This window comes from Impatiens glandulifera, chromosome 8 (genome assembly GCF_907164915.1).
Source record: "Impatiens glandulifera chromosome 8, dImpGla2.1, whole genome shotgun sequence".
In the NCBI taxonomy this organism is placed as follows: Eukaryota; Viridiplantae; Streptophyta; class Magnoliopsida; order Ericales; family Balsaminaceae; genus Impatiens; species Impatiens glandulifera.
Genome location: NC_061869.1, coordinates 15,540,317 through 15,612,405, shown reverse-complemented (window position 1 = coordinate 15,612,405; position 72,089 = coordinate 15,540,317). Strand labels below are relative to the sequence as shown.

The 72,089-nt window shown below is 33.4% G+C and overlaps 3 protein-coding genes and 2 pseudogenes across 3 annotated transcripts; 4 read left to right on the top strand and 1 right to left on the bottom strand.

Moving 5' to 3' along the window:
* Nucleotides 1-12,025: 12,025 nt before the first annotated feature.
* Nucleotides 12,026-13,552, top strand: LOC124913083 (annotated as a pseudogene).
* On the top strand, nt 13,427-15,011 carry LOC124913081 (annotated as a pseudogene).
* Nucleotides 15,012-21,827: 6,816 nt separating this feature from the next.
* Nucleotides 21,828-25,576, top strand: LOC124912014 (uncharacterized protein At1g26090, chloroplastic-like). The gene is made up of 7 exons (XM_047452568.1): nt 21,828-22,114; nt 23,495-23,638; nt 23,724-23,798; nt 23,891-24,084; nt 24,164-24,335; nt 24,704-25,123; nt 25,439-25,576. The coding sequence occupies exons 1-7, from the start codon at nt 21,866-21,868 to the stop codon at nt 25,571-25,573; spliced, it is 1,389 nt and encodes a 462-aa protein (XP_047308524.1). The 5' UTR covers nt 21,828-21,865; the 3' UTR covers nt 25,574-25,576.
* A 33,856-nt stretch (nt 25,577-59,432) lies between these two features.
* LOC124913080 lies at nt 59,433-61,039 on the top strand. The gene is made up of 2 exons (XM_047453703.1): nt 59,433-60,161; nt 60,368-61,039. The coding sequence occupies exons 1-2, from the start codon at nt 59,433-59,435 to the stop codon at nt 61,037-61,039; spliced, it is 1,401 nt and encodes a 466-aa protein (XP_047309659.1).
* Nucleotides 61,040-64,923: 3,884 nt separating this feature from the next.
* LOC124912444 lies at nt 64,924-67,466 on the bottom strand. Its single transcript, XM_047453064.1, has one exon. It carries the CDS (start codon nt 67,366-67,368, stop codon nt 65,089-65,091), a length of 2,280 nt encoding a protein of 759 aa, XP_047309020.1. The 5' UTR covers nt 67,369-67,466; the 3' UTR covers nt 64,924-65,088.
* Nucleotides 67,467-72,089: the final 4,623 nt, after the last annotated feature.

The window sequence follows — 72,089 nt, the reverse complement described above, 5'->3', positions numbered from 1 at the left end:
AATTAAATGTCACAAAATCATTACAATAATTGCTTAATTAGAGCGTGCTTTGCAACAGTTATAAAAGTTGGGGAAATCTTTAGTTTGACTAAGAAAGGGATTTTTGATTCATTGGGATTGCATAATCATTAGTATCAATAAATTAACTTAACTTGCTTTTACTGATTAATGGGGGGCCTGCCACCATTTTGATAGCTATAAAAACTTTAAACCATGATTACTAGATGTATATGTAGCACAAGATTCGGTTGACCACTAATTATTCGTTTGAAATTAGAACGCAAAATTGGTTCAAACGTTATTGAGGAGTAAGGAGAGTAAAAATAAAAAAAAATAAATAAAAAAATTCAAAATCACAAAAGTTAACAGGGTTCTTCTTTTAAAAAAGTTTTATAGCACAACGTTTAATCATAATAATTTACTTTCTAAAAAAAGAAAAGACAAAAATTATAAAATCGTATCTCATTGACGGAGAATTAAAAATCACAAAAGTTTCGACTAACACTAAACCAAAAACAAGATAAAAAGAGTACATGTAATTAACTAATAAAAATCATTTTCAATAAATAGTAATGGGTCATCCAAGGTACCATAATAAATGTCTCCACATCTCATAAAAAAAATTCAATGGCCATATCTAATTAAAAAAATAAATTCAAAAATTCAAAATCACAAAAGTTAACAGAGTTCTTCTTTTAAAAAAGTTTTATAGCACAACGTTAATCATAATAATTTACTTTCTAAAAAAAGAAAAGACAAAAATTATAAAAAATCGTATCTCATTACGGAGAATTAAAAATCATAAAAGTTTCGGCTAACACTAAACCAAAAACAAGATAAAAAGAGTACATGTAATTAACTAATAAAAATTATTTTCAATAAATAGTAATGGGTCATCCAAGGTACCATAATAAATGTCTCCACCTCTCATCAAAAAATAAATAAATTCAATGGCTATATCTAATTGAAAAACTTCTCAATTTTGAAAAATTGCTTAACTCATTCATTCATTTAAGTGTAGGAGCGATCAATCTAAGGTACATATATTATTTGTCGATCGATCTCTATTAAAAACGTGATTTGTGTAGGAGCTTATGGATATGGTTTATTGTGTTGAACTCCTCCAAAGAAAAATTATAATAAAAAGAAAATAAATTATGTTCATTCATTTACAAGAAGTGCCTTGTTTGAGAACCTAAAACTTGCATTTTCAACACCGGATCCATTTGAAAAAGATAAAAATAATACTTAAATTGATTATTATTTTCTATAAAGTCATTATATATAAGGCTTAATAAGTTAATAATTTGCAAGACTTAATAATCAAAAGTAGTAAATTTCATAAAGTTGAATCCAATGTTTAGTTCTCATATGCATCGGTTCTATGGGACAACGTTCTCGTTGAGTGACGTCGATCTATTTGCATTAGCCTACATAGTTCATCGATTTATTTATAGTTAAATATCTATCAAATAATGATGGAAATCGAGAGTTAGTACTTTTAAATAACAATTATCTATTCACTTCGAATCTAAACACTTCCCAAAACCCAACCATGCATGGACATTGACATGGTTAATATCAATAACACCTCCATATATGAGCTTGAATTGTATTCACAATATTAAATCCATTCACTTATACAACTAAGTTTATATATATATATATATATATATATATATATATGGGCAAATTACCTGGACGGCCCTCAAACTATCTCAATCGCTCACTTTTGGCCCTCAAATTAATTTTTTAAACAAATCGCCCCTTCAACTTTTATAAAGGTCACAAGTGGCCCTTCCGTCAACTTTTTGGTTAAACCTAACGGTTTAAGTTTAAAATATTATTTTTTATATATTATCTTTAATCTTATATTTTATATTTATATATATAATTATTAAATCGCTTATATATAATATTATATATATATTATTATTAAATTTTATATAATTATTAAATCTTTTATATAATAAATAAATAATATATATATTATTTATTTTTATCTATATATAATTTATATATATTATCTTTAACTAATTTATATATAATATTTATATAATATATATTTTAAAAAATAATTTAAGTGTTAAAAGTATTTGAGTAGTTAGAAGGTTACAATTACTTTTAATAATTTATTTTTAATATATATAAAATAAAATTTAAAAATAAATTATATGGATTATCCCTAATCATTAATTATATATATATATATATAAATAAATTTATATAATTTATAGAATATATATTTTACAAAATAATTTGAAAGATTAAAAGTAATTATAACCTTCTAACTACTCAAATACTTTTAACACTTAAATTATTTTTTTAAATATATATTATATAAATATTGTATATAAATTAGTTAAGATAATAATATATATAAATTATATATATAGATAAAAATAAATAATATATATATTATTTATTTATTATATAAAAGATTTAATAATTATATAAAATTTAATAATAATATATATATATATATAATATTATATATAAGCGATTTAATAATTATATATATAAATATAAAATATAAGATTAAAGATAATATATAAAAAAATAATATTTTTAACTTAAACCGTTAAGTTTAACTAAAAAGTTGACGGAAGGGCCACTAGTGACCTTTATAAAAGTTGAAGGGGCGATTTGTTTCAAAAATTAATTTGAGGGCCAAAAGTGAGCGATCGAGATAGTTCGAGGGCCGCCCAGGTAATTTGCCATATATATATATATAACTAGGTTAATTTTATTTTTATTTTAATGTTAAAATATTATATATTTTATAATATTGTTTAAAAAAATATTTAAGAGAATAAAAAATAAAATAAAGTTTGAATAAGGTATTCCAACAATACTCATCTCTCATGTTGAACTAGATCGAGGTAATAAAATTCCTCTACCACAAAAAATGGAACACTCACCATTCACAAGCATGAGCATCACATAATAGTGTCCTACATTGAAATGGTCAATGTCCCTCCAACCAAGTCGTTACAAACATGATAATAACAACTCATTGTTCGACATATCAACCAGAAAAAGACTAGTTTAAGACAAATTACGTTGAAATACCTCCATAATACAATTAAACATGGCACTAAGACTTGCATCCTAACAACTCGAGCCATCATAGAATTTTTGACACTAGTACCACTAAATTTGTAGTCGTTTGCCATACCAACCTCACTAAGAAAATATTTTCTTAAATTGATAAATGAAATAATTGATCATGAAGACATAAAAAACATATTTTAACTAAATCTGAGTTGGACCCAATATTTTTTAATCCATACCTTGAATCAAGAGAGCTAGGAAGTAAAAAATGGAAATAAAAACATTTTCACAAATTGAATTTCTTAATATATTGCTTGATATACATTAAAACAAAATATTATAAGATTTATAAAGTCCCATCTCATTCCTAAAATGTTTTCTTTAACAAGGAGGTGACACCAATTTTTGTTTTTTTTATATAAATACATATAAGAAATTCATTAAAAATATCTTCAAAAGAGAGACAAAGAAAATGGTAAATAAAAATATATACATCCATCAAATCATTCAACAAGTGATGATGAGTGAAGTCCTAAAAAAAGGAGATAAAAATACAACATAAAAATGATTAACTAAAGCCATAATTTGATCATCTCATACAATATTTTGGTCCTTTTTTTCCTTCCATAGGTTTGATTGAAGAAGGATATAGATTGATCATGACTGGTAATGAAAATAGAGGCTTAATTAATCTTGCCAGCAAAGTAGAATTATCAAACACCTCCTAATGATATACATTCTTGCCCTTAGCTCCTTTAGGAACCCTACAAATTTGGTCCTTGCTATCCTCATCTTTGATCTCCATATCTTCATTTTCTATCTTTATGAAGAGAAAATTTGTGAGTTGAAATGAAATGAATGTGTAAGACTTAATTAAGCTTTGAGTATGAATGTTAGGACAGCATAAATAGCAGTGTGAGAGAGCTATAGAAAGTTGCCCACTGTCTAGCAATAATTTGATTGTGAAGAAAAAAGTGCAAAAAATGGTGGGGAACACTCATCAACTACTCCCACTTCCAATTTGACATTCGTTAAATTTTTTTTTTGGTCACAATTAGGGTTACACTACAAAAATAAATAGTGTATAATTTTTTTCTTAATCACTCCACTACTCGTAATTAACTCGTAACTAAGATCGCGATTTGTGAGAAATATAACCGAATTTGGAGATATGACAACCTTTGCAATAAAAAAACAACCATAATTAATGACCTAACTTTAAACTATTAATTTATAAATTTTCTTTTTAATTTGGGTTTTTTAATTTGTCATAATTTTTTGAAGAAAATGGATCAATTTAATAATTTTATAAATTTATTGATTATAGAATTATTTGGATCAAGATGGTCAAAATTAAATTTAGATCATAATTTAAATTATAGGGATTTTTTTTATATGTTTGATAGAAGTATTATTTTCTAGATAAAGATTCCTAACTATTATGTGATTTTTTTTCATTTAATAGATAATTTTTCAATCATAAATAATAATTTTCTAAATTATTGTGAATTTACAAATACTTAATATTATTTTTTAATTTAGAATTGAATCATAATAAAATGTAAGAACATATATGCATCCTCACATATGGTCAAGTATATTTTATAAAAGAAAAGTATATAAAATTAGCATTTTTTTAATAAAATAATTAAAATTAAAAAATAAATTATATATATGTTTTTTCAATAAAATTATATTTAATATAAAAGGAATCAATAATTTTCTCATGAAAAAATAATTTTCTACGCCACCTAAATTAAAAAAACGCTTGGACGAGGGTGGGCTCCATCCCCACCTAAATTTAAAAAAAAAATGGGGCAAAATAAGTGAATAAATAGGAAAAATTTTATCAATTGAAAATTGAAAAGGGGGAAAGATCGAAAGCTCACAAAACCTCAATTTGTTGCTTGTGTCGTGCAATTGACGCTTCCATAATCCTCCATCTTGTTGGTTCGATTCCAAATTTTCAGTGGTCTTCTTCGCTCAGACCTTCGGTCATCTTCTTCCATCAGCTTGCTCTCGGTTTGGTTTGTTCTTCACCCCTTTCTTCGCATTTTTTTTATTTAGTTTATCGTATGAATCAAGAACGATTTATATATGATAGTGTGAGTGTGAGTGTGTGACTATGTTCGAATTCCATTAACAGTCCTCAAAGAACAACAAAATAACAATTATATTATGTGTGTTTTATTTAAATTTTGTTAGCGTTATAATAGAACTATCAACTATGGAAGCTCAAGGAAAAACTATTAACTCATTTTTTAAACCAAAAGATCAGTCATGTACAAGTTAAGGGGGTAATCAATTAACTATCGATATCTCAAATGTCCCTGATCAAGAACCTAACAAATCTCATAGAATTGATGTTGATGTAAGTTCTCTTGAACATGATCCAGCATTACGTATTCCGATGTGTAAATATCCTTTTAATCAAATGGATGAAATTAGACGAGTTTATATCAAGATGGGGCCATATCAACCTATTAAGGATGAGTACTCGCCGACCAAATTTGGAAATCAAAATCGACGATTCCAAAGTAATTGGTTTAAGAAATTTACTTGGTTAGAATACTCTCCTTTGAAAGATGTTGCTTTTTGTTTCCCATGTTTTTTGTTTGAACATAAACAACCCCAAAACCTACATTTACAACAGATGGATTCAAATATTGGAAGCGAGTTAATGATGGGGATAGATGCGCTTTTGTTATGCATATAGGATGTAATACTTCACCACATAATAGTGCAGTTGAATATCTTGATAATCTAATGAATATCCCTTGTTATATTGACAAAGTACTGAATGCACCGTAGGCTTACATCAATTATTAAAAGCATTCGGTGGCTCACTTTGTAAGCGTGTGCATTGAGAGGGCATGATGAGTCACTATCTTCTAATAATCATGGAAATTTTATTGAGGTGATAAAATTTATGGGGAAATTGAATGAGAGTATTGGAAACACTATCTTAGAAAAATCCAAAGAATAAAAAGTATACTTCTCCGGATATTCAGAAAGATGTATTGAATGTTATTGTCAACCAAGTGAGAACAAAGATTCTCCAGGAAAATTATGACATTGAGATACTTTAAATGGAAGCTCGTTACAAATCTAGTAGAAGTCATTCTTGTCAACAAAAAGATTCGATTATAGTTAAGAACCACTATCAATTTGATGTATTTGTTGCTGCAATAGATTTTCAAATTGAAGAGCTCAATAGTAGATTCAAGGACGAAGCAGTCGAACTTCTTAAGCTTAATGGTGCTTTGGAACCTAAAGACAACTTTAAACTTCTTAATGTTGATCACATCTATCAACTTGCTAGGATATTCTATCATTTAGACTTTGATGCACAAGATTTGCACCACTTGAGAACACAATTGGATCACTATGAGCTTGACATGCCTGTCAATGAAAGATTTCAGAATTTATTAACTATTTTTGAATTATGTCGAAGATTAGTTGAGACAAATAAGTCAAAAACCTACAATTTGATTGATAGGTAATTTTATCATGTGTTATAATTTATGAAATATAGCTATATTGTTTACCTATACTAATATATTTATTTAATTGACAGGTTGATTCGTCTTGTTTTAACTCTTTCTGTTTCTACAGCAACAACTGAACGAGCATTTTCAGCTATGAAGCTCGTGAAAACAACTCTTCGTAACAAGATGGAAAAAGAATTTTTAACAAATTCTATGATTATCTATATTGAACTAGAGATGTCTGAAAACATTGATAATGATACACTAATTAAGGAATTTTATTCTAAGAATAATAGAATGACACAATTTCAATAATGTGTATGTTAAATGTTTTGAATGTATGTTTTGTTTTAATAATTTCATAAAGTAAATGTTTATGCATCTTTTATTTAATATGTTTGAATTAATTAATTTATTGTATTAATTACAGAAAAAAAATAACGGAGCATTAAAAGTTAAATCTGAGGTGAAGAACAATTGAGTTTATCCATGATCACATATACAATGACAATTAAGACCTAATTTTAACAAAATTTTCATAGACATTAACAAGCACATTGTCATTCGTTTTTGCAAAGTTGAAATTAAAGTGCTGCCTATTATAAATAATAACAAATATCGCCACAGTTTTATGAATAAGCCATGTACATCATTCAGATTTTGAGTTCCAAAGATCAATCAAAGTTTAGAGTATAATTTCAAAGTATAATTGCAACTATTTCAGTTTAATAGCTGCCAAATGAGATAGCTCTCAAAGGAAACCATGGATTTCATCTTGTTTGGGCTTCCTTCCTTCTACAATCTCATATTAGAATTTCTCATTAAAGAGATTGTTTTGTTAAAGGATTGAACAATTTTAGTGTGTGGTTCAAGTCAAAAAGATTATTAATGTCCAAACCAACTCACTTATCTATGCTTGTTTTGGAGTGTCGATATCCTTAAGAATCTCAACCAAGGTCCGAAAGACTACTTCATGCCCTTTATCGATTTATTAGGGCAAGAGTCCTTTATCTTTGTTGTGTCACAGACTCTACACTTGAAACATAAATTGTGGAGTTTTTCGTTTCTGAAATTAATCTATTTGGGTGAGAAGAATTCACCAAGTATTTAACCCACGAATTCATTATTTTGAACTTGACATTTAAAAAAAAAACAAAAAAAAACTCTTTCCCTATCTTTTCCAATTTGAGATAGAAGACATAGAGATTGTCCTCTATCTTACTACTTTTGCATGCTTAAAATGTTTCCACTCCAACAAAGTTTGTAACAATTGAACTGATGATTGCTTTCTCTTTAATGATTGTTTTCTATTGGGCTTAAGCTTTTTAGTATATTTTGCTCAATAAACTCTAAAAAAAACTAGACTCTCTATGTGCTTTTGTGTGTAATACTAATATTTTTCTATTTCATGATCAATTTTAGTATAAATATATGAGTTTGACATTTAGGCCTTATTTAGATTTGGATTATTTTAAAATCTGAATTGAGAAAAATGAGAATGATTGACTATGATTTTGAGGAAGTGAGATTATAATAAAAAGTAGTAGATTTGGAATGAAGTCGGACAGTTTTTAGGCATCGATAATCAAATGTAAGTATGATAATGATTGGTATGGTTGGTTCACCAAAATGTCTAATTATCTAGTGGAGTGTAGTATTTGGAAAGATAATTATTTTATGTGGAAATTTTTTGTGAGAGGTCTAGATTCATTGTGGGGGATGGTTCATCAATTAAATTTTGGGACGACTTTTGGTGTAGTGTCAAAAGTCTAGTTACGGCGTATCATGAACTTGATTCCATTTCTATATATAGAAATGTCATGGTTAAGTACATGTTTGATCCTCGGTCTAATAATTTCACTAGCCGAATTAGATATAGAATGAGATTAAACATTATGAGATTTCGTCCCATAATATAGTTTTATTTTTGGTAGGACGCAAACAAGTGTCACCGTTTGAACAAGACATTATGCATTGACAATATATGGATAGTTTCCATATGGGTCATTGCTACAAGTTGTTCGCTAAAATGATTCCATATAATTTTTTTAGAAAAAAACTTTGGAAGTCAAAGATTCCATCCAAGATCTCATTCTTTGGATGAAGCGTTATTCATAGTGGAATACTAATAGATGATATGTGCATGAAAAAATATTGTATTATGGTTAGTCGTTGTCATATGTGTCAAGAAGAGGTTGAGTCAGCGACTCACTTAATTTTGCATTGTCGAGATGTGACTAATATTTGAAGTCTTTGGTGAAGTGTTATTGGGTCATTGAGTGATGACCGAGTCTTTAAGTAGTTGCTAAGAAGTTTGGATTGATGCGACTGATAAGATAGACCTACATATTTGGGTTACCCTCGCAATTATTTTTTGGTAGACTACCTGGTTGAAGAGAAATCGTCGAACTTTCAATGATCGTAGTCGTCTAATGCGTATCATTCATAATATTATTATGATGTTGTATGAGATTCGTTCAGGAAAGTCAGTAGAGTCTGTCGATGAGTTAATTGTTCTTCTCGAGAATTTACGAGTTCGATAACTTGTTAAGTACTTTTTTTTTTCTTTTTCTTTTTTATTTTCATGTCATTCTTTATTTTTATGTTTAAAATATTTTCATTTTTTTTAACATACAGGTAAATTTTTCAAATAATAATAATAATAATAAAGTAATAAATAATAATTTAAAATTGAATAAATTTTAATATATATTTTTTTTGTTAAAAGAATTGATTTGATGCAATGTATAAAATGGAAGAAAAACGATATTGAATTAGTTTGTTTATTTAAATAATTCAAACTGTTATTTTTTTTTATTTAGTTTTGAATTATTTAAATATTCTAATCTGTCCCTGTTGGATTATGTTTATTATAGGATGAGCCAAAATGTTTCGAAATTGTCCAGAGTTAAGCCCATTACTAACTACATCAATATGTGTTACAAATAGAAAAGGGAAATATTGCAAAAACACATTGTGTGAGAAAAAAAACAAAATCACATTTTGTCCAATTAATTAAATATTTGATCATATGTATTCATATTCAACAGTCTTTTAAATTAATTTTGAAATAACTCATCAAACAAAAATAACAACGTAACAATAATTTCAAACAAATTTTTTTTACTAAAAAAGTCTGTAAAAGTCAAGTTGGTATATATATAAATATTTTTGAGTGGGATCAGTTCAATTATTTAAATATACCATTTATCCGATAAAAATATATCAAATTTTATTTTATCAAAATCCTATATTTTGTCATATATTTGAGGGATCTAATGTTTTTTTTAATTATATCCCTCGTTTATTAGAACATCTAATAAATCGAGTTCATTTCCCTTACAAAAATAATTAAAAAATCTTATAAATCATACATTAGAAGAAGATTCTTGATAAAAAAAAACATTTTGAAAATCCCATAAATCATATACAATAACTAAGATGGTTAATAAATCAAGCCTTATATATTTTTTGAACCTAAATATACACAATAGAGATCACCCATATGAAGTTAACCTATAAATAATCTATAGAGAAGAATATCATTCGAGCAAGGTTGGTGCTAAGATTTGAAATCTATCTAGGCTGAATTTTTTCCCCACAAAATCTACACAGACTACAATGAAAATAATATAAGTAATCACAAAATTTACTTAGGTCACTTAATTATATATATAACATTTTGGGTCAACCGGGCTACAACTCAGATTGTCCATAAAGTAGATTCGCCCTCGCACCCCGAGGCACCTGCACTTCCAGGATTTCCGTCTATAAGCATCCATCAATGACCAAACCAACATATGTACACCCACCTCTAATTCACAAATACACAAATGCAAATAACATTACAATGGGAAAGATCTTAAATAATCCTTTTCTAAATGCATTGTCTAGCCTTTCATGTATCAAGCCAATATCTTACAATCAATAAACAAATCTATTATTAAGACACCTTTAGAAACACATGTGACTCTATATGATCGACCGTTTGTTTTTCCCTCCACCAAACATTCCAAAGGCCATTCTAGAGATTTATGTTCCCTTGTAAAAGACCTCTCACTTACAAGATTAAGCGCATGAAAGTCATCTATCTTTTACCTTCTCTCGATAATAAGCAGTTGGGGGAGATCTGCTCCGTCATTCGCTAGAGCTTGCACCGAAACATTGCAGCCAAAAGACTCCTCATTGAAGGTTAAATGTCTTCACCTAACATTCCAACATCATACCCTTCAACATCAACAAGGGCATCCTAGAAACTCATTACGAATAAACTCCATTTCATTTGAATCTTTTCATTTATGTATAGCTACTCAGCAAACAATACAAAAATAAACTTTACAACTATATCAAATAATAAGAGAAGTGGAGAGAATAGGCTATATAAAGTATAATCGAACTCAAACATAATCATTTAACATTCCATTTGGCTCTAAGGAAATTCCACCTAAAATCATTCACAAATCTTCACCTACAACAATGATTTATACAATAGTTTCTAGTATTTTGGGTATCACCTATGCCTATGGTCCATAATGTAGTTCTATTTAGTTAATTCATTTTGTCAGGAAATAAATTGGTAATTTAATTTTTGCTTAATAATTTTTTCTTCAACTTAAGTTGTTTCTAGTGAGAATAAAATTCGTGATATTTAAACTCTTAGACATAATTCTTTTATCATGTTAGTTACACTAATGAATTTCAATAATGACTTTCTCGGAAAAAAAAAAGGTTAAATTATCTAGATTTATGACTGTTATAGAAAGTATGAACGCAAAGTACTAATAATTACTCAAAATAATGATTATGTAGTCGGTCACATGTATAATATTGACACAATCAACTGCCTTATAATTCAAAGGTTTGACAATCAAATCTATATATATATAATAATGCTTAAGTTTTTTCTTTCAAGGTGAGATACACGCGCTCTCCTTATTGACCGGGTAAAGAAAATAAATATTGCGGGTGTCGGGCATAAGTAAAATCTCGCGGGTCTTTCTTCCAACATACCTCCGGTGCAACATACGCCGGAGTTACCTTAAGATTACCTTCATCATCGAGAGGTATATTTTCAGGTTTTAGGTCACGATGATAAACTCTACGGCTATGGTAGAAATCAACGGCGGATATGAGTTGTTGAAAGTAATGTCCAGTGGATTCTTCACGAAGACGACCTTTTGATATCTTTGAGAAAACTTCACCGCCGCGTATGAGCTTCATCGCGAAATATATATATTCGTTTTGCTCGCCATAACTTCGTGTAATTCGCCTATATTTGGATGTTCAACCATTTTCATAACAGAGATCTCTTTTTAACTTGTGACAATCATAGATTTTCAGGTTTTAGGTCACGATGATAAACGCCACGGCTATGACGCATCCACAAGATTGCTAAGGCTCGACTTAGCAAAAGTGTTATCCAGCGCCGTTCTTGGCCCAAATTTGGAGATGTTATTCATGAAGACGTCGGCGCTCGCCTCACCATGGTCTCAACTGAGGAAATCATCCTCGAGCGTCCCCGAGCTCCTGGTTTGTCTTTCTTTGTTTTTTTCTTCTTAATTTCTTTGTCTATCTATATAAGTTCCTTCAGATCTCCTATTAAAGATCCAATCTTAATTTCTGTACTGTTGTTTGATAATATGATTAACGACTGCAAAAACAATAGGGTATCTCTTTCTTTCTTAAGATATTAGTTTGTGACTTTTTTTCCGCATAAACCCTAAATAATCTAACTGGACCATCTCTTTTCAGGTTCAATTGTAAGGATGACAACGTAAATAAATTTCATTGTTTTAACTAGCTATGTCAATACAATGCAATGTCAGTTATGAGATTTCTTCACAAATTGAATAGATTAAGATTTCTTTGTTGATTTCTATACTGTTCTTTGTTTGATAACCACTGCAAAACCAAAAGGGTATCTCTTTCTTCCAACATAGCTTAAGATATTAGTTTGAGACTTCATTTTCGCATAAACCTAAGTAATCTGACTGGACAATCTCTTTCCAAGTTTATTTGTAAGGATTTCTATATAAACTTATTTCTTTGTTTTAACTGTCTATGTCAATTCAATGCAATGTCAGTCATGAGCTTTGTTCACAAATTGAATCAAACCCTTAATTTGCGATGTTTGATTATGATGTATACACCACTGTTAGATCTGTTTTCTATCCATGACCATATATAATTTTATCATATTTGGGGGCTAAGAATAGGTTCTAAGGAAGAAGAAGGCAAGGGTGGTGATTCCCTAGCTCAACTTGGAAAAGGAGGAGCAGTTCTGTGCAGGACTTGTGGAAAGAAAGGTGATCACTGGACATCAAGATGCCCATACAAGGATTTGGCAATGCCAACTGATGGCTTCGTTGATAAATCAACTGTTGCTGCTGGTCAAGACACAACTACTGCTTCTGGAACTGCCACCAAGGGCAGGTGCTGAAAGGCCTGCAGCCGGATCTGATATGAGGAGAAGGAACGATGAGAACTCTGTCTGTGTGACTAATTTATCAGAAGACACTCACGAGCCTGATCTTCACGAACTCTTCAGGACCTTTGGATCTGTTATCCGTGTCTATGTTGCCATTGATCAAAAGACTGGCATGAGAAGAGGTTTTGGTTTGGTTAATTTTTCCAACAGGGAAGATGGTGAGAGGGCAATAGCTAAGCTCAATGGGTATGGCTATGACAATCTTATAGGTCGAACTTTCATCGAGCATTCTCAAAAGAATTAGAGATTTCGGCGTTAAACTTAAGTTATTCCCGATTAGAACGGTTTTGGAAGGAAAGAGGGTAGTGAACGACTCGATTGTACGCGGAACCACCTCTACAAAGATCGTGAGGATGTTAAACCTTAACCCTAAACCACTATTGGGGTTAAAAGGAAAATGAATGAAGTGAAGGAAAGTCATGGGGTGATTGAGTTGTGGACCGATGACTAGGAGCAGACATTGTAGAGAGCTTATTTTGCCATTAAGCCTACACCACATTTCTGGAAGAAGGTTGCTAAGCTGGTAATTTTCTCTTCAATTTTATCATATTTGGGGGCTAAGAATAGGTTCTAAGGAAGAAGAAGGCAAGGGTGGTGATTCCCTAGCTCAACTTGGAAAAGGAGGAGCAGTTCTGTGCAGGACTTGTGGAAAGAAAGGTGATCACTGGACATCAAGATGCCCATACAAGGATTTGGCAATGCCAACTGATGGCTTCGTTGATAAATCAACTGTTGCTGCTGGTCAAGACACAACTACTGCTTCTGGAACTGCCACCAAGGGCAGGTGCTGAAAGGCCTGCAGCCGGATCTGATATGAGGAGAAGGAACGATGAGAACTCTGTCTGTGTGACTAATTTATCAGAAGACACTCACGAGCCTGATCTTCACGAACTCTTCAGGACCTTTGGATCTGTTATCCGTGTCTATGTTGCCATTGATCAAAAGACTGGCATGAGAAGAGGTTTTGGTTTGGTTAATTTTTCCAACAGGGAAGATGGTGAGAGGGCAATAGCTAAGCTCAATGGGTATGGCTATGACAATCTTATAGGTCGAACTTTCATCGAGCATTCTCAAAAGAATTAGAGATTTCGGCGTTAAACTTAAGTTATTCCCGATTAGAACGGTTTTGGAAGGAAAGAGGGTAGTGAACGACTCGATTGTACGCGGAACCACCTCTACAAAGATCGTGAGGATGTTAAACCTTAACCCTAAACCACTATTGGGGTTAAAAGGAAAATGAATGAAGTGAAGGAAAGTCATGGGGTGATTGAGTTGTGGACCGATGACTAGGAGCAGACATTGTAGAGAGCTTATTTTGCCATTAAGCCTACACCACATTTCTGGAAGAAGGTTGCTAAGCTGGTAATTTTCTCTTCTTTGCACCTTTTTCTTTTGATAAATTGAAATGAAACATTAGATATTGAATTTTAAGGCATTACAGAAAACTTATTTTGCCTTGAAGTCTACACCCCATTTCTGGAAGAAGACTGCTAAGCATGTAATTTTCTCTTCTTTGCACCTTTTTTGTTTGATAAATTGAAATAAAGCATTGAATATGTATTTTGAAAAAGTAAATGATAAATAAATATATATACATTTTAAGTACCGGATGAGTTAAAAAGAAAATGTATTAAGTTAGAACTCAATGGATGTATTATATATATGTTAGAACTACAAGATTTGAAAGAAATAATAAGGTGACAACAAATTTGAAAATAGTCTCCAACCAATTATTGAAAGATGGGTTGATGAGTTTGTGGACTAAGCAAAATCAGAATCTCGCCATCTCTTGAAGTTGGTAAGAACACTTTGTCTTTTGTTTTTGAATATGATGATCAGATTTTGGATAAAACTGCATCTCAGAAAAGGAATGAAGTGAAGGAAAGTCGTGGGGTGATTGAGTTATGGACCGACTAGGAGCAGGCATTGTAGAGAGCTTATTTTGCCATTAAGCCTACACCACATTTCTCGAAGAAGGTTGCTAAGCAGGTAATTTTCTCTTCTTTACACCATTTTTGTTTGATAAATTGAAATGAAACATTGAATACTGAATTTTAAGGCAATACAGAAAACCTATTTTACCATGAAGTCTACACCCTATTTCTAGAAGATGACTCTGCTAAGTTGGTAATTTTCTCTTCTATGCACCTTTTTTATTTCATAAATTGAAATGAAGCATTGAATACTGAATTTTAATTACTGAATGAGTTAAAAGTATTTTGAAAAAGTAAATGATGAATAGTTATATACATTTTAAGTACCGGATGAGATAAAAGGGAAATGTATTTAGTAAGAACTCAATGGATGTATTATATATATATATATATATATATATATATATATATATATATATATATATATGTATGAACTGCAAGATGAAAGAAATAATAGGGTGACAACAAATTTGAAAATCAGTCTCCAACCATTTATTGAAAGACGGGATGATGAGTTTGTGGACTGGTCAAAATCAGAATCTCTCCATCTCTTGAAGTTGGTAAGAACGCATTGTCTTTTTGTTTGTTAATATGATGATCAGATTTTCAATAAAATTGCCTCTCAGACTTTTATTGCTGAATTCAAATTGTACAATACAAAATTACTCATTTAAATTCTTAATTTTTTCCTTATGGACAAAAAGTTATAATGGATTAATAAAAGAATATAAAAGATAGTAAATTACATTATAAAATTTTAATCTTTAAACATCTTTTTCCTATTTATTATGATAAGAATAGGAAAGGTTTATAACTTTCTTTAATAATAAATTTCTATTTTTTACCATTCTCATTTATAACTTTTATATATGTACTCTTTTCTCATATAATCACTTATATTTTACTAATAAAGTTGAGATCAGGTAATTCCATTTCTTCTAATATTTGTACATGTTTCTTTATTATTTATATGACATCTTTGTGTGCTTTGTAGGGACAATTTTCATAAATTTTATATTTTTAACGATTGTATCGGGAACTGAACTAATAAACAACATTCTGAACGAGCTGTCAATGGACACTCTCGGTTAGTATGTTAATATTTTTTTTTTGGTTATTGACATTGTTTTTTTCAGCTTTTTGATGGAATATATATATATATATATTTTAGCTATGGATTATTTTTTCTATGATATTTGTTTGGATATCTTAAATTACACTGTTAAAGTATGAAATTTATTTTTGATTAATAATTGTATAATATTTTTTTTCAATTTTTTTTATGGTATTTTATAATTACAATATAGCTCATGGTGAATAATCTTTTACAACTAATTTTTTTTTTTGTCTTCAATAGTATTGAATTAGACAAATTAGAAATATTAACTTTTATATAGTGTAAGTTCTATGGTATTTCTTCAATTATTATTATATTGAAAATTTTAAGTTACCTTAAAAATTGAAAATGATTAGATGTTAACAAAAAAAAATACATTAAAAATATATGATTATTTGTTAATGAAATTTTAAAACGATTAGATATTAACATATTTTTTAAACATTTAATAACGTTTAAGGTAAGGTTTAACATCAAATAAAACTAAATTACTCGGTTATTATTTTTTTTTATAGAAAATATACCTTACTACGTAACATTTAAAATGTTATTCAAAAAGTTTACATTAAAATTATTTTTATATTTTTACATTTATAATTGATATCTTCAAAAAATAATTACCCTTAGCTCTACATAAATATGAAGTTAAAAAAACAACATTATTCAATATTATAATTATAATCAAGCTTTTGTCAATTCAATTAGTAGGTTGAAGAGGATTAATGTATATGCTTATTTTACTTTTGTACGAAAAAACCTATATAATCGGAGTTTTACAATACCATCTTATTAAATCACAATATATTTTTAATTTTTCACATTATATATTCAATTTAGATTTATAAGTTAATTTGTTTTTTTCTTAAATAATAATTCATTAATAAAAAAACGTAATGTCTTTTATATTCTAATTTGTATGAATATTAAAAATTCATTTAAATTTTCCCGTACAACGTAGGGTATTCTACTAGTTAATTTAAATGACATTTCTTGCCTTCTAAGCAACTTTCAATTGAAAATAAGGTCTCATTCTCCATTGATCAGAAATAGACTAAAGACATGACATTAATCAATAAGTCCTCACATAGAATTAAGCAAACTCAAAGAGTCTAAATTCAACACTGCCAACCCTTCCAAACACACTATATCTCTAGTTAAAGCTCTAACCTTTTTCCCTTAATTTTTATTAATAAGTTGGCCTTCCATGCTCCCTTTTCATTACCATGGCCATCTTCAAGTCCATTCTGATTTGGATTTCTCTCTTCATCATATTCTTTCATCATGAGCTCTCTCATCCCCCTCAGTCTCATAATAAGATTGATTTGGCCAACAATTTAGATTTCACTATGTTTTTGGTCAAGAACCGCGACAACCAAAAGCACAAATGGAGATCATCGCGCAAGTCGGGACATGGCCACAACAAGATCAATCCCTATTTTGCTGAGGAAAAGCGGCGTGTACCCACCGGTCCCAACCCTTTGCACCACTAGAGATAAAAATGTTCATTGTTAATTTGTACTAGTGAATTTTGAGAATGTTATCAGATATAATGATCATTTACTAGTTTGGATAAAACCATTATTGTTTTATTAACCAATTCTTATTCATGTCAATATCTTTTTTATATGGAAAGTCCATTATTGTTAAAAAATTAATCTCCCATATTAATTAATGAGTGACTTCTTCTTTCACCCTACCAATAACAATAGAGTAACTCTTAATATGGGCTCCAAAGTGGGTAAACATGGATGAAAGGGAAACTAGTTCCTGGTCCTCGTCATAGTGACCCGAGGTCCGAATGGAGAATATATAGTTGGAAAGGACATGATTGGTAGAACCTCAAGTGACTTCTCAACCGAATGAGGTTGAGTGTCTTTCAATTTCAATTGAATTTGCCAATCATTAATCACTAACACAAGATCTTGAGACTTTTCTCCACAAAATAGTAGAAGATCTAATGCCTTCCTCAACAGTAATCTAATTAATCATTGGTCTTTGCAACAAGGGGCGTAGCTACACCATTGCCTGGTGGGCTATAGCTCTGGCTGCAATGGCGGAGCTACGTAGTTGGCTTTTGAGTTAAACGATGTTGGGAAGGTCAGGTGATCCTCACTCTTTATTTTAAAACAGTTATATTATTTATTCTATCAAAACGATTTATAGACATTAATTTTTTATAATTGTCTTTTCGTGTATATTCATTTTGCCATGATTTTGTATTTTTGTTATTATTTACATGTTTTGTTTTATTTTTTTTATACTCTCACATAATTAAGCTCCTCTAATTGGACTTTCATATTTTCTTTATTTATATATATGGTTAGTTTATTCTTATTTAAAACTTAATTAATTTAACTTTAAGTTGTTTAATGTTAATGATATTCACAATCTTGTAGAAAAATTATATTCCAATGATTTCAGTGGTCAAAAACTACATTATTTGAGAAGTCAGTTGGAGCATTATAAGCTTGATATAGTTAATCATGAAAGGTTTCAAAATATTTCTACTATTTCGGAATTATGTCGATGATTTGTAGAGACTAAAAAAGCACATCATTATCACTTAATTAACAAATTGATCCGTCTTGTTTTAACACTCCATGTTTCTACTATAACAACGGAACGATCATTCTCAGTTATGAAACTTCTTAAAACATCTCTTCGGAATAAGATGGAAGAAGAATGCTTGACAGATTTTATGATTAACTACATTGAAAGAGAGTTTACTACATATAGATATCGATTTAATAATCGATGAGTTTTATTCAATGAAAAATCGCAGGATACAATTTCAGTAGTTCGATTCAGAATCTACAATTTCCTTTTCTAGGTGATTTTATAATTTTTTTATAATATATATATATATATATATATATATATATATATATATATATATATATTATAGCTACACATATTATTTCCTTTATAACATTTTTTTTGACAGGTATCCCTATATGATTTTATTTTCTGGCTACGCCCCTGTTTGCAACAAAAGTGTATTAGATCTAGATATGTACTATATTTTTCTATTAAAAACATCACAATCTTTCCAAATTAGTCCTGCTACGTTCTCGTGGTATTCTCATTCATAGTCTTGAGTCTTCTCCGTTATGACTTTAGAAATGAGACACGTGACACTTTATTCCTGCTATAGATTCAAGCCCCGTGACTTTACTATGCATCTCATATACAAGTAACCATGCTGCCTTACATAAGCCTAATCCTTGGCCCTTGCTTGAATGTAAGTGCTTGCTCGATCAGTGTCTAAGAATATGATTCACAAGTAACTTACTTAGCACCCTCAAGTTAAAGAATAACTCATTATAGTCACAATGAGAACTATCAAGACTTGGAATAATTAACCACGTGATGTCTTGTGCATGACACTCCAATGACCCTTTAGAAATTTAGAAATCTTTGAACAATTATATGTATAATTAAACAAATAATTTACACATGTATTTGACTTAAATAATTAGGCGCTTAATCGAGATTAAGGAAGAAAATATACACTTGTCTCACAAACAATGTAATATACATGTCTCCTTGATCCTTTGAGTATAGAATATTTTGGTATAAACTTTATAATGTATAGTAAGCTCCTTAATTATATTTGTAATCAAATTTTATACTCGCTTTAATACTAGTTTTTTGTATCATGAATTTATATATATATATATGAAGGAACAACATTGTCACATCAATGTAAGGATTTTTTTTGTATAACATTTGAACACTTTATTAATAGTTTGGTGTGGTGTATTTGTTTCATAAAATAAATATACATTGACTAGAAAAAATTCACAATTACGGATGACAATTATAACATTTCCTGCGATTTTCGATCCAAATTGTCCGGTTAAGGGTATTTTTTCCCGGTTTAACCGGTAGTTGATCATCAGATGGAGCGAGAATGATATTTGTGTTTTTCACTCCGATTTCGTCCCGATTTCACCACAATTATGCTCAAACACTAATAACACAATTAAATATATAAACATTACTAATATATTTATTTATTTTTCATATTTTATAAGAGTTTTAAATTTATTTCATTATAATAATATATTTTTATATATTACAATATTTATAATATTAAAAAATTCTTTTATATAATTTTATCAAAGATATATATATTTTAAAAGAATATAGTATAACGGGGCATCTCCTTCTGATCCTTCTGAACTGGACATGAATGATAGTAAAAAAATATCTGAATTAAATAGGAAAGAGATTTCGATCCACCCCATTATCATCTCTATTCCCAACCAAATTTAATATTCTAACATTGAGCCCAATAACCAAATTTAATATTCTAACATTGAGCCCAATAAGGTATTTTTTTCATTTTTTTTATTTATCATAAAAAAATAAAATATACGTTCTAAAAAAAAGGCAATTCTAACTTATTAATGCATTGCAAAGAAATGGATCAAGATCACAATTATAGTTTTGAGGCCCATTTGATTAGATTATTTCAAGTTGTTAATTCATTGGTTGAGGTTAGTTAGATCAAACTTCTTATTAGACTAGTTATATTTAGAAATTATTCACAATCTTATATAATTGTCTTTTTGCATATAGATAGATCACACTTATGTATTTGGTTGTTTTTATTATTGATCATTTGTTCTGTTTTTTATTTTTTATTTTTTGTGCTATTAGTGTTCAAATGATACTTTTATCCTTTGCACAAAATTAATAAAACAAATTAAATTGTAAGCCAATCACTAGAGTAGGAAATAATAAATCAAATCTTATTAAGAGCAATATATTTTCAACAATGAATTGCTTCCAAAAAGCACACAATTGAATTTATTGAATTTTACTAAACAAACAATTAAATTTACTTTTTTAACCAATTAAAATTCTATTTTCTTTTAGCCTCCAAAACATTTTTACATTATGAGAATTTTATATTATCTTTTCAGAACTTTTATTTATTTATTAAAAATTTATGTTTATTTTCAATAATTTAACAACCTCATTCATTAATTAAAATTTAAAAATATTTATTCAACTAATTAAAATTTTAAATAAAACTTTTACGACAGATTGATTTTTTTATAAGAAATTAATTTTTTTTAGGAGTTATATATAGAAATTTACTGAAGAAATAATAATTCAAAATAACATTTATAAAATCAAAATAAATAATTGATAATCTAGAATATAAGCAATTTATAAAAATAAAATTTACAATAAAAAATATCTAACGATAACGTAGTTTGTCAAACGTCACTCCAAAGAGAAATTAATTTGAGTGTCTGAACGATGAGTACTGAAGTAGAAGAAACCGAACAAACCAATGAAACAATGTCAAAAGAAACTCTACAAAATATTTTAAATGTAAATAAAATTAATTGGTAAACAACGCCGAAAAAGATCAGATCATATGCAAGATGATAATGAATTATCTATATATATTACCGGAATAATGAGAAATTCATAAATAATTGAGAAGATAATTATAAAAGGGTCTTTATACGAAAAACTAATTCTAATAACTTTTTATTGAATAAAAAAAAACTCAGATATTTAATTATGAACTCGAAAAGGAATTATCAACACCTTTTCATAATTACGAACATCAAGATATCGAACCGAACAAAATAGGACCAACACCCACTCCAATTTGAGTGATTAAAAGAAAATAACACTAAAATCATAAAAAAAAAAAAAAACAATTAATTTTGTGTCTCCTTTTATGCATATTATCATCAAAATCACTTTTTCTTGTTATTACAAGAGACAGAGAGAGTCGAAAGCTTGAATCCTAGTAAAAATGGCTTCGTCTCCAGCGTCTCTCCCCTTGTCATTATCTTCTCCCTACTCCTCTTCTTATTCTTTCTTATCAAGCACCAGATACAATCCGTTTCTTCTTATCCATCGCAAAAGGGTTCCAAAGGGAACTGTTCGACCTCTGATTATGGCGTCTGACTCCTCTAATGCTCGTCAGAAATCGACAAAATTGGTTACATTTTTGGGGAAAGGAGGCTCCGGCAAGACTACTTCGTCCATCTTCGCCGCTCAGGTCCCAATCATTTTGAAAGTCTGCTTATTCATGGCATTTGACAATCTGTTTACTCTTTAAAGTGGTTTTAGATTTTAGACAGAAACAATATAATTAGACTTATTTTTTCCTTGCAATTTGATGCCATTGGAAATTGGAATCGCCATTTTCATCAATTGTGAATTCTGTCAAGTCTTAATGTGCTTTTCTGGTTGTTTTTGTTAATCGATCTGTTATAAATTCATTATGATTATTCAATCTACATTCACAACAATGGGTCTTTACTTTTCAGTTCTTCACATTTTATAGAAAAAAGGTATTTCCTTGAAATTAAAAACACACCAGTTGTAGTTTTAGAAGAAGGTAATAGAGAGCAAAACCCTGTTCTAGGGTTTTCAATTTAGTGTATTGTAGTATTAGGTTGTGTATTTAGGTGTTACATTGTTTTGCTTTAATAACCCTTAAAAGAGATAAATTGCAGTGGATAGTCAGGGATCTCCTTCCTTATCTTCATTGCTTGGAATTTCCTTCCTTATCTTCAGGGATAAATCTTGGAGCTTAAGACTTGAAGTGGTTTTTTTTTTTTTTTTTTCTTTCTATCAAACTAATACTGTCAATGTGATCTTCTCACTATCTGACCCCAACTCCTTACAAAATAACCAATTGGGATAAGTTTACTGTTTCACTTGAAGTTTTCTCCAGATGTTGTACACTCAATCCAAGACTTGACATAATGATTATTTGATAAGATTGGTGTTGTAATCATGACTGAGTTTAGATAATGGCTAATGTGAGATTTTTTATTTTTTGAAATGAAGTTTGTATTGATGAAGTTGTCGCGAATTGCTTCATGTATTGCATGTGATGTTGAAAGAAAGGGAAAGATGTGAAGATAGGGGAAAGTTATGTTGAAATACCTATCAAATCCAAAGAACAACTAAAGCACTTCCAGACTCAAAACCAACTTAGCCATTAATCATCATATCTCAATATGATCTACAAAAACTAGGTCTTCTTTCATCACTTCCTATAAATCAACTTCAAAACTCTCGTCACAAAGTTGTTTCTCATTACTCTTCTTCTCCTCCCCGATTTGGACTTCATTTTCATATATCATTTGAATTTTGTACTTTTCACTTTCAATTTTTTATGTTGTCTTTCTTCTATCTTATTAAGGCTTTTTCTCCAATTTATCCAAAGATACACATGCTTCCTTTAAGCCAAGCGAGCTGCCTGTTTCCATTCAATGTGATACACGTTCTTAACCATTCAATCTTTCACATCTTTATACTTTTCTTGTTGATTCTCATTTGTCTTTCTTTTTTTCAGAAAACTTTTTCATGAATGCCTTTAGTATCTTGATGTTGTCAACTAATCTTCTCCAATCGTCAATATTAACAGCATTATGCCAAATGTGGTTACAAAACTTGCCTTGTGATAAATTCTCTAGACCCTACGGCTGAATTTCTCTTGGATCGCAAGATTGGAACTTCTCCAACGACATGTAACAACAATCTCTCAGCTATGAGGCTGGAAACTAGTAAAGTACACAACATTATATTCTTTTTCCCTTCCCATTAGATTTGAATCTTCTCCAGTTGCATAACATGAGAATCTTGAATAATTGCAGATGCTACTTGAACCTTTCAACTACCTCAAGAAAGCTGATGCTCAACTTAATATATTTCAAGGGGCTCTCGATGGGGTGGGTAAGTGATGGTCGGTTGTCTTAAAGATGGATTTATTTATTGTATTCGGAAAAGATTTTAACCTCGAAATTAGTCATACAATATGTAGGTTGTAGGAGAAGAACTTGGGGTGCTTCCGGGAATGGATTCCATTTTTGCAGCTTTAATGCTTGAAAAGCTTATAGGTTTTCTTGGAAATAATATTGGAAAAAAACGTCAACAAGAGAAATTTGATGTTGTTGTTTATGATGGTATAAGTACGGAAGAGACTTTGAGAATGATTGGGTCGGCTAGCAAAGCAAGGTTTACGAACTCTATCTTTGTCATTTGCAAGCATTTTACTATGCATTATCAGATTCTTACATTAAATTAATAATGGTAGGTTGTACTTGAAGCACATGAGGACTTTGGCTCAGAAGACTGAACTTGGGAGGGTGGCTAGTCCCTCTCTGTTAAGACTTGTAGATGAAGCTCTGAATTTGGAAGGAAATAATTCTGCTCTTAATGGAAGAACTAGTTCTGAGATATGGGACAATCTGGAAAAGATACTGGAGGTGGGTTTTTCTTACAAAAACAAGTAAAGGTATTTTAGTATGTTTGAATTATTTGAGTTAAGGTGATTGACGATGGACTTATAGTTATTTTGATTAAATCCAATTAAAACCAAGCCTTAATTAGAGAGACTTATTCAGAAATTTATTGACTGTCATCTCAATCCAAATTTGAAGACAAAAATTATATGTGTTTTCAAATGTGATCATTGCATACTTACCTAATATTAATTTAGTTTTTATGGAGGGGTAAAATGGGAAACAAATTAAATGTGATAGTTACTTCTGTAAAGGAAATTACAATTTACCCATTTCTAAACCATATCAATGCTTACCATATCGGTTTAAAGTGAGAAATATTTGAATTGCAGAAAGTATCTTCTGTCTTTGTTGAACCAAATAGATTTGGTTGCTATCTTGTGATGGACCCGAAAAATCCTATTTCCGTAACTTCCGCAATGCGATATTGGGGTTGTTCCATTCAAGCAGGTGCTCATGTTTCTGGTGCAATCGGTGTCTCATCTCCAAATTCTTCCATGGAATCAATGAAGATTATAATGGAAGACTTCTCACCTCTTCCTTATTCTTTCATTCAATATGTATCAATGAACTCTGCTCCTGATTGGGACAATGTTATATCTAATAAGGGAAGTATCGATACTAGAGAACTCCTTTCTTTCGATCAAAGCCATGAAGGCGTAATTACACCATCTGTTAAATTTGATTTCGCTATGAAATCTGTTACACTCTTTATGCCGGGCTTTGAGAAATCAGATATCAAGCTTTACCAAGTAAGTTTTAATTTTTTGCTGCACCTCGTTAATATCTTACAGAACACGCAAATTATGTTGACTGATCTAACTTGTAAATTCGTGAGAGCTCTAGGAGCTTGTTTGATGTAGGGCCTTCTCTTTTTTGAATAAATCGATTTTTTTGGATAAATGAATCTTCTTTGATGAAAAGTGTATTATTTATGATTAAACGACTAAAATATCCTTTGTGTTTTTTTAAAATGTTACAAAAGAGGTATTTTAGTTGATTTGAATTAAAAAGGATAAGGATCTTCGCAAATAAAGACTACTAAGAGCACATAATATTGATTACAGTATAGAGGAAGATCGGAGTTGCTTGTGGAGGCAGGGGATCAAAGACGCGTTATCTTTCTCCCACCACAGATTCAAGGGAAGGTCGCGGGTGCTAAGTTCTTAGGAAGAAGCCTTGTTATCACCCTAAAGCCTTGAGAGGTACTTATAATCTTAATACTCTTTATTTTTTTATTTAGTATAAAAATCTTTTTTCTATGGGGAGTATTAATTTTGTCTTTTTTTTATAGAGGTTTAAAGATGTACATTCTATAAATCTACTTATATAAAAAGTTGTTTCTAATACAATATCTTACTCCTTGGTTTAAATAAGATCTCTATTAATAATCCTTTGTAGCAAAGAAATTGTAGGAAAGATTAATTAAGCTTTTTTTTGGTGACTTATAACTAACACAAACATTTATGGGTGAAATAAAACTATGTTTAAGTGCATTTAAAAATATATATTGGATTTAAATTGAACTCAACTCATACTAATTATGGATTGAGTACAAATAATATGCATACTATAACAAATTGAGAGTTCATCAAGAGAAGACTTTTATCATATATGACACCCTCATTTCATGATCTTAATTCATTATCTTCGCTTTATCGGTTAAGGAGGCAGGCGTTACCATAAACGCTCATCACCCAATTGAGAAAATGATTTTCGCACATAAAGACAGCCATTTTATAGTGGTATAAATTATGAGTATTTTTGGTTGGCACATACTTGTGGAATTCTCACTAAGAGTGTTGCTTAATGGTTAGATTGTTTCTATTTTTGAACGCAGATTGAAGGTTCGTTCCCTACTTGTTTGCTCGTGTTTTTGTTTTCTTTTTGATTATTTATAACAAAACGAGTAAATAATATGTATTAAACTTCTTTAGATGATATATGTTTTTGAATGATCTAGGTCTAACAAGAAAGGTTATTTACCTTTCAAAAGGAAAGAAAAGACTAATGAACCCTTTTTGTTGTTGTGACTATTGCAGTATAAAGGAAGACCAGAGTTTCTTGTGGAGGCAAGGATCAAAGTTCTGGGGTTGGCCTTTTACCGACATAAATGATATGCTTTAGTGAAAGTAAATCCCATAGTTAAAAGTACAATTTTTTTACTAGTTATTTCTCCCCATGATTCAAGGGGAACTAGTGGATGCTAAGTTAAGTTACTTTGTATAAGAAACATGAATTGTAAATTACATTCTTCGAGGATGTCAATGGCTATCTATGAATTACTCATATTTGAACTTGTTTATTTTACTACTCGACCCGATGGGTATTTATATATTACTATCCCCGTTATCGATTCGTCGAGTACTCAATCTTCGATGGGTACTATTTTTCTCGTTTAAATACCTATAAAATTGTAGAGATTAAAAAAGGTTTAAAGAGAAGAAATATAATTTTGAAGATGATGAAGATAAAATAATATAACATATTTAAAAATAAATTTAGAAAAAATGAAAATTAAAGTGAAAATTTGATTAAATCGCCCTCATAATCATGGTTTTGAAACCGTTTCAGTTATTTTTTTGGCGTACTTTGGTCCAACCGGTTGAAGCGAATTTTATTTTAATTTTAATTTTAAATAAATTTAAATATATTAATACATAAATAGTATATAATAATTATTTAGGTATATGAAAATAATTAAATAAATATTAATTAAATCAATAATTTTTGTAATATATAATTATTAATATATAACAAATATTCATAATTTTCTTAAATCAAAATAACAAATATTTATTATAATTCCTTACCATCATAATAACAATCACACCAATTATTCAACAATTATCTATCACCTATTAACAATTAAACAAACAAATCAATAAATAATTAATAAATATTAAAGATTTAAAAAACAGCCAAATTTTTTTTACTGAATTAAACAAATATTTAATAACTCATATCATTCAATACAATTAGATAACATATATATCAGTTTGTAATTAATAACTCATCTCCTTCTTCATCCTCATTCAGTTATTACTTTCCAAATTTCATCATAACTCTCTCTCTATTTACAGTCAATACAATTTTTTTTTATTGTTTTTTCTTTAAATCATACCCACCAAAGTTCCAGACAACAAAGAAGAGTAGTAGATCTTGAAGAAGAGAACGCCCTTCACACAAAGAGAGAGAAGAGATCGTAGTAGATCTAAAGAGTTAAGAATGATAGACTATAGATATGAGGAAGCGTATATCTAAGTAGTTGCAAAAATGATTTATATCTCTTTATTCTTGCTGATAACTGAACTTGCGGTGTATTTGACATCTATGTTCATCTCTTACTTTCTTCCTTACACCACACAGATATTAGGTTCAAAAGGATATTGGTACAGAGATATTAGGTTCAAAAGGATATTGGTACAGAGGAGTACAAATATCCCACAAACACAGTGGAACCGTATGTCCAAATTTACCAAGATCTGATCAGTTGAGTAACCTTTCGAACCGGGAATATGCGGTTTGATTTTGCGGTTGAATCGCCCAGTTTGACAAGTAACCGTATTGAAGTCAAAATCCGAACCGCTCAATAACCGTTTTGCGGTCTGACCGGTTGGACCGCCGGTCGAACCGCGTATTTTAAAAACTTGCTCATAATAGGCCTAATTCCAAAAAAAATCCACGGTTGATAAACCTTGCAAAAAAGGCCTTTTCGCCCTATGAAATGTCGACCATGCCTCTGATAACACATTTACCGTTGATGTGCAAACATTACAGATGCAAGAATCGTGTAATGCTCGCACATCATCATGCGAACATTAAACGATTCTCGCATCTGTAATGTTCACACATCATCATGCGAGCATTTCACGATTCTCGCACTTCGTGTAATGCTCGCACATCAGAGTATATATATTTTAATTCTAATTTTTACCCTCATTTTAAAACGTTTCAAATTAGATTTCTCCACTCTCCAACGTATCAACCCGCACCACTTCAACTCGGAATCGTTGAACTGTTTATATTGCAGCTCAAGTACTTCTTTACCTTGATGGAGAGTGAAAAATTACGGATTGTAATACTCATTTTGTTCTAAAGTCAACTAGAGGTTTGAATGTTCCCCTAAATTCTACATATGCTGAATTAGTTGATATGATCTATTATGCTACTAATGTTGATAAATCTAGATATGATTTATTGCTTCAAACCAAGTATAATAATCCGAGTATGGATGACAAATTTTCCTACATAACAGATATCAAACAAGATATGGATGTGAAGTTTTTTTACTTGAAACCTCGATATCACTCCACCATCGCACTACACTGTGTGTATCTTTAGTAGAGAATTCACTATATAGAAACCCTACAAACCCAACTCAAGAAAGTGTAGTGGTTCCAGTAATTGATGATCCTGACATATTCTCGAAGTTTCAGCAGGAGAAGGTTGTTTTTGAAATTCAAACTGACATAGAAGAAGACCCATGTTTGCGTCTGAATGAGGGGGTGGGGTGGGGTTGATGATTGGGTTTAGGGTTTAGGGATTGGGTTGCTCGTACCCAACCAAGTTGCAATGATTGGGTTGCTAGTAACATACCAAGTAGTGAAAATTCGATACTTGAGGCATTAACTTGCGAAATCAGATTGAAATTCAGTACATTGTTTGAGAATAAAAAAGAACTTCAACTGAGGTTACATAAATATACGATGACTAATCATTATGAATTCAAAGTTGAGAAGTAAAAAAAAATATTTGGGCGGTTAAATGTTTGGATCAGAACTGCCAATGGAGATTACGTGCTGTGAAGGAAAATCCTTGGAAATATTTGAGATTTGGAAATTTGTAAAAGATCATACATGTTCAATTGTAACGAGGCTAGAGAATAAAAGGTAAGAACCATCATGGGTTTTTAGGGAATGCATGAAGATCAAGTAAATGGACCATCACCATGACCACATGCCCAAGAAAATAATGGAAGACATACATAAAACTTATGGAATAAATATGACTTATAATAAGGCTTGGAGGTCCAAAGAAAAGACCCTAATGGCGGTGCGAGGAACTATAGAGGAATCATATGGTAAATTGCCATCATACCTGTACATGTTGGAGAAGAATAATCCGGGTACCATAACAAACATCCAGATGGATGAGCTTGGCCATTTTAGGTATATGTTCATGTCCCTAGGCCTATCAATTAGGGGTTTCAAATCCTTTTGCCGTCCGGTATTGTGCGTCGATGCCAGTTTTCTTAAGAACAAGGTTGCAGGTCAGCTATTGGTGACGATAGTACGAATGAACAACTATATCCTATTGCATTCGGCATTGTTGATTCAGATAATAACAACTCCTGGACTTATTTCATGCAAAAACTTAGAGATGCAATTGGATTAGTTGATGATCTCATCTTCGTATCCGATAGACACCCAAGCATCGCCAATGCATTGTGCTCAGTTTTTCTAGAAGCATATCACGGTGCATGTACATACCACATCAAGATGAATATTATGGCCAAATTTAAAACTGATCACTGCCACTTAGAGTTTGATTTGGCTTCTCGTGCGCACAATCTTGTAGTTTAATCGGCATTTTGACAAGATCAATGCTAAGGACCCTCGTATTGCCATATATTTGGAAGATATTGAGTTAGAGAGATGGAGTCGTGCTTTTTTCACCAGTAAATGATACAATCAAATGACAAACAATTACACCGAGAGCTTTAATAGTCAAAGCAGAGAGGCTAAAAAGTATCCCATAACAACCTTAGCTGATTATTTAAGATTCACAATACAAGAATTGTTTAATGATAGAAAACATCTAATCACACAGAACGTTTGTCTCATTATTATGAAAAGTTCTTACATTATCAAGATGTGAAGGCCAGATTATATAACGTCAATTCACTTAAACGATTCGAGTTTTATGTGCATGACGGTGAATATGATTTTAAAGTTGACTTCAAAGGATTGACTTGTAGTTGTAGGGTATTTGATGTATCTAATCTTCCTTGCACTCATGCCCTGACTACTGCACGTACTTGTAAATTAGATGCCTATGAATTATGCTCAAGGTAACGATTTGTTGTTGAATCTATCTAATTAACTAACCAATTGCTCAATTGTTCAATTGTTATCTTTTTCAGGTATTATTACTCAACTAAATCGTGGATCAGTGCATATGCAGAGACATGCTATCCAGTTTGTCATCAAGAATCTTGGGATATTCCAAAAAATATCAAGCAACGAGTGTGCCTTAAACCACCTGTTAAAGTTAAGAAAGGACGGCCACAAACAAAGCGTAGGTCATCCAAATGTGAGACTCGTAAGGTACCGAGACGATGTAGCTCATGTGCTGGTCAAGGTCATAACAGGGCAACATGCAAATTAGTGATGCTTGCACCATCTACTGCAAGAGCTGCAAGACCATCATCTCAACAACCATCTTCTAAGAAACCATTATCTCTGGATTGAACAAATGTTGGTTTTATCTTATGAATGTTGTATCAATTATTGTTGGTTTTATCTTATGAATGTTGTACCAAATATTTTTGGTTTTGATTACAAATTGTTGGTTTTGATTACAAATTGTTGGTTTTGATTACATATTTTTGATTTAGAATATCTCAGGCATTATAGATGTGCAAGCATTATAGACGTGCGAGAATCGTGTAATGCTCGTATAATGATGTGCAAGCATTACAGATGCGAGAATCATGTAATGTTCGTACATCATCATGCGAGAATTACACGATTCTCGCACATTTGTAATGCTCGCACATCCTTATAGAGGTTTAAAGATGTACATTCTCTAAATCTACTTATATAAAAAGTTGTTTTTAATACAATATCTTACTCCTTAGACTTAAATAAAAACTTCTCTATTAAATAATCCTCTATAGCAAATAAATTGTAGGATAAAATTAAGCTTTTTTTGGTGACTTATAATTAACACAAAGATGGGTGAAATAAAACTATAGATTCATTCAAAAATATATATTGGATTTAAATTGAACTCAACTCATACTAATTATGGATTGGATTGAGTACAAATAAAAAGTATACTATATATAACAAATTGAGAGTTCATCAAGAGAATCCTTTTATCACATATGACACCCTCATTTCATGATCTTAATTCTTATCTTCGCTTTATCGGTTAAGAATGCAAGGATTACCATAACGCGTCATCACTCAATTGAGAAAATGATTTTCGCACATAAACACCCCTTTTATAGTCGTATAAAATATGAGGATTTTAGATCGGTACATACTCGTGGAATTCTCACTAAGAGTGTTGCTATAGGCTAGATTGTTTTTATTTTTGAGCGCAGGTTGAAGGTTCGTACCTTACTTGTTTGCTCGTGTTTTTCTATTCTTTTTTTATTATTTATAACAATTCGAGTAAATAATATGCATTAAACTTCTTCAGATGATATATGTTTGGAAAGGTCTAGTCTAACAAGAAAGGTTATAAAAAAACTAATGAGCCCTTTTTGTTGTTGTGACTATTGCAGTTTCTTGTGGAAGCAAGGGATCAAGGAGGCCTCATCCTTTAACCACCGATGATAAATTATATGCTTTAGTGACACTAAATCCCATAGTTAAAAGTGACATTTTTTACTAATTATTTCTCCCCATATTTCAAGGAAAGCTCGTGGATGCTAAGTTAAGTTACTTTGCAAAAGAAACATGAATTGGAAATTACATTCTTATTTAAGTATCATATCCTTCAGGCAGTGAAGAATTCATTCTTGAATTTGATTTCCATTTTATAACTAATATATTATATAATTTTTCCCCATAATATATTCTATAATATTCTATCTAAACAATATAAATTTAATTTATTAATTCTTTAATAAATAAAAATAAAATTCAACTAGTCAATACTAATATATTATATATAATAATATATTTATTCATAATTAAAAAAAATATAATTTATTAATTTTTAAATAAACAACTCACTGAATAATATATAATTTATCAAATCAATCCTAATTAAAAAGCATCTAACTTATTCATTCCTAATTAAATATAGTTACATATCACTAAATTAAAAAAATTCTAACATTGACAAAAATTCAACTATCGCCGATAAGTATTATCCTAAGGATTTCACCGAACAAAAATGCATCATTTGAGGAATTAACTACAACATTTTGAGATTATATAATTTATTCGCAAAATTTCCAAAATATGTCCACTATCTCATAATTGTGCCGATATTTATTTGAAACAAAAAAGTTGGAACAATATCATTTGATTGATAGGTTGATCTGTTTAGTTTTAACTCTACTTATTTCAATGACGACTACTAAACGAACATTTTATGCTATGAAACATATTGAATTTTTTTTCGTGATCATCTATATTGAGAGTGAATTTGTTTCATTTATAGACACATTCAATTATCGATGAATATTATATTTTAAAAAATCGTAATCCCAACTTCAATAATAAATGACATTCTTTTTTTTTATCTTTGGGTCTAAGATATTTATCTTTCTAATCTCAATACCCAAGAAGTAATGTAACAAACTCAAATCATTCATCTCATATTTCTTCATCATATCAGTTTTGAACTCATTGATCACGTTTTCATAATTTTCAGTAAAAATCAAGTCATCAACATAAAGAGAGACTATGAGCATATCGGATTCACTGTGCTTGATGTAGAGTGTCAACTCGTTAGGACTCCTGAAAAATCCTCTCTCGGAGAAATACTTATCGATATTTCCATACCTTGCACGAGGTGCTTGCTTCAATCCATACAACACTTTCTTCAACTTGTATAATTTTTTTTTTCCTTAAACATTGAAGCCTTGAGGTTGTACCACATACACCTCTTCTTTCAATACTCCATTCAAGAATGCATATTGCACATCAAGTTGGTAAGACTTCCAAACTTTGTGATTGGCTAATGCAATTAACATCCTTATCGTTTTGTGTCTCGCAACCGGTGCAAATGTCTCATGATAGTTGACTTCGGGTTGTTGAGAATACCCTTTTGCAACCAATCTTGCTTTGCATTTTTTAACCGAACCATCATGACTCATTTTTTTCTTGTAAATCCACTTCAACCCAATCACATATTTTACTTTCGGCTTCTCTACTAACTCCTAAGTTTCAGTTTTTCGATCATGTTGATTTCTTTTTCCATTGCTTTCACCCAAACCTCCTCTTGAATTTCTTTTTCAAAGATTTTGGGTTCTACAACATAGAAATTACATCGAGCATACATGTAGTTTAAATTTCTCATTTTTACTGGAGTAGGGCTCTAAATGGATGAACTTGTTTTGGGTTGTGTTGTTGGAAATTTTTTATGCTCACTTTCTTCATATCTACTTTCATTGACTCGTCTCGATTTCTCCCTCTAATCTTCTTCTAAAACCGACATCTATACATCCTCAACACATTTCTCTTTCCAATCCCATTTTTCTTTTTCATTGAAAATCTCATCCCGACTTTCAATCACCTTGTTTTTCTTCAAGCTAAAAAGCTGATATCCCTTTGACTTGTTACTATATCCAATGAATATACATTTTCAACTTTATCTTCAAGTTTTTTTCTCATTTCTTTCGTGACATGAGCATAGAAAATGAATCCGAAAACTTTCAAGTGATTGACTGACGGGTTTCTACCCCCGGACCATGCCTCGAATGACGTCTTGTTTTCAACCGCTTTTGTCGGACATCGATTCAACAAATAAACTACTGTATAAGTTGCTTCAACCCAAAAAGTCAGTGGTAACCCCTTTGCATTCATCATGGTTCTCGCCATCTCGACAATTGTTCGATTCTTCCTCTCAGCAATGTCATTTTGTTTTGACGTAAAACTATTCGTCAATTGTCTTTGAAGATCAATGTCTTCACAATATTTCTCAAACTCCTACGAATTGAATTGTATTCTCCTCTTCTATCACTTCTTAACCTTTTAATCACCTTACCATTCTGTCTCTCGACAATTCTTTGAGACTTCTTGAAAATGGAAAGTTCTTCCGATTTTTGCCTAACAAAAAGATCCAACACATTTTTGAAAAATTATCGATAAAAGTGATAAAGTATATGTTATCTGCTTGAGAATTTTTGGACATCAGACCACAAATATCGGTTTGAACGAGCTCCAACAATAATTTTGCTCTCCAAGATTTCTCTTTTGGAAACATCTCTCGATGGATTTTACTAAGAGCACATACCTCGCAAACATCATACTTGTCATCAATATTTGGCAACTCATACACCATATTTTTTATGCTTAACAATTTCAAGTTCTCATTCTCAAGCCGTTTATGCCACAACCATGACATATCTTCAACATTGACCTTCATCGATGCACAACTTGTAGGTTTAAGATTATGAGGAAAATTTTGATACCTCTCCATCTTGACAACCGCAATCAACTCTCTATTATTTTTTCTTGTCAAAAATTTTACAATAATCATCATCGAAGTACAATGCATGATTATTTAACATAAGTTTCCCAACACTCAGCAAATTTTAAGCTAAATTCGGAACAAACAACACACCATGGATTAGCAATTTACCTTTATTTGAATCTACGACAATCGTACCTCTTCCATTTTATTTCACCACAACACCATTACCCATTGTGATCCGAGTTGTGTCGCTCTTATCAAGTTTGCAAAATATTGACTATCTCCGGTCATGCGATTGATTCACCCACTATCAAAATACCTCATTATCATTTTTTACAATAGTCACTTGACATGCAAAAAATGTGCTTCCATCACTTTCACAATTCCTTTTCTCCTCGATATAATTGGCCTTCTCTCTATTTTGATCTCAACAATGTTTTTGTATATGACCAAACCTCTTGCAATTAAAACATTATAGTTTATCTTTGTGATAACAATTTTCTTTAACGTGACCCGATCTTTTACAATGATGGCAAAATTTGTTATCATGGAAGTTTCTACCTCCCCCTTGGCCACGCCCTATTCTATAACTTCCACCGCCACGAGAATATTGATGTTTACTCGAGATTTCAATAGAATCTTCTTTTACACTCACTTTCGATTGAAAAACACTTTTGAGGGAAACTTTGTTATGTCGCTTTATCAGTTGTTCATACATCTTCAGATAACCCATCAAATCGTGATTACTAAGTGACGATAGGTTTTTCATTTCTTCAATAATGGCCATCATATTGTCATACTTCGGAAAAAAGACTTATCAAAATCTTTTTGCAAACCGTTATGTCGGTCAAGTCGTCGCCAAGACACTTGATTTGGTTTACAACTTCGATCACCCTTGAGAAATACTCTTATAGAGTTTTGTTCTCCTTCATCCTCAAATTTTGAAACTCACGTTTGAGGGTCAAGAGCTTCACTATCTTCATTTTTTCGCTTCCTTCAAATTTCTTTTGCAATATATCCCACGCTTCCTTCGATGTATTAACCCTTATTATTCTAGGAAACAACTTATGAGATATACTATGTTGAATAATACACAAGGCCTTCACATCTTGATTTTTGTTCTTCATTAACTTTTTATCGGATGACCGATCTGATGATCCTGCGACATCATGATCTTTAGTGTGTCTGTTCTCCACCAAATCCTATAAATCTTGTGAGAGTAGGTGTGTCTTCATCATAACACTCCAATAATCATAATCTTCTCCATCGAAAACAAATTGGGCTCCTCATATTGGCCAAGAATCTCCTAGCATCGCCATGAATTGATCTCGAAGCTATGATACCAGTATGTCGATTTGAAGAGAAAAATAAGGAAGGGAGGTTACAAAAAGAAATGAAATATTATTATTTTCTGTTATTCAATCATACCATTACTATGTAAATATATAATCAAGATAAATTTTTTATACCTTTACTATGTGAATATATAATCAAGATAATTTTTTTTCCCTATTTTAGAATTAAATAACTTAACTTATAACCTTCCATATTATCCAAATAAATATCATAATTAGTTATAAACATTAATTTCAACCATTCAACTTAATATATTTCAAGGGGCTCTTGATGGGTGGGTAAGTGATGGTCGGTTGTCTTAAAGATAGATTTATTTTATTGTATTCGGAAAAGTTTTTAACCTCGAAACTAGTCATACAATATATAGGTTGTATGAGAAGAACTTGGGGTGCTTCCGGGAATGGGGAATGGATTCCATTTTCGCAGCTTTAATGCTTGAAAGCTTATAGGTTTTATTGGTAATAATATTGGAAAAAACCTTCAACAAGAGAAATTTAATTTTGTTGTTTATGATGGTATAAGTACAGAAGAGACTTTGAGAATGATTGGGTCGGCTAGCAAAGTAAGGTTTATAAACTCTATCTTTGTCATTTGCGAGTATTTTGCTATGCATTATCAGATTCTTACAATAAATTAATAATGGTCAGGTTGTACTTGAAGAAAATGAAGACTTTGGCTTAGAAGACTGAACTTGTTAGGCTGGCTAGTCCTTTTCTATTAAGACTTGTAGACGAAGTTCTGAATTTGAAAGGAAATAATTCTGTTCTTAATGGAATAACTAGTTCTAAGATATGGGACAATCTGGAAAAGATACTGGAGGTCAGTTTTTCTTACAAAAATAAGTAAGGGTATTTTAGTATGTTTGAATTATTTGAGTTAAGGTGATCGACGTTGGACTAATGGTTATTTTGATTAAATTCAAATAAAACCTGGCCTTAGTTAGAGAGACTGATTCAGAAATTTAACGACAGTTTCTCATCGCAATTCGAATTTGAAGACAAAAATTATAAGTGTTTTCAAATGTGATCTATACATACTTACCTAATATTAATTTAGTTTTTATGGATGGGTAAAACTGGAACAAATTAAAAGTGATAGTTTCTTCAATAAGGAAGTTACAATTTACCCATTTCTCAACAATCATATCAATGCTTATAATATAAGTTTAAAGTGAATATTGTTTAAATTGCAGAAAGTATCTATGGAAATATTCAAACTATGAGTTATAAATTATATCATGGGGGTTGTGTTTTAGTTAGTGGTACTTAATGGGATCAACTAAAGTAGTGGTTGATTACCTATCTTTATTTATTTTCTATATATTCATGTATTTCATTAATTATGAATAACAATAAAATTAGGTCTTTAATCCCTCACTAAATTCTCTCTCTAAAAACTCACATGGTATTCGATTCAAAATCTTTTGTTGTCTCCTCCAATGGTGGAAACAGCCATTGGAGGAGAACTCAAATGATTATATCATCTCATATTTTTTTAAGTACCCTTTTATCTCTATTTAATCCATCATACATCCAAAATTTAAATATATTTAACAAATTCTCTCAATTCTTCACTTGTCCCTCTTTCACTTTTCTTAGTCATTCAAAAGGTTAATATCATCAATCTAGATTTATCAAACAACAACAAAAAATAATTATTTTGACATAACAATCGCAAAAAATAAGCGTCGTCCATCTGCAATATTTCACCCACTATGTTAAACAAGTAGGATGTCACTCAATAAATTTTTCACGATGCCACTTTATGAGAATATCGACATCTACCTCTTTTACGGCGATGATAAAAACCATTTTCGCATTACAACCGCAAAACTCAAGCGTCGTCCATCTATAATATTTCACGCACTATGTTAAACAAGTGGGTCACTCAACATATTTTTCACGACGCCTCTTTGTGAGAGTCTTTACATCGACCTCTTGATCGGGGATGATCCTCAAAGCAATTGTTTTTTGGTTGTATAGAGAACTTATATGTCTTCTAATTTAATCTAGAATTACTAGTTTGAGGGGGAGTGTGTAAATATTCAAACTAGGAGTTATAAGTTATATCATGGGTGTTGTGTTTTAGTCAGTGGTACTTAATGGGATCAACTAAATTAGTGGTTGGTTACCTAACTTTATTTATTTTCTATAAATATTAATGTATTTCATTAATTATGAATAACAACAAAATTGAGGTCTTTAATCCATCGCCAAATTCTCTCTCTAAAAACTCACAATATCATCTGTCTTTGTTGAACCAAATATATTTGGTTGCTAACTTGTGATGGACCCAAAAAAATCATATTTCCGTAACTTCTGCAATGCGATATTGGGATTGTTCCATTCAAGCAGATGCTCATGTTTCTGGTGCAATCGATGTCTCATCTCCAAATTCTTCCATGGAATCAATGAAGATGGTAATGAATGACTTCTCACATCTTTCTTATTCTTTCATTCAACATGTATCAATGAACTCTGCTCCAAATTGGGAAAATGTAATAGCCAATAAGGGAAGTATCGATACTAGAGAACTCATTTCTTTCGATCAAAGCCATGAAAGTGTAATTACACCATCTGTCAAATTTGATTTCGTTATGAAATCTGTTATACTCTTTATTCTGGGCTTTGAGAAATCAGATATCATGATTTTGTTGGGCCTTTGGGTCCAGCCCAATTAGGAATTTAATTAAACAAGCAAACCCTAAGAATGTTGGTAATTCTATCACAGCTAGAGATAGATAACATTCTGCTAAGAAGATAAGAAACAAAGAAGAAGAAATAGAGGAAGAAGAAGAGAAGGAGGCAGTAGCGATCTCCTTACATTTATTACCTTTAGGTTCCAATTTCTTGTTATCTTATATCTAGACTAGCTTGGATCTGAATGAAATTGGTTTTAATCTGTTTGTATAACTCAACTTTGGGTTAAAGTTAAGAAGAACAATTGTATTCGTTTCAATTTTATAGTGAAATTTGTCAGTTGACCCCATGGTTTTTACCCTCCAAGTTGAACGGATTTTCCACGTAAATCTGGCGTTGTTTAATTGTGTGATTGATCTCCTATTTTAGAGTTGGATAACATGTGCATTACCCATCTCTCATTGATTGATTACAGTATAAAAATATTATTTCAAAATTCTCAACAAGTGATATCAGAGCTGTTAGGTTTATTTTGTGATTAGTGCTTTTGTAGGTTGAGATGGAAGACAATAACACAATCATCAGGTTGACAAATAATAACTAGTAGATTTGGAAATCCAAAATGGAGGATGTCCTTTACTATAAAGACTTGTATGAGTCAGTTGAAGGAGATAGTGCTAAGACAAAAGATATGTCTGATGGTGGACAAAATTGAACCGAAAAGTAGTCGGCACAATCAGATAGTGGCTTGATGATAGCGTGTACCGCCATGTAGCAAGTGAGAATAGTACACACATGAGTTGTTGAAGAATCTAGAGTCATTGTATGAATAGAAAACAACAGTTAACAAAGCGTTTCTAATTCAAAAGTTAGTAAATCTGAAATTCAGAGAAGGTACAGGTGTTGCTGAGCATTTTAATGAGTTCCAAAGCTTGATTAATCAATTTTTAGTGATGGAAATAACCTTAGAAGATGAGATACAAGCCTTATTGCTCTTGGGGATCATTGCCCGACAGTTGGGAGACTTTGGTCGTGACAGTCAGTAATGCAGCTCCGAATGACATTCTTACTATGAGTATAGTTACTAGTAGCTTGTTCAATTAGGAGACAAGACGGAAGTCAATTAATACAAATAGTGCACATGCCCTAGTCACAGAGAATAGGGGAATAACTGAATACCAACAACAATCAAGAGGCCATAGCAAGTCTAGAGGCAGATTAAAATCTAAGGGAAGACAATGTTATCACTATGGTAAAGAAGGTCACATGAAGAAAATTTGTAAAGCCTAGAAAAGACTACAGAATGAAGACAAAAATCAAAAGAAAGATGATGAGAACAGAAATACCACAGCCACAGTAATTGCAGATAATGTAATGATTTTTTTCTTGTGAAAAAGAACAATATCTACATGTAGGAGGTCACCAAAAAGTTGAGTGGATAGTTGATACATGTGCTTGCTATCATGCTATACCGAATAGAGAGTTCTTCATGACTTACAAGGTTGGAGATCTTGGTATAGTGAAGATGGATAGTACTAGTCACTAGAGCATTGTGGGTATTGGTGATATTTGTTTGTAGACAGAGTTGAGACATTAGTTAACACTCAAAGATGTGCGAAATATTCCTAGTTTGTGTATAAACTTGATATCATGTGATACATTGGACAAAGATAGATTCAAGCATTACTTTGGTAGTGGAGAATGGAAGCTCAATAAGGGATCAATGATTGTAGCAAAAGGGAAGTCATGGCACTCCTTATACCAAGCCCATGTGAAGATACTCAAGAATGTGTTGATGCAGTACAAGCTGAAAACTCTCAAAATATGAGGCATCAACGTCTCGGCCACATGAGTGAGAAATGGCTGCGAATTCTAGTGAGGAAACTTCACATCCCTCAACCAAAAACGAGGTTTTGGATTTATGTGACTACTACCCATTTGGTAAGTAACACAGAGTCTCTTTTAGTCAAACATCAGAAAGGAAACATAATGTGTTGGACTTGGTTTATTCTGATGTGTGTGGTCCTTTTGAGGAGGAGTCATTGGGGGTGACAATCGATACTTTCTAACATTTATTGATGATGCATCTAGAAAGGTGTGGGTTTATTTTATGAAAACGAAAGACTAGATATTTAATTACTTTTAAGAGTTCCATGTCATGGTAGAAAGAGAGACAAACAATAAGCTAAAATGTCTTCGCTTTGATAATGAGAGAGAGTATACCTCCAAAGAGTTTAAGCATATTGTGTAAAATATCGAATTCGACATGAGAAAATAATGTCCGGAACTCCATAATACAATGGTGTGTCTGAGAGAATGAATCGCACCATTGTAGAAAAGGTGAGATGCATGCTGAAGATGACAAAGTTGCCAAAATAGTTTTGGGCAGAAGCAGTTTGCACAACTTTCTATCTCATAAATAGGTCACCCTCTATTCCTTTGAAGTTTGAAATACCAGAAAGAATATGGTCTAAGAAGAATATTTCATACTCGCATCTAAGGGTGTTTAGATGCAGCATATGTGCATATTTCAAAGGAACAAAGATCTAAGTTGGATGATAAAGCAATTCCATGTATTTTTCTTGGATATGGAAATAAGGAATTTGGGTACAGATTATGGGACCCAAAAAAGAAGAGAATTGTCAGATGCAGAGATGTTGTGTTCTTTGAGGGTCAGAATGGGATAAATCTGGAAACGAGAAGTCAAAGAGAGTATATGAGTCCATAAAACTCATATCAATTCTTTCACATGTACAGTGAACAATAAAAAATGAAGATGAACATAATGAAGAAGGAACTGAGAAAACCTCTAACATGAATGCTAATAATGATGATGAGATTGTTTATTATGTTTCTGAGAAGGGGGAGCAACATCATCAAAAGGAGCTAAAAGAGCTCCCAGTAAGAATGTCGGAAAGAGAGCACAGACCTTCTAAAAGATACACTTCTTTAGAGTATATTCTATTGACAAAAGAAGGAGAGCCAACAAGTTTTCAAGAGGTACAAATTCATAAAGACAAAGCTAAGTGGAAAAATGCAATGAAAGACTAGATGAAGGAATTGCAAGAAATGGGAACATATGAACTGGTTGAGCTTCTTAAGGGTCGAAAGCCATTGAGAAACAAATGGGTGTTCAAGCTAAAGATAGATGAAAATGGAGAAATTATGAAGTATAAATCCCGTCTGGTTGTAAAGGGTTTTGGACAGAAATATGGCATCGACTTTGAGGATATATACTCACATGTGGTAAAGATGACTTATATTCGTACAATGTTAGGTCTAGTAGCTAGCTTAGACCTTGAGCTTAAGAAACTTGATGTAGCAACTGCATTTATTCATGGTAACTTGGAAGAAGAGATCTACATGGTGCAACTAAAGGGATTTGAAGTGAAAGAAAAAGAGAACATGGTTTGTAAATTGAAGAAGAGTCTATACGGTTTGAAACAGACTTTGAGGCAGTGTTACAAGAAATTTGATTCTTTTATGATGAGTCATGGGTACTAGAGAACCAAGGCAGATCCTTGTGTTTACTTCAAAAGATTTTCTAATGGAAAGTTTCTAATCCTTTTACTTTATGTTAATGATATGTTGATTGTAGGACATGATGCTCAGATAATAGCCATATTGAAGAAGGAGATGTCTAATACATTTGACATGATGGACATGGGCCAAACACGTCAGATATTGGGAATGCAGATTACTCGTGATAGAAAGACTAAGAGACTTTGGTTGTCACAAGAGAAGTATATTTTTTTTGGGAAAATAGTTTAACGCCATTTCATTAAGAACCCAAAAGTGGGAGAAAGATTCAATTATCAAAGTTAGACAAACTCTAGCTTTGATTAAAAAAATCAAACAACCTTAAAGTATCTAATTAAAAACAAACAAAAAAACAGAGATTACAAACAACTAAAACATACCAATCATACTACTTAACATTCTTGTTCAATGTAGCCAATATCATTTCCACTACTTTCGGATCCCAATCTGCTGCTCTCGCAGCCCACCTACTTTTTCTAATCACTTGTTTGGCTCTATACTTTTTTATTGGTAATTGAACTGTTGCATTTGATGATGATTGTTTGTGAGCATTGACTTCATTCCCTTGGATCAATTTTGCTTTAGAGGAGCCAACACTAATCTGATAAAAGGAATTATGTTTCAGTATTTTAGGAATTTCACATTTACCTTCACATTCCTTTTCTTCATTTTTGTTTGAATTGTTTCGGTCTACTTTCAAAGTTTCCTCTTCACTATCATCCACTTCCTTCTTATCACTTCCTTTCTTTAATTCTTCCTCTTTTTCTTCCTCTGACTCTTCATCTTCTTCTTTCTCTAATTTTTCATCTTTCATTTTCTTTGATTCTTTATCATTCCCATCATCTGTATTTCCATCTTTAGCTTCCTCATTCTGATTGTCTGATTCTCCAGTTTCAGCTTCCTCATTTTGCTCCTGAACTTTTAGCTTTTCCTTCTGTTCTTCATTTTCTTTTTCACATTTATTACTAGGATGTTCAAAAGTATTGCAGAACGTACATTTGTTTGGCCTCCATTCATACATAATATTCATGTTTGTGGGTTTTCCTCTTCTATCAACTATTGTCATGTTTGCTAGTAAAGTGCTTCTATGATGCACTTCAATGTTTATCCTAGCATATCTTATGTGTTCTCTTTCCTCCGTTATTGAGTCCATATATAATGGTTTTCCTAAGAGACTAGCGAAATGGCTAAGTGCTTCTATGTTATACATATGGGTTGGAATGTTCCTTAGTTTGAACCAAATTTGAGATGTTTCTTTCGGTTTGCTAAGTAGGTTCATACCTTCAGACTATTTTTCCAGCTTAATATAGTTTGACCCAACATATGTGTGTCCCAACTTCAGAATATTTTCAAAATTTGTTCCTTTCTTGAATTTCAAGAAATAGAGATCAGGGATATTTGCTGATGCTTTTTTCATTCACATATGCTCCCATTGTTTTAGTAAAACATCCATAATGTTTGGGAAAAATACACGATTCATACCTATGTAGTTCCCAACTACATTTTTCTATTCTTTAATGCATTTTTCTCCACTTCAACAAGTAATTTAAATTATAATAGGGATTTAAGAATCTCAACTTTTGGTTAAATATTTCCCAAGTAAGTTTTGTCTTTATATTTCTCCCCATTTCATATTTCTTTCTTGAATTTTTCTTCTAGACTTCATTCACTTTCCAACTGGAATTACTTATGATAGTATAGGTCTTGGTTTTGGGGTACTTCATAAGCTCCCTCATTGTTTACATAGACCAGCTAACTATCTTCTTGTATTCCTCTTGTTTTAGTAAGTTCCATCTTGAAGATAGTGAATATTGAGTTGGATAGTGGTTTGCTGTGTTTTTTCCTAATAAATAGAATCTATCATTTCTTTGTTTGGAACAACAATGTCGTAATTTGATTATTGAGTCCGTAGATATTTGCCTTTCGTTGTATCCACCCTTCCATATTTCATCATTTTTTATTTTAGACTTCAAACTTTCAGTTTCATTCTGCATTTGTTCCTCAATCTTCTGAGAGCTCTGTTTCTTCATTTCTAGTTTCTTAGAAATTTGTGTTTTCCCTGTTTCATCTATCGTTTTCTTACTTAAATCAATATCCACGAAGTCATACACTTTTTTTTGCCTTATTCCTATTCTTTCTCCCCATCTTAGAAGAAGAACTGGAATGCAGGAAATTAAGAATGCAAACAACTTAACAAAACCCAATTTACTTACAACCGAAAAAAAATCTATGACCATGAATGACCGTAGACTAGCGAACTAGTGACCCTGTTTCATAACCCAACGACCTAAGAAGTGAAATCAATCGATGACCTAGAGAAATCACAACCCTAGACTTGTTCTCAAACAACCTAGCGACTGTATTTATAATTTCCCTACCTAATATTTGTGACACAAGTGAACAATTTCTAGACGAACGTACCGGACGTGCCTATTATATCGATCGTGTCGAATGTGCCGACGATTGTGACTCCGACCACATTTCTCGTAACCTACGACCAAATCAAACAAGCGAATTTCAACCATTCTGATTGTGTTGAACGTGTCAAACATGCCGACCGTGCTGATCGTGCCAATTGTGCCGAACGTGCCAGACATTCCAGATGTACCGACGATCGTGATTCTGATGTAATTCTCTCATAGGGTTTCCACGGTTGTGCAATGTTGTTTGTACTTTATACAAGAAAAGTACATTGAAAGGGTGCTTGAGAGATTCAACATTCAAGGAGCAAAGGAAGTAAGTTGTCCACTTCGTAACCATTTGAAATTGAACAAGAAGATGTGTCCATCAATAGAGAAAGAAAATGATGAAATGTCAAGTGTGTCATATTCCTCAACTATAGGGAATTTGATGTATGCAATGGTTTTCACTATGTCAGATATAGCGCATGCAGTCGGTGTGGTAAGTAGATTATCCTATAATCTAGGAAAACCACATTGGGAAGTAGTGAAGTGGATTCTTAGATATCTAAGAGGCACTTTTAATTTTTGTTTGAGTATTGAAAATGGTGAAACTGTGGTAGAAAGTTACACAGATGCTGATATGGCTAGAGATTTGGATCATAAAAAAATTCATTTCGGGTTATGTGTTTACTTTTGTAGGGGGAGTTTTGTCATGGTAATCCAAGTTGCAGAAATGTGTGGCTTTGTCAACAACAGAAGAAGAATACATTGCAAAAACTGAAGTTGGTAAAGAGTTATTGTGGGTGATTAGATTTCTCTTGGAACTTGGTATGCAACAAAAGATGCAATTGTTTTATGTGATAGTTAGAATGCCATAGATTTGAGCAAGAATGCTACATATTATTTTAAAACTAAACATATTGTTGTGAGATTTCATTTGTTAAGAGATGTAATAGAAACCAACAGATGAAACTGAAGAAAATCCACACGGATAAGAACTCGTCGACATGTTTACGAATATTGTTCCAAAAGACAAGCTTGAGCTTTGTGTCGGCTTGTCGGCATGAATTCCAAGTGATGACTTGAAGATCAGTGTGCCTCTCTCTTTGGACTGGAGGGAGAGATTGTTGGGCCTTTGGGTTCATCCCAATTAGGTATTTAATTAAACAATCACTACAAATCCTAAGAATGGTGGTCATTATATCAGTGCTAGAGAGATAACATTCTGTTAAGAATAGAAGAAATAGAGAAGAAGAAATAGAAGAAGAAGAAGAAGAGAAGGAGGCAGTAGCAATCTCCTTACATTTATCACCTTCAGGTTCCAATTTTTTGTTGTCTTATATCTAGACTAGCTTGGGTGTAAATGAAATTGGTTTTTCTCTGTTTGTATACCTTAACTTTGGGTTTAAAGTTGAAAAGAACATTTGTATCCGTTTTTGTTTATAGTGAAATTTGTGAGTTAGTCCCGTGGTTTTTACCCTCTAGGTTGAGAGGATTTTCCGCATAAATTTAGTATTGTTTTATTGTGTGCTTGATCTTCTATTTTAGATTTGAATAATCTGTGCATTTACCCATCTCACGTCAATTGATTACAGTATAAAAGTATTATTCGTTTCAAAATTCTCAATAGTAAGTTTTTTTTTGTCTGCATCTCGTTAATATCTTATAGAACACACAAATTATGTTGACTAATCTAACTTGTAAATTTGTGAGAGCTCTAGGAGCTTGTTTGATGTAGGGCCTTTATTTTTTTATTTCTTTTTGAAATAAATTGATTTTTTTGGAAAAAGGAATCTTGTTTGATTCAAGGTGTATTATTTATGATTAAACAACTAAAAATATCAATGTTTTTTTAAAATGTTAGAAAAGAGGTATTTTAGTTGATTTGAATTAAAAAGGATAAGGATTTTCGCAAATAAAGACTACTAAGAGCACATAATATTGATATCAGTATAGAGGAAGATCAGAGTTGCTTGTGGATGTAGGGGATCAAAGACGCATTATCTTAGGAAGGTCGCTGGTGCTAAGTTCTTAGGAAGAAGCCTTGTTATCACCCTAAAGCCTTGAAGGTACTTAGAATCTTAATACTCTTTATTTTGATTAATTAGTATATAAATATATTTTTATGGAGTATTAATTGTCTTTTTTTATAGAGGTTTACAGATATACATTCCCTAATCTACTTATATAAAAAGTTATTTTTAATACAATATATTACTCCTTAGACGTAAATAAGAACTCTATTAAATAATCCTCTGTAGCAAAGAAATTGTAGTAATAAATTAATTCTTTTTTTGGTGACTTATAACTAACACAAACATTATGGGTGAAATAAAACTATGGTTAAGTGCATTTACAAATATATATTGGATTTAAATTGAACTCTAACTCATACTAATTATGAATTGAGTACAAATAAAAAGTATACTATAACAAATTGAGAGTTCATCAAGGGAGTGCTTTTATCATATATGACACCCTCATTTCATGATCTTAATTCATTATCTTCGCTTTATCGGTTAAGGAGGCTGGCATAAACGCATCATCACCCAATTGAGAAAATGACTTTCGCATATAAAGACACACCCTTTTATAGTGGTATAAATTATGAGGGTTTTAGGTCGGCACATACTTGTGGAATTCTCACTAAGAGTGTTGCTTAATGGTTAGATTGCTTTTATTTTTGAATGCAGGTTGAAGGTTCGTTCCTACTTGTTTTCTCGTGTTTTCTTTTCTTTTTATTAATTATAACAGTTCGAGTAAATAGTATATATTAAACTTTTTTAGATGATATATATTTTGAATGATCTAGGTCTAACAAGAAAGGTTATCTACCTTTCAAAAGGAAAAAAAAAAAGACTAATGTAGCCCTTTTTGTTGTTGTGACTGTTGCAGTATAAAGGAAGACCAGAGTTTCTTGTGGAGGCAAGGATCAAAGAGGGGTTGTCCTTTTACCGACGATAAATAATATGATTTAGTGACAGTAAATCCATAGTTAAAAGTACCATTTTTTACTAGTTATTTATCCCTCATTATTCTGTTAGAATTTTTATCTCCCAAATCCGACCTGCTTGAAAACAATCTGTACAAACACAAGAAAGAAGAACACAAGAACACACAGATTTATAGTGGTTCACTCAAATTGAGCTACATCCACTTCAGCCACCACCAGATTTACTATGAAGAAGAAGAAGGAATACAGAGTTTTTGCCTCACACTTTATCTCTCTAGAATTATGTCTCCTCAATGTAAACCCTTAATAATCACATATTTATAGGGTAAATATTCAGGTAATAAACCTAAATAACTTTGGTCAGGCTCAAGGCCAAAACCAAAAAAAGAAAACCCAATAAACTCTAATTAACAATGTAGAGTTTATTATAAGTGTAGGCTCCATTACTCAACAATCTCCCACTTGGAGACTAACTTCATCATCTCTCGATCGGTAGTGGCTTTCCATTCGGTGTCTTAACGAAGAAGACCAACTGAAGTTGCACACAACTTCAGTTTCTCATTTGTCACAGCTTTCGTCAACATATCAGCTGGATTATCACTCCCGGGAATCTTCTCAAGAGCTAATACTCCATCTTCTAAAGCTGACCAGATGAAATGATAACGAACATGTATATGCTTCGTCCTGCCATGATAAACAGGATTCTTTGCCAAATGAATGGCACTCTGACTGTCGTATCGCAACACACTTCCCTCGTAGTCTTGACCCAATTCTCGCAAAAAGGGTTGTAACCACATCATTTCCTTACCAGCTTCTGTCACAACAACATACTCTGTCTCACAACTAGAAAGAGCAACAATCTTCTGTAATTTTGAAACCCAACTGATTGCAGTACCTCCCAGAGTATAAATGTAACATGTTGTGCTCTTCCTACTATCAACATCACCACCATTGTCAGCATCAACATATCCTTCCAAACCCATATTAGACTTTCGAAAACACAAAGCGAGACCCGTACTTCCTCTTAAGTATCGTAGTATCCACTTTACTGCTTCCCAATGTTGTCTACCCGGGTTGCTCATGAATCTGCTAACAACTCCCACTACATGTTCTATGTCTGGTCTTATGCAAACTATCGCATACATAATACAACCAATGGTAGAGGCATACGGAACAGTGGCCATGTAGTTTTTCTCCTCCTCTGTTGAACGCGATTGATCTTTAGATAGTCTGAAGTGACTAGCTAAGGGGGTAGTAACTGGTTTTACATCATACAAGTTGAACCTGCTAAGAACTTTCTTCACATATTCTTCTTGTGAAAGCTTGAGAACTTCTTCATCCCTGAAAATTCTCATCCCAAGGATTTGTTTAGCAGCACCTAAATCCTTCATTGCAAACTTTTCAGACAACTCTTTCTTGAGCTTTTTAATCTCATACAAGCTTGCTCCAGCAATCAACATGTCATCAACGTAGAGGAGCAGGATAATGTACGATTTATCAAATCTCTTGATATAACAACAATGATCAGCTTCACGCCTTAGAAAATTGTTACTTTTCATGAATCTATCGAACTTCTTGTACCATTGCCTTGGAGCCTATTTCAAACCATACAGTCTCTTCTGAATCTTACACACAAGCTCATCTTTTCCTTTGATTTCAAATCCTTCTGGTTGTCGCATATAAATCTCTTCATCTAAATCACCATGAAGAAAAGCAGTTTTGACATCCATTTGTTGAAGATGAAGGTCTTCTTTCACAACCAAACTCAAAATATTTCTGATTGTCATCAATTTAACTACTGGAGAGAAGATTTCATTGTAGTCAATACCTTCTTTCTGTTAAAATCTTTTCACAACCAACCTTGCCTTGTAGCTCATGGTTTTATCATGTTCTTATTTAATCATGAAGATCCATTTGTTGTGAAGTGCTTTATTTCCCTTTGGTAGCCCAAGTCTGATTCAACATCAAAGAATCCATCTCATCTTTCATAACAGACTCCCACTTAATTGATTCATCAGATTGTATTGCTTGCTCATAACATTCAGGTTCACCTCTATCTGTCAACAAGATATAGTTCAGAGATGGAGACCACCTCTCAACTGGTTTTCGATTCCTTGATGATCTTCTCAACTATATAACCGGTGTTTGCTGATTTACCTCTGGGGCCACGTTCTCAACGATTTAATCTTCAACAACACATTGTTCTTCTTCGACAACCGGTATATATTCAGCTGAAAATTCTCTCAAATCGACTGTATCAGTCTCTTCCAACTTTGAATCACCATTTGATGTCTTCCCAACACAATCTTTGTAGAGAACATGTTCATTGAAGATAACATTTATGCTACGAATGATCTTCCGATTTTGATTATCCCAGAAACGATAATCAAACTCGATATCACCAAAACCAATGAAAAAACATTTATTAGACTTTGGATCAAGCTTGCTCCTATCACATTCATTAATATGAACATATGATAAACAACCAAACATTTTCAAATAAGAAAGGTTTACCTTTTTATTGCTCCAAGCTTCTTCAGGAATTCTGAATTCAAGAGGAACAGAGGGTCCCCTATTTATCAAATAAGCAGCAGTATTAATAGCTAACGCCCAGAAGGTTTTAGGCAGCCCTGCATGCAATCTCATGCTTCTAGCACGCTCGTTCAATGTTCGATTCATTTGTTCAGCTACTCCATTCTCTTGAGACATTCGGGGAACAGTCTTCACCATACTGATGTTATTCACAACACAATACTCTTTGAAATATCAATTGATATATTCACCTCCATTGTCGGATCTCAAATACTTAACTTTCTAATTTGTTTCATTTTCAACCAAAGCCTTCCATTTCTTGAAAATAGAAAATACTTTAGACTTGTGCTTCATAAAATATACCCATACCTTTCTTGTCGAATCATCTATAAATGTCACGTAGTATTGTGATCCGCCAATAGAAGATAAAGGTGCAGGTCCCCACACATCAGTATGTACCAACTCTAGCCCTTCTTTCTTGAGCTCCTTCCCAATTTTTAAGAAACTCATCCGTTTCTGTTTTCCAAGAATGCAGGCTTCACGTAACTGATGTTCAACAGACTTCGGTTCTGGAATCTGCCATTCTTCAAAAGAATTTTCATCCCTTTTTCGCTCATATGGCCCAACCTGCAATGCCACAGCTCACTATTCTTCAACTCATCAACTACAGCAGCAACTGATTCTCTGCAAGTTGAAGTCGTGTATAACGTTCCAGTTTTGTGACCTCGAGCAACAACTATTGCTCCTTTAGTCACCTTCCATGCACCATTTGTACAACTGAAATTGTGACCTTCTTCATCAAGTTGTGTAACAGAGATCAAATTGCGCATTAAACTTGGAATATGTCTCACCTTATTAATCTTCCAAACATAACCATTTGCCATCTTTAATTTGATGTCCCCATGCCAATAATATCTAGTGGTTCACCATCTGCGAGATAAACTTTCCCACAGTTTCCAGCCACATAATTCTCCATTAATTCTTTGTGGGCAGTGGTGTGAAAAGACGCTCCTGAATCCAAAACCCATGAATCTATCGGGCTATCAACAGACAGAAGTAACGCATCTATGACAGATTCTGTAACAACGTTGGCTGCATCATTTTTATCATCACCATTTTTCTTCGGTGCTTTACAGTTCCTTTTTAAATGACCATGTTTACCACAATTCCAGTACTCAAATGTCCGTCCAGACTTGGACTGACTCCTCCTATTCCTTGACATAGATCTGCTCTTACCTCGGTTGAAATTTCGATCATTACCTCTTCCCCTGTTTTCCACATTCAGAGCAGAACCTTTGAATGTTTCACCAGAATCAATTTTACAAACCTCTTCAGCAAGAATACGATCTCTAACTTCAACAAATTTCAGTTTAGCATTTCCAACTGAATTACTAATTAATGCCCTCATAGGTTCCCAACTATTTGGTAGAGATGCTAACAAAATTAGGGCACTAATTTCATCCCCAAAATCAATCTCAACAGATAGCAATTGATTCACAATTGTATTGAATTCATCCAAATGAGTAGTGACAGAAGTACCATCAACCATTTTTAAGTAAAAAAGTATTTTCATTAAGTGTATTTGTTATTAGCAGATGGTTTCTCATACATATCAGAAAGAACTTTCATCAGACCCATGGTGGTCTTCTCCTTTGCTACATTGTGAGCAACTTTCTTGGCTAGCGTCAATCGGACAACTCCTAAAACTTGTCTATCAAGGAGTTTCCATTCAGTTTTATCCATCTTCTCTAGTTTCTCACTCAAAGGAACATGAAGCTTCTTTCCATAGAGATAATCTTCCATCTGCATTCTCTAGAAGGCATAATCTGTCCCATCAAATCTTTCAATCCCATGTTCTATACTGTTTTCACTTACCATTGTTTACAATGCTCAGATCTAGCCTAGCTGCTCTAATACTAGTTGTTAGGATTTTATCTCCCAAATCCGACCTGCTTGAAAACAATCTGTAAAAACACAAAAAAGAAGAACACAAGAACACACAGATTTATAGTGGTTCACTCAAATTGAGCTACATCCACTTCAGCCACCATCAGATTTACTATGAAGAAGAAGAAGGAATACTGAGTTTTTGCCTCACACTTTATCTCTCTAGAATTATGTCTTCTCAATGTAAACCCTTAATAATCACATATTTATAGGGTAAACATTCAGGTAATAAACCTAAATAACTTTGGTCAGGCCCAAGCCCAAAACCAAAAAAAGAAAACCCAATAAACTCTAATTAACAATGTAGAGTTTATTATAAGTGTGGGCTCCATAAGAAGCTAGTGGATGTTAAGTTAAGTTATTTGTATAAGAAACATGAATTGTAAATTACATTCTTCGGGGATGTCAACGGGTATCCTACATGTCGGGTAGTGAATTACTCATATTTGAACTTGTCAATTTACTATCCGACCCCGATGGGTATCTATGTTTTTATCTTCATTCTTGATTCGTTGAATACTCAATCTTCGATGGTACTCCATTACCCGAAGATAAAAAAAAACATAACACATTCTACTATAAATTATATAGAATGATGAAGAAATCAAAGAGTACTAAAGATGAAAAATAAAGATGGAGAAATAATATTTTGTTATTAAAAAATAAATTCCCATCCGAGATTGAGTACACTATTCGATTTTATATTACCAATTTATGACCTTGGAGATACACATGAATAAATAAATTAGAACACGAAATTTTTGTTTTGCTTAACCTAAAAACAAGAGAACACGGTAACAATATTCTTCCTATATTGATTTTCAATAATGTATGACATAGTAAAGGACATCTTCAACATCATGGGCATCAAGGAAGGCAGCTTTCCCATAAGGTACTTAGGAATTCCGTTAACTGCGAAGCAGATCGAGATCTCACACTGCAAGCCGCTGATTGAAAAGGTAAAAAACACGATATCTGGCTGGGCAACGAAAAAACTTTCTTATGCAGGGAGGATCGAACTTATCAAAACCGTGGTTATGGGCATAGTTGGCTATTGGGCGCAACAAATGGTCATTCCGAAGAAAGTAATGAAGGAACTCGACACTCTGATGATAAACTTTATCTAGGGTAGTAGTGGAAGAGGAGGAAAAAAAGTCAAATGGACCGCTCTCTGCAAACCGAAGGACGAAGGAGGCATTGACTTGAAAAACTGTATCGAGTGGAACAAGGCTCTAACCTTCAAGTATCTGTGGGCTTTGGAGCGCAATCAGGAGTCACTATGGATCAAATGGGTGCATACGAGATTTATGAAACACGAAACCAGCATCTGGACCTGCAAAATTCACGAAGGTATGAGCTGGTCTTTAAAAAAGATTAATAAACTAATAAGCGATATTACAGATCTTTATGACATCCGACTAGGGAACGGGAAATGCACTCTATTCTAGCACGACCCTTGGTTTGAAAACCAGCCTATCATCGACAAGGAGGAGTTTCAAAATACTCGTATCAGAAGGGACTGCGCAAAAGCGAAAATCAGAGACATCAAAGACGGGAATTGGAACTTGCTCTTGAGAAGAATTCCAGAAGGAAAGTGGATACTTGATCATATAAGTAACATACAACTACACAACAGACCGAATATTCATGAATGGAAAGCTGAGGACAATGGGAAGCTGGTATTGAAGAAAATATGGGAGGTAATCCGGGAAAAAGCGCAGAAAGTAGAATGGGCTCCTCTTGTATGGTCAACGAAGATTATCCCTCGACACCAGTTCATCATATGGCTCACCTTCTGGGAAAGACTCAGCACTCGTGATCGTATCAGTAAGTATATGAACATCCTGGACGCGAGCTGTCTTCTATGCATAGGAAATGAAGAAACCATATATCACCTATTCGGGAGATGCTGTATTGCTTCGGAGCTTTGGGACAGATTCTATAAAAGCCTGGAGCTGATCAGTTTCCCGAGCGAATGGAATGAAATCAAAGAAGCAGCACTACTCAAAACCAAGGGAAATAGATTTGCAACAAGCGTGTTCAAGTGTGCCTTTGGAGTAGTGGTGTATAACATCTGGCAAGAACGGAATGCAAGGGTATATGACAGAACCCGCAGGAGCATTGACGAGTTATGGAAAGATATTGTATCGGATTGCAGCGCCCTCGCGGGAACGTGGAGAAGAATTCCAAGCACGGAGCAGAACTGGAATATCTGCAGGAACTGAAATTTACCGTTTTTTAAACTCACTAGAATTGAAAGCATTATAAACAAATAATTCATTCTAGGCCTGTCTAGAATGATCTCTTAAACTCGTTTTTTTTTCCCGTTTTTGAGAATTTTTAATGAAATGACGCTAAGTCGTTTTTCCCAAAAACAAATGTATGACATAGTAATCAAACATGGTTAGGTCAGCAAATACCTTGCTAATGTATGAAAATGTTATTCCCGAACCCAAATGATTTTTTCATTTTTCTTTATTTTAATAAAACAGCATCAAATGAAGTTGGATATTAGAAACAAAGTACAAACTAAGGAAATAAATGACGGTGCGATAGCATGAAATGTATAGATAAAAACATGCAATGTTTTCAGAATATCCATTACTTGAACTATGATTTGAACTTGAAAGTTGTGTTATTTAGGAATTTGACATGGTATTTGAAAGTCATTCCAATCTGCCAAAGTAGCCTAAATTTAAGTTCTAAATATGAAATTATTTAATAATCCACAAAATTGCTACTTTAATTTTACTTTTCTTCTTTTGTCTTTCATACACCAACTTTCTTCCTATTGAAGAATTTCAATACCTCTAATTTCAAAGTCCTAAAAATGTAACATTTGTACATGATTAGATAAGAAACTCTAATTTCATTAAATAATTGTTATAATTTCTCTTAATAAATAAATTAAAATTATTTTTATTTTTATTATAAAAAGAATGGATAATATATATATATATATAATATAATTATAATTAAAAGAGAGAAATGAGTATTGAGTAATCAAACTATTCTTATGAAATCACTCATAAACCAAGCGGGAAATTTGATCAAATAACCTCAAAGATGAGGTTATTTGATCTGATGGTAATTTATTATTTTATTTGCGCTCGTGGTGCTCTATTTTTTTTATACGATTTTGCCCTTGTCGCGAAACGCTAAGTGACTTAGCGTTTCGCTAAGTGGATTAGGGGTTTGTATAAATACTCAAATATTTTCATTTCCTTAAATTTTTTTCTCTCTCTTCTCCAATTCTCTCCTTCACTTCACGGTGGCCAGCGGCGACGACGGCGACGGAGTTTCCTTCACTCCATACAAATCTATACAGATCATATTTACAAGCTCTTCTAACCTAACTAATTCATTTATGTTTATCTATTGCCGATTTCTAACCCTAAATCTATTTTTCATGTAGGTTTCCGATTCTAGGGCTTATGTGCAGGTCTCCGATTCTAACTATTTGAAGGTCGTCGAGGTAGATGTTCATTTCAGATGTGATAAACAGTTATGTTCTTGTTTACATTTTCTTCATTTCAAAAACCTTTTCATATTTCGTTCTGGTTCATATTTTGTTGTATTTGTTGATTCTTATTTGTTATATGGTTCATATTGGTTCATGTTTGAGCATTTCGTTAGGTTATTATTTGTTATTCGTTCATATTTACAGAAAATCTCTGTCTGATAAGAGCGTATGTGTTTCCGTTTCAGATCTGCTTACCGTTTCGCTACGGACTTACCGTTTCGCTACGGACTTACCGTTTCGCTACGGACTTACCATTTCGCTACGGACTTACCGTTTCGCTAAGTAGTACCTCGCGATTCGCTAAGTGTCAAGATTTTTTGTTATTTATAGTTAATCATGAACTTCATTTGACAAGGTATCTACATCACTTCATGGTTATGAAGAGAACTTGTTTTAGTAAAATAAACCTTATAATTTTACATTAATGGAAACATTTAGATTCTTCAGAAAATTCCTTTGAAGAATCTATCATTGACCTCTAGATAAGCAAAGATTGGCTGACTTTGATTTCGTTAGTCATTAAGCTAAAGAAATAAATTTCAAACAATTTTCTCTTATCTGGAGTTCAATGATAGCTTCTTCAAAGGCTTTTTCTGAAGAATCTAAATGTTTCCATGTAAAATTATAAGGTTTATTTTACTAACACAGGTTCTCTTCAAAACCATGACTTTGTTGTTGATACCTTGTCAAACGAGATAGATTACCTATGAAACCAATAAAAAATTTTGTACTTGACGATTCGCTAAGTACTACGAGCTCCAGCTAGGAGAATGGTTTGAATTCGATTTCGTTATTAAACAAATATAGTAGCGAAAACGTATTCAAACCATCTTCTCTTAGCTGGAGCTCGTTGACCTCGCGATTCACTAAGTACCTCCCGATTCGCTAAGTACCTCCCGATTCTCTATGTACCTCCCGATTCGCTAAGTGCCTCCCGATTCGCTAAGTGTCTCCCGATTCGCTAAGTACCTCCTGATTCGCTAAGTGCCTCCCGATTCGCTAAGTACCTCCCGATTCGCTAAGTGCCTCCCGACTCGCTAAGTACCTCCCGATTCGCTAAGTGCCTCCCGACTCGCTACGAAAGTTGAAGAGACGCGCGTACGCACACGCGCTAGACCTTATATATTCAAAAAATTCAGAACATTTCATTTCAACTGCCCGACTCTCTCTCTCTAACCCATTTTCTCTTCACTGAATCTTGTCAAGGCCGATCATTTCTGCTTTCTTCTCGTTCGTCATTAAGGTTTGTTCATTCTTCTCCCCGCCTATCATTTTCTGCTTTTTTGTTTATGGGTTTCGGTTTTTGCATGTTAAGTGTAATGTTAAGTGTTTCTGTTCAGTATATTTTTTTGCCATTAGGGTTTCTGTTCAGTATATTTTTTTGCCATTAAGGTTTCGCTAGGTACCTCCCGATTCGGTAAGTACCTAGCGATTCGCTAAATACCTAGTGGTGGCCGATCATTTTCTGGTTTTTTGTTTATGAATTTTGGTCTTTGCATGTTAAGTTTAGGTGTTTGTTTCAGATTTTTTGTTTAAGGTTTTTGCATGTTAAGTTTTATTGTTTGTTTCTGATTAGTTATGTATGGTTAATGTTGTCTTATGTTCAGTTAACGGTTTCGCTAGGTACCTCTTGATTCGCTAAGTACCTCCCGATTCGCTAAGTACCTAGCGATTCGCTAAGTACCTCCCGATTCGCTAAGTACCTAGCGATTCGCTAAGTACCTCCCGATTCGCTAAGTACTTAGCGAATCGGGAGGTACTTAGCGAATCGCTAGGTACCTCCCGATTCGCTAAGTTCTTATGGTGTATGTGTTTGTTCTTACATTTTTGATGATGTTGTTCCTTTTGTAGATGGCAGAAACAACTGTTACTGAGTTTCCCGGTCGGATTTCGTGGAAAAGTGCCCTCACCCTGAAGAAGATTGTTAATAAGTTCGAGGAAATGAATCTTCTGGAGAGTGTGTACAATACCCAGTTCAGATCATTATTCACAACCCCCTCATGCAGTTCTCAGGAACTATTGTACATCATATGTTGATGAGGAGGTTAAGCTCAAACTCCAAGGAGATAACTTTCATGGTGAATGGGCACAAGCTTGTATTTGGTATGAAGGAGTATGCGTTGGTTACCGGCCTATGTTTCGGCATTTATCCTGAGTTGGACCAAGAAAAATTGCGTTGTTGTCCACCTCTCTCGGTGAAATACTTTAAAGGGAGCATGAGTGTGAAAATGTGCGACTTTGAGAAAGCTTTTTTCAAATGCAAAGACAAGGAAGATGCATTCAAGATGGGGCTGGTATGCCTGATTTGCCAGTACCTATTCACATTTGACCCAAAAAGAGTTATATTTCCAAAAATACTCAACATGGTGGAAGACAAGGACACTTTCCTCCAATATCCATGGGGGAAGGTCACCTTTAGAGCCACCCTCAAGGGTTTAAACAAGAACATGAAACATCTCAGTACCTCATATTTTGACAAGAAGGAGAAGGCTGAAGATCCTTATGCTCCTTTTGCATATAACATCTATGGGTTCGCATTGGCACTTCAAGTGTGGACGTATGAGGTCATCGAAAACTTTATCCCTAAATTCGCCAGAAGGAATCAGATTAATGACCCTCTACGCCCAAGGTTGTTACTCTATCATTCCAACAGGAAAAACACATCGATCGAGGTAAAGACTGCCCTAGAGACCACGGATGTGACTGAGATGGAAGAGTCCTCCATGGAGAAGAGGTTATACAGTGGTGAGGTATTTGAGCAAATCGACGAGACAACTGATGATTTTTTTGAGGGATTTACTGATGGGAAGGTAATAAAAGATGATTTTGATGAAGATGAAGAAAGTGAACATGAAGAAGTTACTCTGAATCCCCTAAACCTGCCACGAGGAAGAGAAAGGTTGATGCTACTCTTAAAGAAGCAGCCAACTTGAAGAAGAAGCTTGCTTATGAATCGATTCTGGCCCGCATTCTTACTCCCCCCTCCGCGACCTCAAGTCCTCGGGCTGACACACCTTCTCCTCGGGCTCCAACACCTTCTGTTGGATGTGAATTTAATGAGATGAAGGAGTAGCTGAAAATAGAGATGAAAGAGGAGATGAAAAAGCTAAAAACAGAGCTCATCAAAGAGCTAAAAATCACAATCCAACAAACTCAAGAAACTCACCTTGAGTCGTTCAAGAAGATGGTTTTTAATATGTCCAAACAGTTTTTAAATAAATCCAACAAAAGGATGTCCATATTATTAACCAGATTAGATGATATGGAGGAGAATATAAAGAAGAAGAAGGATTCTAAGAAGGCTATGAAGGTCGAAGAGGAAAAAACTACTAAGGTATGGAGATATTGAATTTTGCACTTTACATTTTATTTCGCTAAGTACATATCTGATCTGACCAATACCTATTTTGCAGGTTAAGGATTCTAAGAAGGATGTCGAAGTTGAGAAGAGCAAGGTTGAATAGGAGGAGGAGAAGAAAGAGGTATTCTGCGTACTTGTCGTTTCGCTAAGTTAGTACTTGTCGTTTCTCCAAGTACTTGTCGTTTCGCTAAGTTAGTACTTATCGTTTCGCCAAGTACTTGTCGATTCGCTAAGTTAGTACTTGTCGTTTCGCTAAGTTAGTACTTGTCGTTTCGCCAAGTACTTGTCGTTTCGCTAAGTTAGTACTTATCGTTTCGCCAAGTACTTGTCGATTCGCTAAGTTAGTACTCTTCGATTCGCTAAGTACTTGTCTATTCGCTAAGTTTGTACTGACCAGAATTTTGCCTATTTTGTAGGAGATGATAGCGATGCAGGAGACTGTGGGGGATGATGAGAAGGTGAATGATGGGAATGATGGGAAGAAAGACGATGTAAAGGAGGACGATGAGAAGGTGGAGGATGAACAAAAAGATGACGGTGAGAAGGTGGAGGACGAACAGAAGGTGGAGAACGATGAGAAGGTGGATGATGATGAGAAGATGGATGAGGCTAAGGTGGAGGACGGTGAGAAGGTGGAGGATGAACGAAAAGAGAACGATGCGAAGGTGGAGGACGTAAAGATGGAGGATGAGGCTAAAGTGGAGGACGGTGAGAAGCTGGATGGTGTGGCTAAGGTGGATGATGTGGAGGTTGATCTGAAACTGAAGGTGAAGGATTTGAAAGTGAAGGTGAAGGATGAGAAGAGTGTGGATGTGAAGGCACAGACAAATGAGGAAATTATGGGAGGAGATGACAATGATGACAATGATGATTTCCAGTTATACAATACTCCTCCTAAAGGAAAATATGGGAGGAGAGTGAGGAAGCCGAAAAAAGATGAATCGTACATCAACCCTTCCTTGTCAAAAATGCCCAAGACAAAGGATCCAATGAAAGTGAATCACCTTCAAAAATTTGAAGATGAGCTGCTGGATAAAGTAAAGGCGTGGTTGGTTGATCCAGAAACCGACAATTTGACAACGGATGTACATACTTGCCAAGCAAAGAAGGATGTGTTTGTTAGAGTTTTAACAAGGTTGACATGGCTTGAAGACACTGTAAGTCGTGCAAATCAATTCATTATTCATTAATACTCATCGTTTCGCCAAGTACTTATCGATTCGCTAAGTACATCTCGTTTCGCCAAGTACTTATCGATTCGCAAAGTACCTCTCGTTTCGCTAAGTTCTCTTCGTTTCGCTAAGTACTTAGTCAATGTTATTTGATATATACTGAATGTATGTTGTATACTCCCATTGTGCAGGAAATCGATGCATTCTGCCATCTTTTGCGGAAAAGGATTTCCTACTATCCCAAGACATATAAAAATTCACATGTGGCAATTGGGGATTGCTTATTGGCGGACAGAATTAGGCGAGAGCACATGACTTTTATTAAGGATCCTGCTAACTATCCAGTCGCCGAATTCAAAGACTATTACATGGCATCACCACATAGATATATGCCAGAATGGTCAACAATTGACGATGTCTACATGCCTGTGAACATTAACAACAAACACTGGATTTTGTGTGTAGCACGTCTTCAAAAGTACCGCATTGACGTGTACGTCTATGATGCCTATCTTTATAAGAATCTGGATCCTTATTTGAAACCCTTCTGCGACATGATTCCACATATATTCGCAAAGACAATCACTCCTGGTGAGATGGTAAGGTATCCTAAATTCAACTTCGAAGGCCCCATCCAACCAATGACTTACAAACGGTTACCACACCCCAAAGTGAAAACCGCTGCAGCTAAGGTTGGAGAAGTCCCACGGGCAACAGAGAGCGGGGACTGTGGGGTCTTCACGCTAATGTACATGGAACACTTGACCGCTAATCAAGCCGTGCACAATGTGACCTCAGAAAACATGGAGTTTTTTAGGCAGAAGATGGCGGTCAGGTTATTCCATCAGATTATCGAACCTTAGTGTAAACATTATTTTGAAGTAAATTGTGTAAATTGGATAACTTATTTTGATGTATTGTAAACCTTGATGAATATTTTGGAAGTTGGATGATAAATTATTTTGAACTTGAATTGCAGAAAACCTTCAACGTAAAAAACAAGTGTAACCCTTGAATTGACCCTTCAACGTACAAAAAAGATAACCTCGAATTGACTCTTCGTTTCGCTAAGTTGGGGTCATCGTTTCGCTAAGTTTGTAGCCTTCGTTTCGCTAAGTTAGTACTCTTCGATTCGCTAAGTTAGTACTCTTCGATTCGCTAAGTGCCTCCCGATTCGCGAAGTGCCTCCCGATTCGCGAAGTGCCTCCCGATTCGCGAAGTACCTGCCGTTTCGCTAAGTCCTCTTCGTTTCGCTAAGTTATTACTCATCGTTTCCCTACTCATATACTACTACTAGAATATACAACATAAACTTTAAACCTGAATTAACAACATAGTATCTTACGCATAGTATCTTACCAGTACCATAGTTCAATTAACAACATATATTACAACATAGTAACTATCAAGCTAAAGGTTCATATTGTTGAGATGATGAGTCATGCTTCTTAGATGATGAAGCTCGTGCAGTAGATGGTGCAGGCATCACTGCTTTGCATGTTGCCCTATTATGTCCAAGCCCAGCGCATGAGCTGCATCGTCTCGGGACCTTACGGACCTCACCCTGGGATGACCTACGCTTTGTTTGTGGCCTGCCTTTCTTAACCTTCACATTTGGTTTAAGACACGAACGTTTCTTGATATGTTCGGGAACATCCCAATTTTCTTCATCACCGGGAGGATAACATGTCTCGGCATATGAATTTATCCAACACTCAGTTGTGTAATACTTGTGTGTAGGGAAAATATAACGAATTATTAATTGGTTAAACAGAATGAACACGTGAGCTAAATATTAATATCTTGAACAGAAGTCTTAAGAAACCAAATTCCGACTACGGGCAGCAGCCATTGCATGCGTACAAGGAAGACCCGAAACTTCGAATACTCTACAAGTGCAGTTCATGTCTTTCAAATTGACTTTGAAATGGGACTGATTGTCATGCACATAAAACTCGAATCGGTTAAGCGATTGGACTGTATAGAATCTGGCCTTCTCGAATCCCTCACGTAACACCTTCTCATAATTTGGAGATAAAACTTCTTCGTGATTAGATGCTCTTTCTCTTCTATCGTTAAACCAATGTTGTATTGTGAATCTTAAATACTCAGCCATTTCTGAAATGGGATACTTTAGGGCTTCCCTACTCTGATTATTGAAACTCTCAGCATAATTGCTTGTGAGTTGATTGTATCGCTTACCGGGAAAAAATGCTTTACTCCATCTTTGGAACCCAATTTCTTCCAAATAGGCAGCAATCCTGTGATCTTTAACTTTGATCTTGTCAAACCACCGATTAAATTCGTGGATAGTGTACGCCCTTGAAGCCGAATCAAACTCCGCATGACACTTATCACTTTTGAATTTGGCAACAATATTCATTTTTATGTGATATGTGCACGCACCGTGGTCTGCTTCTGGGAAAACAGCACACAAGGCATTAGCGATGCTTGGGTGTCTGTCGGATACGAAGACGAGATCATCAACTAATCCAATTGCGTCTCTCAGTTTTTGCATGAAATAAGTCCAGGAGTTATTATTCTCTGAATCAATAACGCCGAATGCGACAAGATATAGTTGCTCATTCGCATCCAATGCAATAGCCACCAATAATTGACCACCCACCTTGTGCTTAAGAAAACTAGCATCAACACATAATACAGGACGGCAAAAGGATTTGAAACCCCTAATTGAGAGGCCTAGGGACATGAACATATACTTGAAGTGGCCGAGCTCGTCTGTCTGTATGTCGGTTATGATACCAGGATTACACTTCTCTAACATGTAAAGGTATGATGGCAGTATTCCATAGGAATCCTCTACCGTTCCTCGCACAGCTATTAAAGCATTTTCCCTTGCCCTCCATGCCTTATTATAAGTCAAAAATATCCCATAAGTTGTCTGCATGTCTTCAATTATTTTCTTAGGCAAGTGGTTATGATGATGGTCCATGTACTTGCTCTTCACGCACTGCCCAATAACCCATGCTGGTGTTTGCATTTTTTTCTTGGGCCTCGACAAAACTAAGCATGAGTGTTGTTGCTCAAATGTCCGGATCTCAAACATCTCAGAAAACTTACCTTTCACAGCCCGCAAGCTCCACTTGCATGTCTCATCCAAACATTTGAGTTCCCAAAGATTTTTTCTTGACTTCTCCACTTTGAATTCAAAATGATTGGTCATCGCATATTTATATAGAGCCAGTTGAAGTTCTTTTTTATTTTCAAACAACGAACCGACTTCCAATACGGTTTCACTAGTTAATGCCATCGCAAATGTGGGGTCTGGCGGTGATGTGACTTTCGGATCTGTCGATGGTGTACCCATTGAAGATCGTCTTGCACTAGATGGTGTACCCATTGATGATCTTCTTGCACTTGTTGGTGTACCATTTGATGCCTTTCTTGCACTAATTGGTGTACCCAATGATGATCTTCTTGCACTTGGTTGTATAGGTATTGATGCTTTTTCACCACTATTAACATGCAAGTCCTGAGTAAGTGGGATGTGAGGCAAAGAGGTTTCTCCGGCTTCATTTTGACTTTCAACAAAGAATTCCGAGGGTACAACAGGTGGAACAAATTTTTGAGTAAGTTGTGGTGGTAGTATATTTTCTTGAGTTGGGTATGTAAGTAGTGGTATCTTTTCTTTAGTAAATGCTGACTTCTCCACTATAGATACACACAATGGTGACACTGTTCGACCCAAAATCAAGCGTGATAGATATGTGTTCAAATCCCCATCATTATCAATAAAAACAGGTTTTGGATTTCTGATATTCGAAATATCATACTTCACTTGGAGCACTAAATCGTATGTTGATATCTGGAGATTAAGTCTATCGTAGAGTATATCAAGTAATTCAGCATAACGAGTACTTTGGGGTAGATCAAATGTTTTGATTGAAGATGCATCAAAATACAGTATTCCATCAGCATCAAGTTTCCACTCTCCATTATAGAAAACGAAAACTTCAGCTGCAATAAAAAAAACATGATTTGATTTAGAGACGGATAATTAATACTTCGCGAATCGCTAGGAACTTAGCGAAACGGGAAGGCCTTCGCGAATCGTTAGGCACTTAGCGAAACGGGAAGACCTTCGCGAATCGTTAGGAACTTAGCAAAACGGGAAGGCCTTCGCGAATCGCTAGGCACTTAGCGAAACGGGAAGTAAACCCTAATCAATCTCAGAAACCGAACATCAATAAAACATGCTTATAGACGTACCTATTGGAACAGTGCTCGTCGTGGAGCTCATAGTGGATTTTGAACGAACAGATCTCCAACGAGTTCGCCGCCGCCGCCGCCGGAGTTTAGAGAGAAGGAGGAGAAGAGCGGGAAGAGAGAGAAGGAGAAGAAAATAAATGAAAAAAAAGTACGGAGGTTATATTAAATAGTAAGGGTAATCTGGACATTTCACATATCGTCACTTCGCGAAACGCTAAGTCACTTAGCGTTTTGCGACAAGGGCAAAATCGTCCAAAAAAAATAAAATCACCACGAGCGCAAATAAATTACCAAATTACCATCAGATCAAATAACCTCATCTCAAATTTCCCAACCAAGCTACCTAATTTCATTTGCCATTCCAAGACCTCCCACCAAGCACCCTCAATACTATAAAATAAATGTGAATAAGTTGGTATCATTCAACCACATCTCTTTATATATTAGAGAAAATAAGAGGCAATAATTTTGACAATTTCAACTTTTGTCATTTTCTTTAGAAGCATAAACATTATAGGAGAATAATAAGTAAATGAGAAGCAGCAAAGTCATGTACATTATACAACTAATAATCAATAACATGCTTACCTAAATGCAAGAACACAACATTACTAGAACACATAAAAGTACATAAGACAAACAAACAAACATAGTAAGACAACAAATGAATTCAAACTATTACTTACTTACCCACAATGAGTTTAGCCCTTGCATGACCTTCACTTATTTGAAACTGATCCCCCAAACCCAAATGAGTCATCAAAAGCCAAACCAAAGTGATCAAGTGCCCACCTTTACTCAATTGAGCAGCATGTGTATAAGCCCTACAATTACAAGCAGCATAAGACAACAATTCCACCCAAACTTGGCTCATTACTTTCCATTTATCATCTTCCGATTCCTTTAATTTCTTCGCCAATATACAAGCATCAAACAAAACCGATTTACTCCTATCACCTTTAACCGTCACTGGCTTAACCTCCGTATAAACCGCAAGAATGCTTTCACACGCCTTTATATGATACGGGTTTGGAGGAGAGTCGTCGGCTTCATTCTTCTCTTCCCCACAAAAACAACAACAACAACCATAAATTTTTCTTATTAAACCTAAAACCATATTTCCCATCCACAAAATCGCCACCATTATTATACTCTTCTTCTCCTCTTTCTTCTTGTCCAACTTTCTTCCTTCGAAGAATTTCAACGCCTCCGCACACGTATCTCTATACCTTATTTCCCCGATACCAGCCAATGCAGAAAGTAACGACGGTTGCCTAATGAGGAGATACAACATGTAATTGGACAACAACTTACATCTCTCGCGATTTTCAACGTCGTTCTTATCTTTCTCGGTATAATAGCAGAGATCCGTCGCTATATGCCACGTCACCACACTCTCATCGTAGTCCACGTTGTTGATGAAACTAAGAAGCTCACTTTTATCCTTAAGTCGGAGCGCCCAATCGCCTCTTGACGAGTATATTTCTTTGGAGGTCTCGAGATCGTCAGCCATGATGGATTTCTCTTTAAGCGAGTGGAAGATGAAGTCTCTCAATTTTGCGTTGAATCGCTTCGTTCTCACGTATTTTATCCCGTCGAGAATGTTGGTTAGTCCCACAAGGCTGATGAATGTGGCCTTAATCGTTGAACGTTGGTTTAAACAATAGTATATTAGGTTATATTGAGGGATCGTTTGAGACCATCTTCTATGGAACATGACATCCTTAAAGCGATTAAACCAGTTAGGTGAATCATCAAGATCGTTTGGCCATCTCTTTCTATTGACAAAGAGAAGTTTCCTAATCCATTTCATGAACCAATTGGGTCTGTCTGCTTTTGTAACAGCAACCGCAGTCCAATCAGAGAAAATCAGCATGAAGAACGATAAAACATCTAGAAAAATGCCACCTCCTAGGAGTAAGTAGGTCACTCCAACATCGAAAGAATGAAAACTCAATTTGGACTCGAAGTAGAATAACAAGAGGGAAGCTACAATCGAAATAAACGAGACTAAACGAACAATGTACCCTGTAGGGCGTTGAATCACGACAGCTTTAGTGTAAAGAATATCAAAGAACAGATTGAGTTCTACCTCAACAATGGTGAATGCTTCTCTGGCTGTCCTGTTAAGGAAGTAGGTTTGGCTCTGGTTTCGCTCACGAAAACTGAAGATTAGATCTGCAATTAGCCCTTTGAAAGTCATGAATAACTCATTAGCCTTTCTGACGATCTGAAGATCGTCTAAAGGTTGATCCTTTTCCATTTTCACATGAATTTCCTTACGAGGCTCCGGAATCATCTCAATCTTAGTGGGGAGGTTAGCTTGCATCTTCGAGTGGTATTCATCCATGAGTTTCGCGTAATTCGGACCAGGGTCGGGCTCGGTTAACAAAGATTCACGAAAACGCCTGACGCTAGCGAGGTAAAGCGATTGCGTGCGTTCAGAGTATTTTATGAATCCGGCGAGGAACATTAGTAGAGTTGGAGTCCATAGACGGTTTTTAGCTGCGAGAGTGAGGATGAAAACGTACGCGGCGATTCCTGTTTGAAAAAGGAGACTGAACAGATGACGGAGCCAGAGCTCGTTATCCTGAAGAGCGTAAGCAGTAATGGTGTCGGGGCCTCCGAGGTGTACGAGGAGAAAGGGTGCCCAGAACGCGAGGAGATCCGGGTTTTGGAAAGGTCCGGTGGGATCAACTCGCCGGACTTGACTCTTGGCAATAAGACCGAGGGAGTAATTGGCGACATAGTCTGCGAGGAGATAGAAGATCCAAATAAAGAATACGAGGTAAGGGTTGGCTGAGCGCCGTCGTAGAGGGGCGGCGACGATGAGAAAGAACTGGAAAAAGAGACTGATGATGATGAAAAAACGAAGATCCCATTTCTCGTATAGTTGCTTCCAGTTTTCTAATCCGTTCTTTGCTTTGTCCCAAATGACATGGGCGTGTTGATTAGTAGACATTTGGCCTTTAGATCTGAAAATATTCCATTACCATTTGGTGAAGCTTCAATGGAGAAGACTGGAGAAGACTGATGGGAAGACTGATAAAGAAGAGAGAAAGCTATAGTATATTATCAAGTCAATGGTCTACTTGTTTTTTAAAATAGACAAAATAAATTTATAAATAGTTCATTAAATTTAAAGAATTCATATATTAGTTTTAAATTTAATATATTAGCTAAAGTTAAAGTAAGCTAATTATTTGATATGTTAAAAAAGAAAAAAATCATCAACAAGGTTAACAATCATTATGATGACATAAAAAATATTTAGAAATGATTTAAAAGAAATTAATTTATTTTGTTTTGATATTTTATAAATATTTATATATATATATATATATATTATGTTATATTTTATGAATTTATTTATATATATTTATAAAATTAGTTTATAATTTATAAAAAGATAAAAATATATAATGTGTTAAATTATTAAATCTTTCATTGTAATATTTTAAATGTTTATTAAATAAATTGTTTAAAATATCATTCAACATTTATATTTTTTATTATAAAATATTTTATTATGTTAAAAATAAATAAATAATGGTTAAAAAAATAATTTATGATATTTTGATATATTTGAAATAATTCATAAATATTTATTATTTTAATTTTTAATATTATTTTATAAAAAAAAAAAAATTAAATTGCTTTTAAGTACAATTAAATTTGTCTAACACAACTTCTAGCTTTTTTTAGTTATATGTTAGTATGGTTATGCCATTTTTAAAAAAATAAGCCGTTGTAATTATTTTTCTTAAATAATTAAAATTATTTGTCTAACAAATTTTCTATTTATAACAAAATAATGAATTATTAGTTTTTTCTAACAAAATAACTGGCCATGTTTGTGTTATTAGCGTGCTTATTTACTATCAAATTGGTTTTAGTCGAGGCTAATGATTAATTGAGTGAAAAAAGACTTTATAGCGAACAATCATAGCTATTGGTTTAAAAGACATTCGCTATTATCAAAGTAGTAGTGATTGATTTAAAATTCAATCGCTACTATCTTGATGATAGCGATTGGCCTTTAGACCAATCGTTACTACATTGACATAACGACGATTGGTTACAAAATAATCGCTATAAACCTAATAAGAGGTAGCAGTGATTGTAAAAGGAACTAACCGCTATTATTTATTAATAGCGATTGACACTTTAATCAATAGTTATTACTAATGATAGTAGTGATCGGTACCCACACTAATGGGAAATTGGACGAAATGACCCTAAAGATGGGGGCATTTACCTCCGTGGTCACCATATAATTAAAATTGATCTGGTGACCACTTTATTTTTTTTTAGACGAAATTACCCTTTTCGCGTAACGCGAAGGGACTTCGCGAAACGCGAAGTGAATTAGGTTTAATATAAATACTTAAATTTTTTCATTTCCTTCATTTCGTTTCTCTCTCTTCTCTCTTTTCTCTCTTCTCTTTCTTCTCTTTCTTCACTCTCTTTCTCTCTGTTCTTGTTCGTCGGCGGCGGCGACGCCGAAAACTTTGGCGACTACGATTATGTCCCATTAATCTACAAAGATAAGAAAACCTTAACCTGAATCGATGTTTATAATACAGATTTATGTTCTTATTTCCATATCTTCATTTCAAACTTAACCCTAACCCAAATCGATTTATGTTCATGTTTCCAGTATCTCCATCTGAAAACCCTAAATCAATTTATGTTCTTATTGTCTATTATCTTCATTTCAAACGATTTATGTTGTTCTTAATCAAACTCTAACCCTAAATCAATTAAATCTGTTCATATTGGTTTATATTGGTTTATATTTGTTCATATTTGTTCATATTTGTTCATACTGGTTCATATTGATTTATATTGGTTCATTTTTTGTTTATCTTATTGTTCTTATGTCGATGATGATATTTGCAGATCATATGGGTTCTGTTTCGCGAAGGGCTTCTCGTTACGCGAAAGGCTTCACGTTTCGCGAAGGGCTTCTCGTTACGCGAAGGGCTTCTCGTTACGCGAAGGGCTTCTCGTTTCGCGAAGGGCTTCTCATTTCGCGAAGGGCATACTACATATGCACTACGAATAGGCACTACGAATACTAAAGGGATGATCGTCATGCAGACCGGTAATACTACATACACCCTTGGTGCTTTCATTTGAATTCTTAGTTTTAAATTGTTAAACAAACAAAAGAATTGGAATTGTACCTCTCCCAAACACAGTTAGTGTTTTTTGAATCTGAATTTCAGTTTGTGCATTTTGATATGAATGATTCTGATGTTCACCCCATCATGTGTAGGGAAAATCCCGTGAAAAGGGAAGAGATAGAGAGGGTGATAGGGAGAAATCTCGTGAGCGATCTTATGAGAAGCCAAAGGATCGTGATGAACCAGAGGATAAAGTGGAGGGATTGTATGAATATGAATGTCGTCGACGACACCATAGGCACTACGACTATGAAAAATCAGACAATCATAATAATGGGCGTGGTGGTGCGCGATATGAACAACTAGAATAAATTGACGATGACAAAGAAAATATTAGGTGAATGAGAACAATTCTTCATTTCCATAATAGACTACCACCAATATCCAAAGAAAATATATCTCTTATTTGTTCAAATAATAACTAGACTCGTCCTCCATTTTTTGTTTTTTTATAGCTATATATATGATAACTCTCAAGTCTAGTTTGAAACTTCTTGGTGAGTATGAATGATAAAAACATTACATTTTGGTGAGTTTTGTCTTAAATTTCTATCCCAAATTGTAAATAACAAAAATATGTTTATCATTTGATTTCTTTAGGTGACAGGATGAAAGTACAATATTATATTAATAATTAGAAAAACTTTATATATATCTGATTAAAAAAATAAAACAGACAAAAGAAATGAAGCTTCCTTTAAATTAGAGAATTTGAGGAAATGAAGCTTATTTTAATTTCCATTAGGATTAGGTTTAATAATGCAAATTGGATTAAAGTCCCTTAATATGAAGGGAAGTTTATCCAAGTCCAATATCAATTTCTCTATGTCTCCCCCCTTTCAAAATGCAATTCTACAAATAAACCCTTTAACATATAATTATAAAACACCTAAATGAAAACAACTCAATTGTATTGACTATTGAGAAAATCCTTCATCTATAACGTCGACACTTAGCCGGTTTCCGTCTTGCTGTAAGTACTTCTTCACTGAATCCAGACTCATATGACGAAACATGAAGCCCTTCGCGAAACGAGAAGCCTTCGTAAAACGAGAAGCCCTTCGCGAAACGAGAAGCCCTTCGCGTAACGAGAAGCCCTTCGCGAAACGAGAAACCCTTCGTGTAACGAGAAGCCCTTCGCGAAACAGAACCCATATGATCTGCAAATATCATCATTGACATAAGAACAATAAGATGAACAAAAATGAACCAATATGAACCAGTATGAACCAGTATGAACCAGTATGAACAAATATGAACCAATATAAACCAATATAAACCAATATAAACAGATTTAATTGATTTAGGGTTAGAGTTTGATTAAAAACAACATAAATCGTTTGAAATGAAGATAATAGACAATAAGAACATAAATTGATTTAGGGTTTTCAGATGGAGATACTGAAAACATGAACATAAATCGATTTGGGTTAGAGTTAGGGTTTGAAATGAAGGTATGAAAATAAGAACATAAATCTGTATTCTAAACATCGATTCAGGTTAAAGTTTTTTTATTTTTTTAGATTCATGGTGCATAATCGTAGTCGTCGTCGCCAAAGTTTTCGCCGTCGCCGAACAAAGAGAGAAGAGAGAGAAGAAAGAGAAGAAACAGAAGAGAGAAACAAAATGAAGGAAATGAAAAAATTTAAGTATTTACATTAAATCTGATTCATTTCGCTTTGGACGGAAGTAAATGCCCCCATCTATAGGTTCATTTCGTCCGATTTCCCCACCAATCGCTATTTCCTATTAAAAAGGGGATCAACCCAAGAGCCTATCCTACTCCTTCATTCGTCGATTATTCCGTCGATCGTCTCCTCTTCGTTGTCTCACCAAACCGCGCGCTCCCTTCTTCCGCCGATCATCTCCTCTTCGCTGTCTCACCAAATCGCACACTCTCTTCTTCCGTCGATATTTCAGGTTTATTTTTCACTACCTACTCTATTGATTCCGAACTGATTCGTTTTTATGCGTCGTTTGTAGCTTATGTGTTTCAGTCGCCAAGAAATGGTTAGGTTTTATTGAAATCTGGGTGAATCCATAAAGATGAACACTGTGAATGATGTTTATTAGCCTTTCTATCCACCTTCCCTAAGACTCAATCCGCCAGATTCTCCCAGTAAGCTCTCTCCCCTATCTCTTCATTTGTTAAATTCGATTCATCAGATGTTTGTTCTTTTCCTTCTTAAGGTACGCCGAATTACCTGCTGAGTTCTCAAGAAAATTGTATTCGAAGCTTCCCTCATGTCGATGGAAATTATGCTTTACATGTCTACATCCTAGGTATTACTCAATTTCAAACTTTCAATTTTACTTTATTGACCAATTAGTATGAATGGGCAAACCTTTGTTGAACCCTATTCTCGATTTAGGTCTACTAGTTAGTTAGCTTGTAGAATTGAAAAGTAAAACTTGTGATTTGTGATTTTTGTTTAGATCATATACATGCTGCACCAAAGAAGAGATGATCCAATTTCTGAAAAGGGTTGTGTCT

Excerpts from the sequence above, each read along its gene's own strand:
- LOC124913080 (XM_047453703.1), top strand. The coding sequence starts at position 59,433 with ATGCAGGAGACTGTGGGGGATGATGAGAAGGTGAATGATGGGAATGAT. Across the intron at positions 60,162-60,367 it reads TGACATGGCTTGAAGACACT|GAAATCGATGCATTCTGCCA; the intron begins GTAAGTCGTGCA and ends CCCATTGTGCAG.
- LOC124912014 (XM_047452568.1), top strand. The coding sequence starts at position 21,866 with ATGGCTTCGTCTCCAGCGTCTCTCCCCTTGTCATTATCTTCTCCCTAC. Across the intron at positions 23,639-23,723 it reads TGAGGCTGGAAACTAGTAAA|ATGCTACTTGAACCTTTCAA; the intron begins GTACACAACATT and ends GAATAATTGCAG. Across the intron at positions 23,799-23,890 it reads TTCAAGGGGCTCTCGATGGG|GTTGTAGGAGAAGAACTTGG; the intron begins GTGGGTAAGTGA and ends TACAATATGTAG.
- LOC124912444 (XM_047453064.1), bottom strand. The coding sequence starts at position 67,368 with ATGTCTACTAATCAACACGCCCATGTCATTTGGGACAAAGCAAAGAAC.